The sequence below is a fragment of the Blennius ocellaris genome, assembly GCF_963422515.1.
Source record: "Blennius ocellaris genome assembly, chromosome: 18".
Classification (NCBI taxonomy): domain Eukaryota; kingdom Metazoa; phylum Chordata; class Actinopteri; order Blenniiformes; family Blenniidae; genus Blennius; species Blennius ocellaris.
The window spans coordinates 5,120,505-5,175,380 of record NC_137667.1 but is presented as its reverse complement, the minus strand read 5'-3'; the positions used below and the strand labels follow the sequence as shown (position 1 = coordinate 5,175,380).

Here is a 54,876-nt window from a genome sequence, read left to right as displayed (position 1 = left end):
GATACATCTGTCTAATTTAAATAAAAATGCGCCACATAGTTTAAAGTGTGAAACAGGAAAAAAAGGATTTAAAAAAGGTGTATGCCAGGGTTTGTATGGTGTATGGAATACCTTAAAGCCCTCTATACTCCCAATACCTGCATTTTATAGTGTTACTGCAGCTGAATGTTTGAGGAGAGGAGGGGGTGGGGGGGATGTACAGAGTTTAAATCTACAGGGCAGTTGCCACATTCATTTGCTGAACTTATAGTCTGCAATTATGAAAGCTTTTTCAATTATGAATCGTCTGCAGCACATACATCCTGATCAGACTCTGCAGCTAAAATGTCAGTATGTGCAATCAGATGTCTTTTCAAATATTTTCTTAATGAAGTGCATTTCTATATGCTGTGCAGAGATTTATCAGATGAGGACCTATGATACAGATGCAGTTGAAAAAAAACATTGAACTTTCCCATACTGTGTTGACATGCGTATGTGTGGGTGTATAAGTGAAGACAGCAAGCCAATCTTCAATTCAAACTTTTTCTTCTTTCGCTCCTCAACTTTCTATGGAGCTGTGCTGTGCATGAACAGGACCCTAATCTGTGACTGCAGTCTTCATAACAACCTCTGGATGTGTATGAGATGAGCTGACATGTTGAACGTAGCTCAACATGGCTCAGGACATTTAAACTGACAACTGCTGGCATCTTCTCTTTGCACATTTGTTTATCTTCCATCCTTATTTGGACTATTGTTTCTCCTCAGGACATGTATTAACTTTACTCAGACATAGGGGAAGTACAATAGTGAACACAGGCTTATGAGCATGGAGGTTAACTAAGATTTTTAGTGGCTTAGGTTGACTTACGTGAGTCCATAAACAGATGATGATAATTTTCACAGTTGGTGTTTACACAACAAGCCCTGGCCTTTCTGCGTGACAAAATGCATTCAAATCCAATCATGTCTTGGAAACCATAAGCCCAGAAACTGCAACAGCTGCAAGCAAAATGGGAATAATCGTGCGCCATAAATCTGCTCTGTTGCCTGTGCTTCTCATGCTCACACGACTGGTCACTCACATGTGTCTCTGCTGCTGCAGCCAGCCCCGATTAGGGTCACTGGAGCAATCACCGGTCAGGGCAAGAAAGTGTAACGTAGAAATTGTACATCCGAGCAATATGTGCTGATCCAGAAACAGTCAGTCAATGTTTTTGTGTGAGTTACCGGAGGACTGTTTTCAATTTTGCATGCTTGGTGTTGAGTGAGGGAGGTGGGGGGGGGACAGAGGCTCTGCAGTTTCCTCTGCTGTCTCTGGGGGGGAAGTCATGTCTGAGACTCAGTATTCCACCATGAGCCATCCAGCCAGTAGATATCAGAGGCACTGAACCACTAAATTATAGAAGTCCCCTACCCTGAACAATGTGTGTTAGTGTGTGTGTGTCTGTGCATTCACATGTGACGCTGTGTACGTGGTTTTCTGGCTTTACTGCTTTGGCTCCGGGCCTGATTAATATTTTAGCGAGTCATGAAGACATAGGAGCTTCGTGGCAGCGAAGAGGAGATTTGAAAGGCGTAGCTCAAGTGTGTTGAGACAGTCTCTCGGAGAACGACTCAGGATGCTCAGTCTGCAGCAGCACCATCTCTTTCATCGCCAGCTATTGACACGCATGAACAAAAGGCAAAGTGGCTTTTCCACTGGAAGCATTGCGACATGCCCCATTAAAGCCTCCACTGTTCTTTGATCATTGGTGGGGCCGCGCTTTATGTTTGGCTCCAAACTGACTGAGACACTTTGATGTACGTCCAGGAACAATACAGGAGTCTGTCTGTGGTCATCTGTGATCAAATGCTATCTGTTTGCTTGCTGTGTTATTATTGTTTGACATTTTAACCAAGAGGAAGTCAGGTTTTTTTGAGGAGCCCTTTGGTCTTTGCCTTACAGCCCAATTTGAAATATGATCAAAAGCAAAAGTTTGCAAAGTTCACCGAAAGTGTGAAGTAATCTTAATGACAGGCGATAATGTTTTATAACTTCAGTTGCCTATAAAAACAATAAATGCTGTGCAACAAGTAATAGCACCCTGTCTAATGTATTCACAGTATATCTTTGGAAATCTTTTAAGTGAGGATTTCTAAACAACAAATTCTGGGATATAATCAACCTCATTTGACCAGATGATGGTATTTCTGCCACAGAAATTCATTGTTTGAGATACAGGAAAATGTTTAGTCGCTTAGGTTGAAATGAAAAAAACATGAGAGGAAGATAGAGGGTAACTTGTTGGCTGAACACGTGGCTTCTTGGCCTGAAGTTTAGTAAACACCTGTGGTAATGATAAGGTAAATCTCCAGAGGAAACCTGAGGCTGAAGCTTCAGACGAATTGGAGGTTATCATTTGCGATTCTTGCATGTCTCAGTTAAAATGGAGTGCCATACATTTCAGTTCCACACTTTAATATCTCCCTCTGGGTAAAAGCGAATCACTTAGTCAGTGCACAGTGTATCACTCATGCCACTTATGTCTGCCACACAATAAGTGAACAAACGGCACCTTAAAGAATAGCCGAAACAAGCAAGCATTTGGATTTTAGCGTTGTGATGTTAGTTAAATGTGGATTTGTTCTTAGTTAAATTAAAAAAAACTTAACACCTGAAGGGTTTTGATCATAAAAACAGACACATCATAAAGATAGACACATCATAAAGTCTTTATGATATCATTTGCATGTGTGTTGCATATTCCCAAACAAAGCTGATAATCAACCCATATATTTTGTCCCCTCTGTAGCTGTGTGGCAATGTAAACCATGATGTTACTCCATTCTGCTCATTGTGAATATTCAATAAACTCTGTAAAATACCCCAGGAGGATATCAAACTAAGTAGAACCAAACATTGTTGCAGGAGAGTCAGCAAAGATGGGAAATGAAGCTTTAAATGACCCATACAGGTGTCATTACAAAGCAGCCTGGGCTTCTTACAAGCAATCATCAAACAGGGTGATTGAGAGATTTAATGATGTGTATCCCACATGTGACTGTGATCAGCACCACCGTAGTAGAAGCGTCATGGTGCGTCTTCAATACAACTCTGTATAGGACCCAGAAGGAGTGTAGGATGATGAGCTGCTCTATTAAGAGAATTCAGCTCTTATTGATGTCTCCACTTATTGTCACTTCCTCTGTTGAAAGTTTGCACACTATCCAGGTTTTGTAATCAGCTAAAGCACACCGGGCTCGAAGCGAAGCCTGGAATCTGAGTGGGGACATTAATGCCACTGCCCATGATTTTCTCTTATTATGATTAATGCAGATTGTCTCATTTCGGTGATCTAAGTAAAGATGAAGATTCTAATGAGGTCTTTTAGGAGAAAAGTATGAGACAACTTAGTAGAAATAAATATGAATAAATTATGAATGGGGCCAACCAGGTCAGTCTTTATGAATAATGGAAATTGGGGGAAAAAAAGTATTGTTTTCAGAGGAATAAAAGTTACTACACCAGTGAGAGCAGTTGGTGAGGTGATTGTGTGAGGCTCACTGCATTGCTGGTGACTCCAAGTCTTCTTGAGGGAACAGTTTACTGGGTATCCATTCGTCTTTTCATTAAAACTGGAATTATTCTGCAGTAAGTTATTCTGCTTTATTAACTGTCAGAGGGCAGTCTGTACATGATGACATCACAGTTGGCTATATAACCAAGTTTCCCGACTTGTGTTGACTGGATCATATTCAGAGTAACACCAATTGGAAACAATATCATCATGTGTGCAGACAGTGTGACAATGAGTCGCGCAGGGTGTCAGAGTGCATACGTCCAGCCTGTCGCTGACGGATGTTACACCAGCGGCACGTCCAGCTCACTTTTAACAAACACAGCTCTTGACTGAGGTGCGGTAATGAAAGCGATGAGGTTTAAGGGATGATGCAACTTCAATGCTGCGCTCAGCACATTTAGTAAAATGTGTCAGAAAGACTTTTTCAAACCGACAAGTTTATCTGTTACTGTGTCATTGTGTCATTCTCCATCAATGTTCATGCAAAGTTGATGCAAATAGTAGAGAATGATATGTCTCCCATTGTGCAACATAGTTTTGTTTTGCATTTGTGAGTTATGTTATTTATATCGGTTTAAAGTACAGTTATTTACACAAAGTGGTGCTATCAGTGTACTGCTATAAAAAGTAAAGGGTAGAGTCAGAGGCCGGACACGGCAAGTGGTGACAAAATTACTCTTTTGGAGAATCTTTCAACGGAGCCGTGGTCGTGCAGGTAAAGGTCAAAACCATTAGACTTGGAACACAGGACAGCAGCTGGAAGGACTGGTGAAACAACACGGACGAACTGTCAATCACAGACAGACAATCACACACTCCAGTACGGGTGAAACACATCAGCATGGGGAGCAGCAATCAGACAGAGCTGAGGAAGCCAAGTCGCCTGAAACCAGAGACGGTGTGAGACTTTAAAATAAAACAGTTAACAAACGAGACAGAAAAAGCATGCTTTGGCAAGTTTGTGCTTGTTGGCCAGCAAAGGTCTCTTGGGCAGAAAAATACAGATTCATTTATATTTTAGTCAATTTCCTTGTCAATTGCTTCATTACATTGTCTTATTTGTTTTGTTTCAACAGTAGAAATACAATAAAAAGCCAACAGACTCAGGAAAATGGAAGCCAGAAAAGCATCATATCAGTCCAAAAAGTTTAGTTTTATTTTGTTTTTTTTGTTTATTTCCTCTTCTGTCGTTGTGTCTGTTCAAATTCAATCTGTTGTTAGATGTGCTGTGGAACAACAAAGAGACATTTTCCTTTATTATGAGCAAGTGATCAAAGTTAAAGTTTGAGCAATAACATCATTAGTTATTTAAGACACGAGAGTTCATTTCCGAATAAAAACAAAGCAACACTCTTCATTCTGATGTTACCAAACTGAAAACAATGCACATTATGACACCTTTCTGAAGTGAGTCATGGACCCAAACACACAAACACTGATGTCAAAATAAACAACTCATCAATTTTGTAGATTTCAGTACCTCACCAATCTCAGTCCTCAGTGTTCATCGTGTTTTTTAGTCAAACTCCTGAAATGCATCAACAATGGAAGCAAAGGAGGAACACTGTATATGCTTTCCCCAAAACTTTGATTTCCCAAAGCGTTACACTGGAGGTTACCGCCAGAGGGCAGATCCAATCTCACCTACACACAAAACTGGCAACCTTCAAAATTATAACTTCACCAGGTTTGAGGCTTATCGTGATTTTCCTTGACATGGACAAATGTAATTCTGACAACCTCAGAGCATTTATAGTTTTTCATGTTCTTGATTATTACATGTAAAATGAGTCCAGACGGATGCCTTTCCATTAAAAGATTTTCCATCACAACACAACAGACAATGAAGTTACATCCACTGGTCCTCATCATCCATTTTTCATTACCCAGAATACAACAAAAGGCTGGCTACTCCACAAGTGAAGAGGTTTACCAACCTTTTGCACAGAACCTCTGCAGTCAATGAAAATTTAATGTTACTGCTGCATATGCTGTGCTCTCCTCAGGTTGCATATCGATTTTGATATCTTACGACAAACTATACTTCGCACACAGCATCAATTCCAAATTGCAATTAATTGATTGGTAATATTTGAAGCCAAGCTGATGAACAAGCCAGAATGTGTTCTTGGTGCATTGCTGGATATCAGTAATTGGTTATATTTATTTTGCAAATAAATTACATATACTTACACATGATAGATATTTGCAGCACATACAGACTGCACCCTGTTCTCTCTGCTCTATGGTGTGTAGCCCGATCACTGCAGTGGCTGCTCCCATTGTCTGACAATATGACTTCAATACGTCACATGAAAGCACTCGCCAGAGAGAAGAGTGTTTCAGTTTCATGGTCTATTTGTTCTTCATAGGAACAGCAAACCGAAGCAGAAATTGCATTTAAAAAGATCCATTCTACTCGGCAATAAATCCGAAATGCACATTATTACGAGTTCACTCTGACTTCACAGGCAGGTCTGTGACAGTTTGAGATGTTGTTGGGGGTTTTTTTTACTTTTCAAAGAGCTCATTTAAATCTTAAATTAGCACAACTTTTCTGAGTTATTAATCTTCCTCTTGTAATTGCTGTTCCTGCATAATGATATGGTGATGCACTTCCACCTCAAAGTGAGGAGACCCTGGTTTGATCTGCCCCCCCCCCCACCGTTTGCATGTGTTTTTCTGAAGCTTTGCCAATTTCCTCCTGCAGTTCAAACACATCCATTTGAAGTTAATTGGTTGTGTGAATGCGAGTGTGTGTGTTTGGACCTGGTGACCTGTGCGTGGTTTATACAGTCAGCTGGGACCAGCACCTGCAACACTAAATTAGATAAAGAAGCACAACAGATTAAATGATGGATAACTGAAAATGGGCTGTATGACGGTCCAGCGGTTTAGCATTCGAGCATTTGTTTGATCGCGGCCTTTACTTGTGGAATCTCTGTGCATGTGATGTGTGGGTTTTCTTCACTTACTCTGGCTTTCCTCGCACAGTCCAAAGACATGTTTGTTCGGCGAATTGGTGACTTTAAATTTGTTCATAGGTGGGAGCTCATTATCTGTCCAGGAAGAAAATATCACACGAATTCAGCTGGGATCGGATTCAAAACCTAAAATTCCAGGGTCAAATGGATGTTAAAGATAGATGGACGGCCAATTCGGAATGCAAGTATGGTCTTGAAATTCACTCCGGGAAAACTTTTTTTCTTATGCTGTCACATTTTTTGACAAAACATGCAAGAAAGCTGTAATTAACTGGTTTTTCACTCTGTCTTATGTGCACAATATCTTAAAAAGTCTCTTATATTTCTTTATCCCGAGATATTAAAAATGAATGATCTTGTCCCGGAGCGTCTTCACTGCTGTGACCTTTTAGTGCCATGGTTAAATTGACACTGATGTTAAACAATCTTCACAAGGCTTATAAACATCAAGTAGTCTGAAGACAGCAGTGAGACAGAAATGTAATTATTTTGTCCAAATTCTCCCTCGGGTTCGAAGGTTTAAAAGGTTGTCAATAATTGAAAAGCTTAAGCAACTTATACTAACCTCAGACCGAGCCTGAAGGGCGACTTCCCGGTGACATTCAGTGAAGCCCTTTGGTTTGAAGATCGACCTCCATTGCAGCTCCAAATTGCAGATTGCATTAGACCAATAGTAGGTCATAATGACGTGTGCTTCAAGACCCATTCAATTCAAAAACCCCTACATTACCTACATCGTGTTAACAAAAAAATATATTTGAATGTTTTGAAATATCGCAAGGACACGAGTGTTGTGGAATTTCTGATATATCATGTGATTTTCCTCTGTTGATGAGCAAGTTCAGCAGGATGAATGAATGAAACCATTTTTTGGATGAAAAGAGATCAGATCTCGTAACACACAGACACAACTCGAAAACACAGACCAACTGAACATCCCAGACTCTCCCAAGGTGAAAAGAACAGCCCCCACAAAACCCCAGACAATACATTCATCTGTTTATGAGAGCCAAGGCCTGAGAAGAGGGCAAAACAAGGCCATATATATCCTTGAAGACAGCTACAACAGAATCCGCAGAGGACGGATAGTATATGTATCGTAGGTCACACACCTGCCATGTTGAAACGTGAACATCGTGTCTGTTGTAAAGACAAAGGTAATCTCTAATCTCACAAAGTAACCAACTGCAGAAGAAATGGCCAAGAGTCAGGCTGAAGAAAAGGAGGGAATACCAAGAAAGTCAGATAGAATCTGGCTTCAGAGAATCGATATACAAAACTGTAGTTGAATGCATCTTTTGTGGTTAAAAAACTGAATAAAATGTTAAGGCTACAAGCTGAAGCGGTGTGTGAGAAGTTTATCATCAAATGGTTGTAGTCTGACGGTTTTAGGTTTGTGGTATTGTCCTGTGTATTGCTTTCACACATTCAGGTTTTAAGTTATAGCTGACTGTGCACCGGAGTAACTCCCCTTTCAATTAAGTGCTTTTCCTGACTCCCTCTTGTCCTCCTCTTTGGCTCCCTCACCCTTCGTTGTGTCACCTGCACCTCATTAACTCCCCACTTCCCATGTGTGTGTTTGTGCCCGCCTCAGTTTTGTCAGTTGTAAGCTAGTCCCACTATGATGTGGTTTCATTTTCACCTCAGAGTCACACATTTTGGTCGTCACTGTGCGCCGTTTCATAAAATTGATTGCAAAATGTTACCTCGTTGGAGAATAAATGTCAGTGTAACATGTGTTCAGTTAATATGCATGCAAATTCAATCAGTAACTTAAAGCCTGCTTCTTTGTGTGCATGCATGTGTGTGTTTCCTTTATCTTTGAATTTATCTTCGTTTCACTGACAAGATCTTTTGTGATGTTCAGGTGGGCGTGTTCCTATCTGTGTCATAAATTACAAGATACCCTCGATTGCCTTGCCAATGTCTTCATTGTTCATCCATTAGTATGGCGTTAAAATTGAAATGTTAACCTTTTTTTTTTACCATGCGAGCCCTCCTGCATTGACATATTGTCTCCCAGAGAGTGAGAGGCTCTTATTAAAGCTCTTTGGTTGTTTTACAAGATAATTATTAACCATTGGGGCATTAATTTGCAGCCGGCCAGCAGTGAGGACTGTTTGCATATCTGATGTGAACGTTGTTGCTCCTCTTCAGGCGGAGGATGATGCAAATGCCTCTCTGCTCACTATCGCTCCAACCGAGTAACACAAAACATTATCGCATGGCATTAAAATATCATGAGGTCTGTGATAAGATAATTTCCATCCTTGGTAACTATGTGTTGGCAGGAGTTTATGCCTCATAAAAAATGTGTTTTCAGAAGGGTCTTATGTAATAGGAACTATCGGACCCACAAAAACAAGGAAGGCCACCGTGTCTGCTGAAGCCAGAGTGCTGTGTGTTGAGCTGCCATGTGGATGTTTGCTGCTGATGTGCTCCCTCTGTGCGGAGACTGTCGCATCAACAAATACTTTACGCGCTGTGAAGTCTGCTGACTGAATGTTCTCTGCTGCTTTCAACCCCTGCGTCTGCCTCTCCGCAACACACCTCCTCATGCCTGCATGTGTCACGATTAGTCCACGCTGTTGGACGTTGCGCGAGAATGGATGTGAATGCAGATCTTCGTCACGCCGCTGCTTGCCGAGGTGTGCCTTTAAAGAGGCTGCATCACTCTTTAAATGTTGTAACATCGCTCAGTGTGGGGTGACGATGCAGTGCTCCTGTTGATGTGTAGCGTACGGGAATAGACGGACAGATAACACTATACAGTGGCGTGAGTGGAAAAGCACAAACAGAACAAGCAGGTGGGAACAGAGACAGAAAGTAGTGCTTACTGATTTAATTTAAAGTATTCTTAATTCTGAATAAGTCCAATCGCAGCTAGAATTCAGCGACATCAACTAGGTCCTCAAAAATGTGTCTCAAACGAAGCTATTTGAAGCTTGCATATAAGCAGTTTTTGGATAGACGTCAACACAGCCACTGGAGCACTGTGATGGATACAAGGGCCGGAATTGGAAAATAATGGGTTCCAATTCAGCTCATAAGCATGTACAGTATGAGTGATGTAGAGGAAACATTCACCACTCCCCAACTGACCCTGTGAACTAACAGACCATGCATGGAAACCAGCCAATGCTCCTTTTTTTTCCGCTAAACACTTTGCGAGCAGGAACGACGTGAAGGTTTGCGCTTGTCTTTTCCTTCATATGCATTATGGTCTCCCCTCTCCTTGTGTTCTGTGTTTTTCTTTTCTTATTGACCCCTTCTGTCTGTGAATTAGACTGAATGTGGCCAACTTGGCTCTCGCTGTGATCCACTGCATCACCACCAGCACTGATTTCCATCTTCATAATTAACCAGTCTTCACACTCCATCGTTTTTATGTTCTTTGTATTTTTTCTTTTTTTTTTTGCATTTTGTAACAAAAACTTTGTCTCTTAGGACATCTTCACCTGTCGAGTTTTTTTGTTTGTTTGTTTTTTGCACTGCTCAACACAAACTGATTTTTGGAGTCACTTAAGCACGTTTTTGTTTTTTCTTAATAATAATAATCCCCAAACCAATGATTTTCTCCATAAACACTCCCAGGTAATCAAATAAGGGAGTACTATTGTGTTTTTATGAACACATAAAAGTTAAATAAAGAACTTCTCCCCCCCCCCCCACCCCCTTCAAAATCTCTAAACAGCCTAGCTCTCAACTTCGCACATGAAAAATTAACCTGTCTCGTAATAACAGAAAAGTGGCAGTGCATATTAAAATGTTGCAGAGAGTTAGCGATGTGCTACATTAGAGCAGGAGGCATTAAAAGTGCGGCGCCCCACAAACAGTGCTATTTAGAATATAAACGGCTCTCTAAGTGCCCAGCACTTTGCAACCAAAGCAGCACATGTTAACAAACCGCAGGCTTGTCATGCGCGCAAAGTTGCCATCCGTTCCATGGATGATCCGCGGTTTGTCAGTTTGACCTGGTTCTTGGCCGGCGACATTGTTTCTGCCTGTGTCACTGATTCAGCTCGACTTTAATAGATGAGACACGGCCGTGGATTGCACTGACATGAGACGGGAAAAGCTTGTGCGTCTGGGTTACATTGACCCGGTAATAAACGCAGCTCACATGTACCTTCACAAATGTGACAACGGGAAGCTGTACATTGGTACATGAGTCCCTGTTGCTGCCCCGGTAATCATTTGGATCTTCTTCTTTCTTTCTTTTTTTGATTTTTAATATAAACTGGAGACTTGAGGGTGTTTTCATCTGATCATTTTACCAAGATATGCTGCTGCACCTGCCAAAACACATTTATCAGCCCTCACATTCACTATCTCCTCTGAATAAGGAGGGAGAGTTTTCTCTTCCAACGCTTAAATCTCCTTATCTCGTATCTTCCCATTTTTGTCCTATCAAGTGATTGTTAAAGTTGGGAGGACGTGCTGCATGCAAACAGAAGACGTGCCTCAGTCACTGGCAGCATTACATTTAAGTACAGTATGGAAAAGTTCAAATAAAACAAAACGAGCAATCAGAGAATTCTGACGTCTGCCAAAGGTTCATCTATGGTGAAAATTGGGTGAAAATCTGTCATGTAGTTTTGACTTACAAGCCTATAAGATGAAATCCTGATCAGAATCTGGATCCGGATCACCTCCAAAGATTAATGGAATCTTCCTTGGCCTAATATCTATCAGTGGTGAAAATCTTGACAAAATTCCGTGCTGTAGTTTTGTCGTCATCTTTCCAACAGACATACTTGACAATACGCCGGTGATTTTATTACGTTTTTGTAACGTAACAAGAGCAATCACAGATTTGAAGAAAGAAGAAGAGTAGACGTGGACAAAGGTGATCAAGGATCCAGGAGTTGATCCAGATCACAATTGAAAATTAATGGGTTCTTCCTTTTATAAAAATGCACCTGTGTGCAAATTGTCGTGAAGCTAGTTTTTGAGATATCTTATTAACAGACAGACAACTAAATGCACGTGATTTTATAACATCCTAGGTGGATGTAGTAAATAAAAAAAGAAGTCTGGTCTTTACTACAGACAGCATTGAATATTGTGCAACCATAATCTTATCTTATCAGTCGTATCTTATCAGTGGGGAATTCACTCTAATGCAAAGGGCAATCAAAACAAACCTGTGTTTACTGAGTCCTGAGTCCACTCAAAGTGTTTACTGGTGTGCGCTGCAGATGTGAAATGTCGGGCAAAGGAAGCCACTTTCTTCAGAACACACCTCTACGACTCCCTTCATCATGTTTAATGATTAAAAGTCCCACCATTTTAAAGTGACCCACCTCCCTTTGGGATTCTCATTCTTCATTCTTCTGCTCAGTTTGTGTGCAGCCATTTCAAGATTTCACTGCTTCTCTGGTTGCAATAGGTCACTGCTTCAGTGGAATCTGCAATGGCTTCAGAACGAGGTCTTGACAATCTTGCATTTGATGTGAGTATGTTTTATCAGTTTAATACATAATAGATAATTGATGAATAATAATAGATAAATTAACAGAACAGGGTGTTAGTCATTAAATAGGTGGGATTTAGTCTCTTCTTTGTTCAGAAACAAGTAGTCTTTTCTTTAATGGCATTGTCAATGATGTATTTCCATTTATTGCATTTCTTTTGGATCTGCATGGTTTTTGTTTGGTTTTTTTCAACCACAGGTGCACAAGGAAGACAAAGATTTCAACGGCCACTTGAAAACAAAGGATGCAAAAACTTTTGAAGGTGAAAGTGCCACAGAACCAGATCACAACAAAACAACATATTGTGTAACTGATGTCCCACCTTGGTACCTTTGTATCTTCCTGGCAATTCAGGTGGGTGTCATCAGATCGGTGTTATGAGGCACAAAATGTTTTTGAAAGCCTTGACAACTTCCTCATTGTTTTAGTCGATGCACTATGATATGGTGAAAGTGACAATAAAGAGCTTTATTGAAATCAGTGAATGTTGTTGCAACACTGCTATTGAAGTTAGTAACTCTTTATGTACTCCATTACTGTCTTACAGCAACTTTAGAGAGAGAAAAAAGAGACAGTTGACCCTAATTCAAATAAGCAAAGAACTTAAAGCAATAGATGTTACTAAAATTGTACATTTCCAAGTTTACCTTTGTTTATGAATGTCTCTGGATGAAGTAGATGTTGGGCTTAGTGTCTTTTCTATGTGGAGTTTGCATCTTCTCCTTGTGCATGCATGGATTTTCCCTGGGTACGCCAGTTTCTTCTCACAATCCATGTGTTTGAGGTTAATAATTTTTCTAACACGCCCTCAGATGTGTATTTGTCTGTGTCTTTACGTAACCTGCTTTTGCCCATAATCAATCACCTCAAGCACCCTGCAACTGAGTTCGAAAATTTAGGTAAAGATAAAGACTTTAATATTTGTGGAAGTGTCATAATGTGAAATAAACCTTTTCAGATTGCCAACTTTCATTTTCTCTGAGAATCTGAGGTGGTTTATAGCTTGCAGCTTTACAGAAAGGTGTGCCATGTAAATCACATTGAAAATTGTTCACTTGAAAGCAAATCCACCTATAAAAACCGGATTTCATGACTGTCAATGGCAAATCATTGTCAACAGTACTGATGACTCCAATACAAAAAGACACTTCCAGCTTTAGAGACATACATCAAGGTAATTATTAGTCTCTGAGGAAATACAAACAGTTGGTCAACACTCTTATGTGTCATTTCAACCCTAATTTATGCCTATATGGATATTTTCTACACGCATTCAGGGCTGGGACATGGTATGAATATCAGATTTGTGTGAACATTCTGCATTTTTGTTGTTGTTGTTTTTGTTCAAAACATTCAAATCCATCTTTGACCTCACCGCTTCTCTTCTGTGCAGCATTACCTTACAGCTTTTGGGGGGAACCTTTCCATCGCTTTCATTCTGTCGGAGAGTCTGTGCCTGCAACACGACAGTCTCACCCAGAGTTACCTCATTAACAACCTCTTCTTCGTGTCCGGCCTTTGCACCGTCTTGCAAGTCAGCTTTGGTGTCAGGTGAGAGCAGCGATAACAGGTCAATCCCATCAAACCCTTGAATATTTCATATAGAAGGGGATTTTCGTGTCACTACATGTCTTGTCAGACTTTTCCCCAGCATGATTTTCTTTTTTAATAAAAAAAAAGAAAAGAAAAGAAAAGAAACAAGTGAAGTGAAAAGCTAATACATATTTCATGAAGTGACACATTTTTACGACTCAGTTTGGGGATTGCAATAAGCACAAGAAGAGCTCTGGTTTTTAATTATCCATCTTTACACAATGGGAACAAAAAAAGCTGTGGAAATCGTTAAAAACTGATTTATGTCTGTTTATGTCACATTTATAGGCTTCCCATTCTCCAGGGTGGTACGTTTGCCTTGGTGACTCCTGTCATCGCCTTGCTGTCCCTGCCGGAGTGGAAATGCCCGGCCTGGAGCCACAACGCCACGCTGGTCAACGCCTCCTCCCCTGAATTTACCGAAATGTGGCAGTCCCGCATGAGAACAGTGAGGCAAAAAAAACAAACTTAGGTCCATTCCGATAAAAGCCAACAAAGACTTAAAGCAGCTCCTCTCTGGGGCTCGTGCTTAGCGTAGACGTGAGTGTGTGGGCTTTCTGACCCAATCGCATTCACTCTTGCGTTCATTCACTTTGTCACAAGAGAGTGAAATGACATCCATGTTAATGTTGTGTGTTCCCGTCCACAGCTGCAGGGCTCTATCATGGTGGCTTCACTCTTTCAAATCCTGGTTGGTTTCTCAGGCCTCATCGGTTTCCTCCTGCGCTTCATTGGTCCTTTAACAATCGCCCCCACCGTCTCTCTTATAGGCCTGTCACTGTATGACACTGCTGGCGACAAGGCCGGCAGCCACTGGGGTATCTCTGCCATGTGAGTAACCCCACTGATGTGCTATTGATTGAACACTGACTTCTGAGCACAGGAGACCAATCAATTGAACTTGTGGTGATGTGTCCTTCAGCCAACATTTGTTTTTTTTTTGTTTTTTTATATTCATGGATAATAGGACCAGTAAGTTTCAAATATTAGCTCAGTCAAATCATTTGCATGTCGTTATGCTTTTGTTGTCACAGGTCCGCAGCGCTGATCATCCTGTTCTCTCAGTACCTTTGCTCCATACCCATCCCTGTTCCAGCATACAGCAAAACCAAGAAACTGCACACATCAAAGTTTTTTATCTTCCAAAACATGCCTGTAAGTTTTCGACATCAGATCTCACACTATGTTGTTTTAGATAAGTGGCTGTCAAACCTTGATTTTTCCTCAGACCTCCCGTGGACGCGTCAAAAACATTAGCAATGGGCAGTTAAATAGCTGTGCTCTCGATTTAAGAATTTGTTGTATGATTTTCTTCAATGGGCAAATATATCACCTCAGCTCAGGCAAAGCCTACAACCCTCTCATGACTTCCGATGCCCTTTAGTTTTAGCTGATAATGTCCTGTGTTGTTGTTATCTATTGTCTCCAGTATAAATCCAGTTTGATGGTAGCAATAAAAGGTGATACTGATACTGATTATGTTGGTCAGGTCCTGCTTGGCATTGCAGTTTCATGGTTAGTCTGCTACCTCCTCACCATCTACAACGTTCTACCATCGGAGGACAACCAGTATGGCTACCAGGCCCGCACCGATGCGAAGGGAAATGTCCTGAGCGAGGCCCCCTGGTTTATGCTGCCTTATCCCGGTGAGTTGACAATGCATATCGGCAACGACGTGTTTTGTGGACAGTGTAGTAATCTCCGGCTTTCAGGGCAGTGGGGGGCGCCGAGTGTGAGCCTGGCCGGTGTGGTTGGCATTATGGCTGGAATAATATGCTCCATGGCAGAGTCTGTGGGTGACTATTATTCCTGTGCCAGGCTGTCGGGAGCCTGTCCTCCCCCGAAGCACGCCATCAACCGGGGCATCGGCATGGAGGGGCTCGGCTCTCTGCTGGCAGGGGCCTTTGGCACCGGCAATGGCACCACTTCTTTTAGTGAGAACATTGCAGTACTGGGCATCACTAAAGTAAGACGTGCATAATGATGGAGTTGCAAAGGCCAAATCACAGGAAACGGGGAATTTATGCGTATTTGTGTGGTGGCAGGTGGGCAGTCGAAGAGTGATTCTCATGAGTGGATTTTTCATGATTTTGATCGGGATGCTGGGCAAAATCGGAGCTATTTTCTCAACCATTCCCACCCCTGTGATTGGAGGACTGTTCCTGATCATGTTTGGAGTCATCGGTGCGGCGGGGATATCTACTCTGCGGGTAAACAGCGATATCTATTGCGCTCTATCACTGTTTATGAATGCGGTCTTCTTGAAAATCTTTGCGGCTTACAATTTTCATCTGGCAGTCCACAGACATGTATTCTTCTCGAAATATATTTGTCTTCGGCTTCTCTATGTTTTCTGCACTTGTAATTCCAAACTGGATCAGGAAGAACCCTGGACTCCTCAAAACAGGTATGATCAATGGGCAACGGTGAAAACAGATTTAGATTTAGATTTTTTTTTTTGTCATCTTATGCTTGTGTGTGTGTGTTTGTCTCCAGGTGTCAAAGAGGTTGATCAAGTTTTGGAAATATTATTCACCACCCATATGTTCATAGGAGGATGCTTTGGCTTCTTCCTGGACAACACAATTCCCGGTGAGATCAAGTTGTCGCAGATACAATAAATAATTTCCGTTATTGACTCGTCATTACAAAAACTCAGAGGCACAATTAGGAAAATGTTTTGACTTCCTCTTGTTTTCTTTAAAGGGGATAGCCGTCTTTGTTTATGCTATTGGTGATAGCTGTGTTTTTCATATTGTGACAAGCCAAATGGCTTTTTAGTCTCTTCTTTGGTTTGTATTCAGGATACTGCTGCTTGGACAATAAAATAAAATTAAAAAAATGTGTAATAAATACACAAGAGTTTAAAAAGAAGACAAGAAAAGTAGGACAAGTTTGCCAGACAATAAAACATCTGATTCAATATAAACATCTCTAGTAAGACAGATTTTTATTACATAACACATTTACATTTGCTCATTACTGAACATTACTGGATGGTCCATCAGGGGAGTCAAACATAAGACCCATGGGCCTAAACCGGTCCACAAGAAGCTCCAATCTGGCCCACCATACTATCAAGCAAATTATAAATATTTCTAAGAAAAGTAGATTATTTTTAGAACAACATTTCTGGCAGAGTGGCAGACAAAACACAAGAGCTGATATGTCAGAGATGCTGCAAGCAGATTTTAAATTTAAAGAACTGATTTATCGACCTCGAGGTGAAATTCGGCTGTACATGGCCCCTTCATTAAAATGGGTTTGACACCCCTTGATTTTGTCATTGAGCCTCTTTACTATTAAGTAATTCGAAGACTTCAGACAGTTTGCATGAAAGTCATTGGTTATTATCATTATCATGGATTTAGATGAAGAGGGTCCACCTCCTCGGTACCTTCTTTCAAGCATTAGTCACCGTGATCATATGTTTGGTCTATGGTACTTGGTCAGACTGAGAAAAATAGGTGTCTCACAATACTTTGCACATTTTAACATCTCATCTCTCATCATTCAGGGACTAAACGTGAACGTGGCCTCCTCAACCAGGAAGAAGATTTTGAAGACACGGGCAACATCTTGGTGGGAGAAAAAGTGTACGACCTGCCGTTTGGCATATCTTCCTTTTTTCAGTCCCGGTCGTGGGCTCGATACATCCCCTTCTGCCCATCTGGGGATCCCAAATGTTTGGAGAGGACTGAAGACAACAACAACAAAACATCACAGAAGCAAGGGAGTGCACACAACATAGCTGTTGAAGTGGCTTTATAAGTAGTTTTTTTTAGGTGGTGAAGAAAACACAGGTAATGTTAGACTAAACCTGTGGGTCTGTTGTTTACACTAATATGCTTTTGGTATGTTTTTAAGTGAATCATTTCTCATTCTAAGTATTCCAATTAGAATGAAATATAAATGATAGATTAAAAACTGACTTTTCAGTGTTTGTTTTTTAATATGCAAATCAGAGAGAAATATAAATATCTGGAAGTGAGTTGTAGCTCTCACATACTGTCAACACAGTTTTAGAAGTGAACCGCTGAGTGATTATCAAAGTGTTATATTCTGCTATTGCTCACGACGGCTTCCAGTAACTCGCAGCCCGTCACGCATGCAGACAGAAAAAAGAGCGGAATGATGTGCTCCTCGTTCTCCTCTTTCAAAGGAAATTAAATTTAGACTGTGGATAAATTTGTTATCACGCCGCCCAATCTCTAGCATTGGGTGGGGGTGAAAAACCAACAGCAGCAACCCTCGAGCTGTTATTGAGTCCCCCAAACAGATAAGACGTCTTCTCAATCTTTCCCCTTTGCATATCGGGCTGTCATCTCTTTCCCCCCGTATTCATTTCCTCTGTCTAACCACCTCTGACAGGTAGGTGGGATATGTAGTAACGATTTGATCTGTGGATTCATGCTATTCTACCCGAGGGCCTCTGGACACTGCTTGACGGCCCACTCTAATGCTATTTCAGGGTGGTGTCAGAGCACAAGCTACTTTGTAAATCTCAGTTTTTTTCAATTCTATGCAACACTGTGGTCGAATTCTGCGTTTCTGTGGCATGCGATGTAGAAAACTCATCAGAGATGGTTTCACATTTCACCTCCGAAAGTCGAGGCCTTTGGCATAAATGTTGCCACAAATGTACTTTAAAGGAAATTAAATGACACAAGAGAATATATATGAGAGGGACGGAAACTATCTGTGGACACCACCACTAGATGGAACCACTCTGCAGCGAAACATTATGCAGACTGCAGATTCACTCACAGCAAATGAAAAATATCCAGTGGAGACACCCTTAAGTGAATATCATTCCACTGACTGTATTTACAGTACCCCACATTTATCCAGATGATAGATTTTTTTTATTTGAAGGCTGGAATATGCATTGAAGTGTGCAGTCGCTGCTTCATATTTCTTATCCGCCTCCTGGCTGGAATTCTATTAGAAGTGCTATTTTCTTTATCTTTTTTTTTTGTATTTGTGGTGAATTCATTCATGCACTGCAAGAGAAACAGAAAAAAAGCACCCCAACGACAAATGCTTCCAATTTACTTGTGGATAATAGAATATTTCATCATACTAAGAGACAAGCACACAAAATATTGATGAGTAGAATATGCTTCCATATAATAGGCTGAACATTTTCCATGTTCTTGCACAGATTTAAAAGAATATATATATATATATATATATATATATATATATATATATATATATATATATATATATATATATATATATATATATATATATATATATATATATATATATGTGTGTGTATATATATATATGTATATATATATATGCATTACATGGCACTGTGTTGTCATTTTCTCCTTTTTCCTTAACAACAAAATTCCTCTAAGTTTTTTATTTTTCTTATTTTTACTGTCGTAATTGACACTCTTCAGAGAAAACTGAAAAGTCGCACATATACAGTTAGAAACTGTTCAAATGAAGGTTGGGTTTTATTCAAAATTACACTGACTTAATCTGCATTTCTAAAGCTCAGTGACACATTCTGTGCAACAGTGGTGAGAAAAATTCAATTTACTCTGACTGACGTGGAACTATTGATACATGTTGCCATAACAACTGTTGTCCTCACAGCATCATATAACAATAAAGGTCAGAATAAGCCTTAGGCCCCTTCAAAAGGATATGATGTGCATTTCTGATGGTCAGTGGAAGCTTTATCTCACGCTTCAGTGGTACAATAATGTGAATGCTCTATGACAATGGCTTCCAGGATATGAATCCAGGGATGTACCCACATAAGGTCAAAGTAGTACTTAATTCCAACCATCCATGTATTTACTGTTTTGAAACAAACATGTTTAACACAGTCAATGCAGTCAATACAGTAAATGCAGCTGCATAGATTATTGTTGAAATTCTCCCTGCGAGAGATGAATGTCTCTCCCATGATAAGAAAAATTGTAATATTGATTTCTAGTAATAATAACAATGGTATTATTTTTGTTGATGTCTTCGTCGTCATTGTTCATTGACATATAATTTAATGCAAATGCACTTGCCAAAAATCTGGAAGTTTGCATGTTCTCCCTGTGTATGTGTGGACTTTGTCCAGTTCCTGAGGTTTACTCTGAGGAACATACATTAGTTGCCTCTAGAATGTGACTGTCTCTTTGTGCTTGCCCAGTGATGACCTGATAGCCTGTCCAGGATATAGATTGCTCTGTGTTTGCCCAATAGCAGCTGTAACTGGCTCCAGTTCTCCACCACCGAGTTAAACGAAGCCATACAGAAGATGGATGTTGCACTGAAACAAAGTCAATTAAGCTTGATGCTTCTTTTTGTTGGCACAAGTCATTTATAATTCTGGTGGGGGTTTTTTGCGGCCTCAGGAAGGTTTTTTTTTTTTTTATTTCACAATTAATTGGTGACTGAGGAATTTGTGCAGGAAACAGATGTAAATGTTTAAGCATAGACAGCCAAGAGAGGGCAAAAGTGACTTATAGTGAGAGCACTGGTTAGAAATACAGTGAAATATTCACGTCGCTGCAGTCGCTCTTTACTCACCAGGATTTCTCTCTGCTTCCTTTATACATACATCTAGTACCCATAAGTGCCCTGACCTCCCCACCCCACCACCAGCGACTTTCCTTTTTTTTTTCTGAATCGACCCACTGTTACAGACAGCAGGACAATCAGGACCAACATATGCACTTCAGCAACTTAGTTTCCACACCGAGACCAGCTGTGGCCGTGTGTGTGTTCATTAACAAAGCCAGACAGATCAGCAGCTTTTTCAAAGGAACACTGAGTTTCACTGTCCTCGTATTCTGAAGTGAGTCTCCAAACAGGAGAGATCTACAGTCAGTGAGTTATTTTTCAAATGTTTTTTTGTTTTTTTTTCTCGAGGTGTCTTGTTTCTATTTGAACACTGGAGGGGGCTACAAGACCTAACACCAGCAATACACAAGTCCAGCCTTGTGATGAAGTAAAGTCCAGACACAGAATGGGCAAAAACAATGGCAATGTCATAAATATAAACAAATATCTGAGAGAAACAAAGATTCTGCTATATTAATTTTTAGGAGTGGACCCTCACCTTCCAGCTTTGCACAGATTTCCCCCTCATTCACCAATCATATAATCACATTATTACCCATATGCCTTGATAAGTAATTCAAGTGTACACCTCTGTGTACACAAACCTGGTTAAAAATAAATTAATTATACCATCCTGGTGCAGACTTCGAGTTGTGTATCAGCTTCTGGATCATAACTGAACTTTGTGCAGTTAAAGCAGTGTGACGCTTCAGTTTGAAAGTAATTAAGCCGTAAATAACTGCTGTGATGTTTTATCTTTGCACACACACACACACACACTCACACACACACACACACACACACACACACACACACACACACACACACACACACACACACACACACACACACACACACACACACACACGCACACTTTCTCTTTCCCTCTCTCTCCAAATTGTAATACTACTACTACTACTACTACTACTACTACTACTACTAATAATAATAATAATAATAATAATAATAATAATAATACATTATTTTATCATGGACATTCTTGACTGCAATGACCTCACAGAGTTTAATGTTTTCACACAAACAATTTCACAGTTCAGCTGTCGTGGAGTCGATCATTACCAGAGTTTAGTTTACAGTATTTTGGGAATCATTTCCAAATCGCGTGGCATGTTTTTTCACGAACTTGCAGGGACGTGACGTCACAGCCCACAACATCTCCTCCTACTTAACATCGGACATCAATATTTATCTTCAAAACTGGAGACATTGTCAACACGCATGCTACACGGTTTTGATCTCAGCTGACGGTACGTCCACATTTATCGTCGCATCGTTATTGTCCCGTGACATTTATACGTTTTCTCCTTTAACTTCTCTCATGACGTGTATAGTTTGCAGCAAACACGAGCCGCAGTGGGTTCGGGGACGCCTCGGAAATTTAATTGCTATCATGATTGGTAAATACGCATATCATCTTCATTTAGTAATACGTTTATATTTATAACTCATCAAAACTTTTGACGAAAACTTCTCGGAGGGCAACATGTTTGGAGTAATTTAAAAAAAAAGAAAACAATACAGAAAACGTTTGGAGGGAAAAAAAAACTTTGCGGAAAAAACTCCATTGTATGATAATGGCTTTAACTAATATTCCCTCACGTGGATCAAAATGTTCACAATAATTTAATTTTTCTTTTGATGACGTGGTTTAGTGGTTGAATATGCTCACTTCACTGTCGTGCTGACAATATTTCCGACGGTCCTTGAACGTCTCGTGAGAGGCACGCCACAAATCCGGAGCAGGGCGGAATGAACCAGCACCTCGCCCAACCACAGGAAACACAACAAGACACGCTTTCGAAATATACGCAGTATTCAACGAATCACACGACCGTGACAGGCTTTGCGAAAATTGTGGTATAGTAAAATATCATCGCTTTTTAAGCCAGGCTGATAATTTCATGTACAAGCCAAAGTGTTCAGGAAAACCTCTCATTTTAATTTGACATATTCTATCCTATATTTCAGCTTGATAACGCACCTTTATTCTAACTTACATTGAAACGACATGTTGCAGCCAAATATGCTTTTGCTTTGAAAATGTTCAGCGGAAGTTCTGTTCGTGCAGGAGGATGTTTACTAAATCCGCTATCAGCGGGGAATTTCTGAGTATTGTTTTGTCTGACGGTTGAAAACCTTTTATCTCTGCTTTCTCACTGGCTAAGCTTGTGGTAATTCCCCTTAACACGGATGCTTTATTCTTTCTTTTTTTCTTTCTTTTTTTTGTAATCACACTTTCAGTCCGTTAGCGTCCGACTTGATATTTTGCTTGTCCACCCATGGCGGTTGTTGAACCGGCTGGTTGGGTTCGCTGCTTTCCCTTACGGCGACGTCTCTCTGCAGGGTAGGACGGGCTGGGCCGGACTCGGAGCCTGGTCCCAGAGAGCCAAGACCCGGGCCAGAACTGCCAAAATACACAAGGTACACTTTATCACCCGCTGTAGGGTGGCTTTGTTTTTTACATTTTGCCCATGTGTGTGGAATAATAGTGTCATAATCCTGCTCCTGAAGAGATGCCAAATTTTGGTGCTGAGCTGTAACCTTCATGTCAACATGGATTAAATGATCGTGTTGATAGAGAGCGAGCGAGAGAGACATAAACTGTCTATCGACACTTATATATCTATATTTTAAACTTGTTAGATCAAACATGTACATTGCGTTCGTTATCCACACTCTTTTATTACGACGTAACAGCATTAAAATAAGGTTTTCAGCTCCATAGACTTATAGTCTGTACGTAGAAAGGTCACTAGATTGTGACACTAGAAGGCCACATTATTATTAATATTATTATTATTTTTTACCATCACTTCTCAGGTCTACTAGTAACAGTGTAGCACAAGAACCTGGTGTTCAAAGAACATATTGTTATGATCTAGTTATAACATTGTAATAAAAAAAGTTGCAAGGCCTGTTGGGAGTGAAGGAAGCATTAGTCATGTGGTAGGAAGGATTAACACATGAAGTCACAACAGCCAACAATTTAGGCAGGAACAAAAATCTGCTTACATATAAATCATTCACATACTTAAAATAATTACAATCATATAATATGTGAATCACTTAATACACAATTGTCGAACATTTACATTTGATTATAAGCACACATATGTGTGAGAAGGTTCTCCCACAGGTCAGTGCCAAGCACTCAAGGGCAAACACGTAAGCAGAGATAACGGACAGAAACCCATTAGTCTCATACGAGGCGTCAAGACACACTCACAAACATCCTCTGCAAGGTCAGATGAAAACAGGTGTGGAGACACTCAAAACATACACAAGCATACATTTAGGTCAGATAAAAACCAACAGCGTCTACTCAGACCCACTGGATTGGACTGGTTCTTGCGTGGATAAAAAGATTGACAGCTCTAGATCTTGAGCACCAAATAGATCACTTCTAGGATAGACTAAGTTTAATGTAATCTTCAGAGTTCCTCTGCTCTCAACCTACATGGTGTGTGTTTTCAGCCTGGTTGTGTCTTTGCACCTGTGATCACAATGGAGACCGCTCAGGTGACGCTGGCTGTGAGGGGCGAAACCTCTCCGGGTATGTCTGAACTTCAACTTGACCATTGGTTGAACAGTAAAGCTCTTTCGTGATAGCTTATTCTGTGTTTACAAGTAGCGTGAATAAAGATAATAACGAGATAAGTAGTTGTTTATTTGTTTTCTTCATGTATTTTACACCCTATAGGCGAGGTGATTGCCGTCGTTGGAAGCTGTGAAGCCCTGGGAAGCTGGAGCCACGAGAGAGCTGTGGCCTTACAGCCTCTGGGTGATGATGGGTAAGTTGATTTCACTCAAGTCCTCCTTACTTGGAGCAATGATACTTGTAGATCTTTTTTTTTTTTTTTTTTTTTACTTTCTTTTTAACATTTACCGTTCCCTGTTAACAGACACACTTGGACCACAACAGTCACTGTGCCGAACGGTGCTGTTGCTAAATATCGCTATTTCAAAGGGTTTTTTCTGGATCCAAAGGTGAGTTTTGTTTCTGTTCAGTAGTGTAGCTAAGACATTGCACACTTTTAAAAGTGATAAATGTCTTTTTCCAACAACAAAGTCGTCAAAATCAGTTTTGTTTAGTTTTTCACTCTTCAGAGAGTAATTGTTGTATCTGCCAGTCTTTTAGCCACGATCATTTACTACATGTTTATATTACTGTTCCTACATCTCTCTGTTTATGGCCTGAGAAAAGTTCAGTGTAGTCAGACATCTTGACACTAGCAAGCTGTCACTTTGAACTTCCTCTGATTGAGCACGTGAGGCTTTTCTGCAGAGCCCAACGTCTATCTGCTGACAGACCCACTTAAAAAAAATGCTCCAAATAAAAAAAGGAAGGGAAAATTTGGTGTATATTTTCTTTAAAAATGTAAAATGAAACTTTTTTTGTCGTTGTTTCGCTTGATAGTGTCACGGTTGTGGTTCTGATTTCTTTCGTTTCAAGGGTGGAGCTGACTTCTCTTGAGACTCATTCTGCCGTGTCTGCATTAGTGCTGCATTTTGTTTTTAAAGTTATATTATTCTGTTTCACAAAATGTACCTAAAACGTTGCATTACCAATAACACCATTCTTTTTATTTCTGGGATGATGTGTCCATTTTGAACCATACTTAACATTTAAATTTACGTGGCTTTTAACTTCCTTGACAAGGGGATGGTTATTTATTTATTTATTTATGAATTCTGTCATAATTAGATCTTCAAAAGCTAAAGCTATTTTCCTATACACACCCGGTATTGTTAATGGCATTACGAAGCAGCTTAACATGTTACATGTGAGTTTTCTTCTTAACTAACAAATCCACTTTTCAGATTTCCACCCCTGGTGGCTGACTGCCCGATGGGGGGGGGGGGGGGGGGGGGGGGGGGGGAGGGGATGGTGACTATAACACCTCTAATTCCTTTCTCACACTCAGGCAGGCAGCTTCGAGTCCAGGCGACTGAAACGTAGTTGAATGTATCTTGACTTTACACCCTAACACTTGTATCCAACATTGGAATTGCAGAGTGCAGGTGGCCCCTGTCAAGTCATAGTCAATATGTGGGAGACCCATCATCACCCCCGCACGATGAGCCCCACAGGTATAAAACCCAAAGATGCAAGAAAATAAAAGCTGCTCAGCAAGATTAAGAAAACGTGTCGTACCCCAACTCACTGTAGACCTCCCCCCCATTCTCGGTACCCAATACTGAAAGCTTTCTGCAACCCATATGAATCCGTTGTTATAGCGACTTCTCTACAGTGTATTCTCCCTAAACATCTGCGATGAAGCTTCTTGTCTTATGTTATACTTTGCAAATCTCTCGCCACGGAGGAAACATTGCAGTGCATGAGAAGTCCTAACCCGTTAACAATGCGACCTGATGCAAGCAGAGCTCATTTAAAGTGATAGGAAGATGTCCGCACCCTTCCTGATGTCACGTTTACAGCCTTATGATTTTTTTTTTTTTTTTTTTTTTTTTTTTTCTGTGCAGCCTACTCAAATGCTAAAATATGACGTTTGACTTTTACCTCAGACTCGGTGTTTTGCTCATAAGCGTCCAGCTAAACCAAGTGTTGTTAAGGTTGAGGCAGATCAAACTCAGAGCAAACCGAGTTGGTCTTAAATTCGCTGTCTTCGTGTTTTACTGAAGTGAAGCGCCTGGTTTGATCTGACTTTTGTAACAAAACTTGTGTTTTCTTCCTAATGCTCCTTTGTTTGTATTGCAGCCTCACAGCAGAGTGTCGACGATGGACAGTTTGGAATTCACAGTAAGTCTTATTACAGTAAAGTTTTATCAGTGTGGAAACACTGTGAGATCAAATCATATATATATCATATATGATCATGTATAAGCTCCTCCATCGTTATGTTCGGTTTTTAGGTCGCACATTATATCCGAACCAAGAGTAGTTCCTTCCCTGTTTCTGTGGCAGTCACTTATTCTCTGGTCAGCATTCACATGAGACAAACTGGATGCACAAGTTGTGTCACATGCTTCCTTGTGTGCAAACTTCTCTCTCTATAGACGGGGTAAAATGTGTTGACTTCGGGTGGCTGACTTGCCAGACAGAAATCCGCTTGCGGCTGCACTATTCCAAGATGTCTCCGGTTTCCATCACCAAGAAGAAATTCAAGAAGTCCCGCTTCAGGTACATGCAGGCCAAAGTTCAGCACGACCAGTGAAAGCCCAACCTGAGACAGATCGTTTACCGCTCTGCTATTACCCCACTCTGTTATCTGAGTGCAACAGAAGTCCTGCTTGCATCATAACAATCCCACTGCCAAAAGAAAAAAAAGAAAAAGCATTTGTGGTTTTCATCAACAACATTATTTTATCCTGTCTGCACAGGATCAAGCTGACTTTAGAGGGCATTGAAGAGGAGGAGGAGGATGATGATGACGAGCTGAGCCCTTCGTCTTTGCACAAGATGACGAACATTCTGGGAATCAGTATGATCAGTGCCGACGGCTATAAGTCGCGCCACTCTCAGCCCGAGTGCGGCTACGCCCTGGAGCCGTCCCGATGGACCGAGTACAGCATCCACACCATGGACCCGGACAACCTGGAGCTCACCTTTGACTTTTTTGAGGTAAAAACTGCTAAATACGTGGCGTCTGGGGATTCCGTAGAACTGCCCTCGTGTGGAAATCTCAAGTTACACGTTGATACGTTGTACTTGTCTTTCACCCGTGTTTACAGGAGGACCTGAGTGAGCATGTTGTGCAGGGCGATGCCCTTCCAGGACATGCAGGGACAGCCTGCCTCCTGTCTTCCTCATTTTTAGAGAGCGGCAAAGACATAGGGGTAATGACGCTTCCAATAATGGGGAGAAACTCCAGACAGACCATCGGGAAAGTAAGAGGTGAGTCGAGTAATCCCTGGAGAAAACAACAGTCACAGTCTGCAACAGGCTGCTGGGCATTATGAAGTTGCTATTTGCACGCACACTTGCCCATATTCGTGAATCCCTGCGGCCGGACACACCCAGTCACTCTGGTTGTTGCGTTTTAGTGGATTACCTGGTAATTCGACCCATCCGCGGGCTGCATTGTGACATGAGTGCGTCGTTTGTCAAGTACTGGAAGAAGAGAAGCACTCTGGACGTGGGTCACAGAGGAGCTGGCAGCACACACGCAGCAAAGTGAGTCACACCGCTTCTCGATATCCACAAATCTGGTTCCTGCAGTAAAAGAAGAAAGTGTAACATTAAAATGATTTTCCCACAAGTGATGCATGATGGGTATTTTAAGCCCTCCTAGCATTTTGTTACACGTAACGCTGAATCAGCCGTATGACGACGCTTGTTCTTTACAGGCACCACAGAGTGAGAGAGAACACAATCGCCTCATTCAAAAGTGCTGCTCAACATGTAAGGCAGCGGGATCGTTAACACACGAGTGGGTCCAACTCCTGGCGCGACATCTATTTACACACGTTTTATTTATGGCCCTGCAGGGCACAGCCTTCGTCGAATTTGATGTTCACCTCTCCAAGGACGCTGTTCCCATTGTTTACCATGATCTGACGTGCTGCATAGCCACCAAGAAGGTAAATTCAGAAGCCCGTTGCTCTCAGGTCTTGTGAGTGGACTTTGGTTTCTTCAGCTAATCACTCTCTCTTCTTTAACAGAAGAAAAAAGACCAGACTCTGGAACTGATTGAGGTGCCAGTGAGAGATCTGACATTTGATCAGCTACAGCTTTTGAAGGTAACCAAACAGTCAGCGTTGTGTCAGGTCGTTCAGTTAGTTCAGGACTCCACGTCCACGGTAAAAACCATGTGTGGACGAGGAGCACTGACGTTAATGTGATTCACGTGGCCGGGGCCTCTCGGTCACTGTAACATGATCTGAGCCGTGTGCAACAGCTTGACCTCCTTGTCTTGGAACGTATTTAACCTTATTCTCTAGGAATATACACTTGAGTACACATGACCTTTCAATGGGGGTGAAAGGTCACCAAACCGTACCTTCAAACAGCACTGCATGCTCGGTCTTCTTTGAAAGGAGTGCAGTGTTTGCTGGGAAATGACATTCACTGGTCACGTGCGACTCCAGCGTCATGCCAAAGTGTCGCGGGGCAGATACTGGGAAAAGATTCGAGCACACACTAAAAAACAAACATAAGCTGATTCCGCTATCTCACCCTCCAGAGCAATTAGCTTCACAAGAATTAATTTGTTATCATGGTGTCACATGGCCGCTGAAGGTTAGTGTCAGACCTTCAGAAGTGTCTGCATGCCTCATACATACAGTACATGCCAGGTGGGCTTCGTCAATGAAAACATGAAGTGGGAAGGGTAGCAGATGTCTCTGTGGATTTTTTTTTTTTATGTGATTATTTTATTCCTTCATTATTATTATTATTATTATTTTTTAATAATAATAATTAGTTAATTAAATTTTAGTTTTTTCAACCTACCAAGTGACTTAAGTCTGTGTGGATAACATATTTACCTCTGACTTTTGGCACAGCTGGCCCACGCCACAGCCATAAAAGGAAGTGATCACAAAGGTAAGCACATGGTCTATTTTAATAAACTAAAAATGGAGGGGGAAAAGTTACACTTGATATTGTCAATATGACGTCGTCTCTCTCGGCTTATTATTGCTGAATTGTCACTGTCAATTCACATGGAGAGGATCCCTCGCTTCAAGGCCCGTTTGCCTTGTTGTGCAGACTTTGCATCTCCTGTCTGTGTTTGCATGTGGTTTCTTCTTACATTGCCATTATCAACTGATGGCTCTAGGTTTGAATGTGAGCTTTGTTATTGTTTCTCTCTGTATTTGCCCTGTGGTGGAGTATTGACCCGTCCAAAGTTTAACCTGCCTTTGCTAACAGCTGCGGTCGATTCCTGTGTTCTGAAACTTTGTTAAAGCAACATAGAAAGGGCATGGATGGATTATTGTTGGAGCCTCTAAAGTACAGGTGTCAAGCAGGTTTTAGTTAGGGGGCTACATTTCATCTTGAGGGGACTGGACCAGTGGAATACTTTTTCTTTATTGTGACACAGAGCAATGAAAATGTCTATATTTTCACAAAATCAAACAGTTACTACTATAAATCTCAACATGAAGCCAATTTTAATGAAACCTTCTTTGGTTGTGACACGCTCTTGACATGTCATTGAGCTTTGTGCTTTCATTACGCCTGAGTCGTAATCAAAGACGACCTTGTGTACCTCACGTTACAGCACAGCACGGGAAACGTGCGTGTGTGTGTGTGTGTGTTTAGTCCTCGGATAATGTCTGTGATACACTTCTAAAGTCTCGTGTTTGTTTAGACCTGCTGGATGACGAAGATGAAATAGATGAGCATCAGCCGTTCCCGTCGCTGTCACAGGTTGGGTGGATCTTTCACTGAATATCACTCTCCGCTGCTTTGTTCTTCTTCCATCTCGCCATAAAATAACGAGCTTCCTCCGTACCGCTCTGTAGATCTTTCATTCGGTCCCCGAACATGTCAGCTTCAACATCGAGCTCAAATGGATCTGCCAGATGAAGGTGCGTATTTTTCAGCAGAATAATCATATTGTTTTGATTTTGACACAATCAAAGTTATATTTCATGTCTCGTGTTGACAGGACGGGTCGTGGGATGGAAACCTCTCGTCCTATTTCAACATGAACAGCTTCCTGGACATCGTCCTGTCCTGCGTTCTGCAGAACGGCAGAGAAAGACGCATTATCTTCTCCTGTTTCGACCCAGATATCTGCACAATGTAAGTGCGGTTGGGTCAAAATGGTTGGCATGAACTGCAGGAACGCATGCGTTTGGTTGTATGTAAAGATCAGAGCCCGGGTGTTTTGTTCCCCGGTTCAGCTGGTTGTGCTGAACTGCTAAAAAAAAAAGCTCTCTAAATAAATGCTTCCCAGGAATCCATGAGATCTGGGTTTTGTTCTCTGTTTGTGTTCAGGGTGCGCAACAAGCAGAACAAGTACCCCATCCTCTTCCTGACTCAAGGGATTTCAGAGAAGTACCCGGAGCTGATGGACATCCGCTGCCAAACCACTCAGATCGCCATCAGCTTCGCCCAGAGTGAAAATATCCTGGTGAGTTTTTTAGTGTTATTTATTTTTCATACAAAAAAATTATTTATGTATAAAGTTTTAGAGACTTTCGCCACGAAAAAAAATTCTACATTTGTTGATAGCACAAGTTGATACCTAACTAATGTATTAATTCACCATGAAAAAAAATACCTTGTTTGTTTGGTTTTTTTTCTTTTTAATTTCAACCAAAGTACAATCATTTTATATTGAGTTACATTTCGATCCACTCGAGAGCAGAAATGTAACGAGGTGAACACCGTCATCCTTGCAGGGAATCAGCGCTCACACCGAGGAGCTGCTGAAGCACCTGGACTACATCGGCGACGCCCAGTCCAAAGGCCTGGTGGTCTTCAGCTGGGGCGACGACAACAACGAGCATGAAAACAGGAAGAAGCTGAGAGAGCGGGGGATCGACGGGCTCATCTATGACAGGTGGGTTGAAGTTCAACGCCGTCGTTACTGGTGATGTCGGAGATAAACACAAAAATTGCTGCGTCGTGTGTATGCACAGTCAAAGCTTAGAGTTTTGTTGACGTCGGTACACAAACATAGCCTGTAGCCCTCCGTAGCGCCCCAGAGCCAAAACTGACATGTTGTAGCGTGTAAGTCGGTGTTTTTCACAGAAGCGTCCTTCCTGTTTGTGATCAGATTGAATTTGTTGCCTTTGTACATGGGAGTTGGTTGGATTTAGTGAAAAAGACGGAAACTGGTCAAGCTGGGATCAGTAGTGTCAAAAAAACTGTAAAAACTAAATGTACTAAACTAAAGGGACTGAGAGAAAAATAAAAAGGTTTTGAAAACAGGAGAGGGGAAAAAGCAACTGTAAATATTTGAGAGGACAACGCCTTGGGTCATTTGAAGATTGTCTTTGAAGCAGGTTCGTCCTGTTCAGTTCTGCACATGCTCTACTAAGCCATTGTATTAATACAATCAACTGAGATTAAAAAAAAAGTAAGTGGCAGTTAAGTGTTTTTTTCCAACTCCTCTTTAGATGAGCTGAGACAAGCTGAAACATTTTTGACGTTCTGAAACCCTTTGTTATTGTGCCACCACCTCCGTCTGACTGGCACCGTCTCAGGTTGTGTATCTGTTCGTTTTGACGCCACACCTCGGTGAGAAAAGCAGCTCCTGGCAACACAGAACTGCTTGTCAGCATTTTTTTCCACGGAGTCGGAGTTCTATAATGAAACACTGGCAGCCTTGTTAATCATTTGGCATCAGTTATGACTCCTGTTTGAAAACATAAGGGTTGATTATTCGGTTGTGCACGATGCGCCGGAGTTGTTGTGTAAAGCTTAGGTTTGGTCCGAACGTGAAAGCGTCTCTCTCTTTCTCTCTCGGCTCGGCGAAGCCGCGCAGTCAGCAGGACGTGTTTGTATAGCCGTCTCAGTTCCTGTGTTTCGCGTCACATTGACATTTGCTCCAAATCCCTGTTCCACGTGGGCCCCAGAGATCTGCTGACTGAAACACTGAGGATGTGATCTCCCCCCCCCCCCCCTCCACCCCCCCCCTCCTCAGTCCAGGTCCACGTCATAACTCTGCCTCTTTCTTGCAGAATTTGCGAAAGCTTGGCGCCATATTTTGACTCAAGTTCTCCAGATTGCTGTAAAGTCTCTCTCTGGTTCCTGGCTGTGTTTTTTTGGTTCATTCACTCACCCCGCAGCGTTTGGCTTGTTCTCGCCTCCCCTCGCAACCCCCCCCCCCCCAAAAAAAAACAGTCGCTGAATGAACGCTGCAGGAACACGCTCATGTTTCCTGACAATGATGCAGGACGGTTGACTTTCACAATTTTCTAACCCACTGGAAATAGTTTGCATTCATTGTTTTGTTTTGGGGTTTTTTTCCTCTCCAGTTGTTCGATTGGTCAACTGCTCGTGTTCATCATTTCTGACGCCGAGTTTCCTCGCTTTTTGTTCTTATACGTCTGTATTGTTTTGGGTATGCGTTGAGCATTCCTCTTGATTTTAAGTTTCATTCTTAAAGCCGAAACAAAAAGTAAAAGTGAATTTTCTTGCATGAGATTTCAGTCATTAATCTCCACCAGTTTCACACCAACTGGCACAAAGTGGTTGCATAGCACCAAGCTACTTCCGTTTAATTTGATCTATTATTTCTTTTATTTGCACCTGCTGAGCTTGTGAATGATCTGCATGTCCTTCGGTTTGAAAAAAAAAAAAAAAAGTGGTGATTGCACTGGACTTTTTCTATCGAACGGCAACTCTCAGTCACTTTAATTAGCCAATGAAAAGTCCTGCAATGGATCTTAGTATTGGCTTTATTGACGTTAAAATAGTCAAAGTTGTAACGTCATCGTCAGGTTTTGGGTTACATTATTGGTTGCTACAAGGGTGTTCTTATGAGGCGTGGTCATTAAGTTGTTTACCATCTCAACAGATGGTGAAACGCTTTATTTTTTATTTTTTTGTCATGCTTCATTTAATCCAGTTTGCTTCCAATCGTAAAGATTCCCCATCCCAAATGTAAATGTTCAGCCCGTGATCAGGGAAATGGCACATGCCAAGCAAACTAAGCAGGTTTTTGCTTGCAAAGTGAGGCATGTTAAAACCTCTGCAACGGACTAAAATCACAACCAGGAATAAAACAACCAGTGCAATCATTCTCGGAAAGCACATTGAGCTTGGTTTTGCATCTTGCCTGGTGGAAATTTTAACAGCTTGTACCAAATGAAATTATTTAAATTCTTTATTATTTAAAAAAAGAAATGCATTTCTTGCAAATAAATAACTGTAAATGCCTGACAGTGTTTGAAAACATGAATAGTTCTTAAATATCTATTTAAATAGCTGCCGCTATATCTTGCCCATTTGTCTTTGGTGAAGTGTGACTTATAATGGTTGCATCAAACTTTAAAAATCAAAGACATACTTGAAAATCACACTGGTTAATTTATAGCGCGAGTGTCATGTTTCAAACATGCAGGAAGTCTTATTTCGATTATTTTGTGCGTATAATACATTATATAGCTGGGCAGTGATGGTGTTGAAGATCTTTTACAGAAATCTGGAAGAAATGTGTAAAATTAAGTTAATTCCTATGTTTTTTCGAGTATTTAAGGAAGTTTGATGCAATCTCTACCACCACAGAGTGTTTCCACTCTAACAGCCATTGCTTCTCTCTCTCTTTCTCTCTCTCTCTTTTTTTATTTTCTTCCCTCCAGTATCTGCGAGGCCCAAGGAGATAAGCCGGACATCTTCCAGATAGAGGAGCAGCACTCCCTGCGCGAGGTGATCACCGAGGAGACCTTAAAGAGCTCCGCGTGCTCCTGCTACTCCATCCCCTGCGACTTGGCGCCCTGCGTCGCCTCCAAGGCCCGCGCTGGCAGCGCCGAGTCAGACTCGGGCCTCAGCTCGTCATAAAGTAGCTCCTGGTGTTTTTTTGCACGTGCGGGAGGACCCAAGTCGGGAATGTGTAAATGAACCGTCAGAATAGTATTCACACATGTCTTTCACTCGTCTTCTCAGGAGTACCGAGAACACCTCACCTCCGCTCAGCCATACAAACACACACATCTATCCTCTCTGATTTTTAATTTTTTTTTTTTTTATTGAGCAAAGGATTTGCCAATGATTCAGAACAGCGTGCGCACTTGAGGAACACTATCCAACTGTGATGTTTTTTTACATCTCGGAATGTATTTATTCAGCCAAACTGTTGCTTCGCTTCATGTTCAAAGTGCTAAAAGGAACACATACAATACTTAATGGTGTAAAGGATTTGCAAAACGTGTGTCAAAGTTCCTGGTGATGCAGGAATTTACTGTTCATTTGTTTCGGGGTTTTTTTTTTTTTATCAGTTTTTTGCCGTTACTTTAAGTAGCTTTTATTTGCCATGGCATTTCGGAAGTGCAGAGCAACTTCTGGATTTCTTTCACAAATAGCAGAAGAAGATAGATTTTTATTATTTGACAGGTTATGAAAAATCATCTGCACGGCTGATTATCTTCCTCTGGAACAATGAGCTGGTGTAGCTTAACGCTCCTGCTTTTTGACCTAGTGATTGGTAGTTATTTTAGTGTGCGACACACAGAAAACTGGATGTATTCTATTTTTTATTATGTGCATCTACTTGATTTGATAAAAGGCAGAAGGAGGGTTTTTTTTTGCACATATAACGGTGCACATATAAAGCACAGCCTTAAAGGGGGAATGAAAGTATTGTCAGTCTCTCACCATTACTTCACTCATGTTTACAGAATAAACATGTACTCTCTGTTTTGCTTGAAAAACACAATCACCTTCACAACATCAATATGCTTTATTGAATGCCAGAGTATTGTCTGGCCCGGTTAACTCCTGGGAATTTTATGTATATACAGTATACGATTAAATACTGCCTGTGTATGTCTTATCGCACAAATACATCTCAAAGAGAAACTCATGAGAGTGCTGCATGGTCTGTCTGTCTGTGATCGAACAGCCACAAAGAATGAAATGTAATATTGACTTCCTCCTCTCATGTAAATAAAAGCAAAACCTATATTTGTTTATTTTGTCTTTGACTTTTTTTCTGCTTATTTCAGCAGGACGGATTATTGTAATGTGTTTACAGGTCTCAGTTTAAAAAAATTTTTTTTAAATAGATGCAGCTCATTCAAAGTCCTCAAAGGATCCACTTCAAAATCGTACTTCTTGTTTAGAAAGCTTTGAATGGTCTCGGGAAGAGGTGTACTAAATGTTCCCTGTGTCAAGAGGAAACAATCTGAAGCAGCTTTTAGTTCCTACATTCCTCCACACTAATTTCTTTTAAATCAAGCCTTACAATACTATTTTAAACTCAGCCTTTCAAATAAACAAAACATTTGACTCATTTTATTACCTTCATCTTCATGGAGTTTTTACTTGGCACTGTATTATTAAATTTGCCTTATGTGGTTTAAGAAAACCAACTGATCTTGATGATTGCTAGGCTGCTTATGTAGAACATATAATCAACCATCGGCGTCACTTCACAAGGGATTTTAAACGCACAGTGGAATTAAAACATCCTACAAAATAAACTATCAATTTCAGACATTACACCCAAGTCATGTCAATGAAATTAACACACCATGTTAATAATAAGACACATCATGGCCCTCTAGTGAATGAGTTGCACAGATAAAAATGTCCTATCTCGACACATGTATAGATTATAAAATGGGTGGGTACAATCACATGGCAGTCCAACACATGTATGTAAGCATGATTGTGAAAATTGAATGAAATATCCAAGGAATTATCCTGTCACGTTAAAGCAATAAAAATAGAAGGCTTTAGTTGTTTCTATGAGTTATCATAGTTATTCCTTATTATCATGAATCCCTTCAATTAAGCACTTCAGCACATTCAACAGTTTGTAGAGACCCGTGATTCTATCACATTTGTTATCTGGGTCTATGTTCACGCACAGCATCACAATGACCCTTGAAACTCATTTATCACTGCAAGGTTCAAAAAGGGAAATTAACAAAGGTGAAGCTTAAAGCTTATATAAGTGTATTATGCGGGTTTTTTCACACTGTATGATAACATATTGAGGGGACTTGAAAAACAGCTAATTACTCTTGTTGTATTTATTTGATTATTTATTCGTTTTTACTAAATCCAGTTTATTTTTATGTGTAGTTTATGTATTTTCTGTAAAATGCTGGATCAATAAATGCTACGAATAACTTTGTTGCAGGGATGGAGCTATGGTGGAACAAACCATGGGAGTGGTTCATTTTACCATATTTAATATGTTTGTATGCATTGAAGTTTGTATGTTTAGAAAAAAATTATAATGAAACCAATGCTGCAATGTTTATTCCACAGTTTGTAACACGCATCCATTGTATTTACATCTGTCTCACCTCCATTGCGATGTTTTAGCGCTCTCTACTGGTACAGACAATGAATACACACATTTTGTCTTTTAAAACAATGGAGATAATATCGCTTTTTATCAATTTAAATTCGAATAAAACGTTGTTTTTTAAGATTCTTTAAAATATGATCTAAAAGGAGTTAAACATTAATTATATTTTGCCATCAGAAATTACGTAACAGGGGATAAAAATAGTGTTACGTCTTTCTGGTAATTGTAGTTTTATCAGTCTTTCCGTCCACCCGTTATTGTGACGTGGAGAACTTCTACTCCCACAATGCATCGGTGCTCGAATAAGCCATTAGCAGGTGTAATCCTCACTGTACGCAGCTGAGTCCTCTGCGGCTGTTTTCTGTCTCACTTTAACTTAAACGTAAAGAAAAAGAAAACGAGACATGGACAACACTGGGAAAGAGAAGGAAGCCATTCAGCTCATGGCCGACGCTGATAAGAAAGTGAAGTCGTCCGGCTCTTTCCTGGGAGGAATGTTTGGCGGGTAAGGCAGCACTGCAGCAAACAGCTAGCAGGCGTTAAGTGTCGAACCCAAAGTTGGCACGCAGCCTGTTTCTGTACACACTCAGGTTTTTTTTTACTCGGTTTGTGGTTAACGGCTCAGCCCCCAAATAACAAAACAAAAAAATATATTGTACGAGTTCAGTTCAATGATAAAGCAGAGTGGGGTGGCACGTGACATACAGCACAGGTGATTTCTGCAAGTCAGTTAGCCGAGTTAGCTGTTGTGATCAATGTAAACAAGGCAGGGTTTGAGGCTCGCGCTGGAGCTGCGCACGAGACACTTCGAGCTTATTTATAGAAGGATCAGATCCTCCACTTTTACCCTGCTATGTATTTGGCATAATATCACACCTATTCTACATATTGTGCCAGTGTGATGCTATGTGTTGTTGCATAAGTCAACCATTTGGTGTCTTTGTGGTCCAGTTCAGTATAAACACACAAGTGTCTTCTTTCCTCCAATAAAGAATCAAACAGGAGAAGAAGAATCAAACTGTCCACTACGCAGTAACAATTCACACATGATCTCATCCTGTCACAAATGCCAATAATATGAGGCACATTTGTCACAACGTGTCCTCAGATGTGGATAACCTCATCAGTAAACACTGAGAATAGAATAGAAATGCTATATTAATTCCAGAGGGAAATTATTTGTAGTGGTGCTCCACAGAGATACATTTTCATATATAAAGTGTTAAACAGTGATTAGTATAGGGATAGAAGAAAAATCAACAGAAAAACACTGTTTACAGGAGGATTTGCAGGGTCTTATGGCTGTAGGAAGGAAGGGTATATAAATGCCATAACGTCCAACAATTTTCTAACGTTATACAATTAAACTGTGAGAATAATTGTATAATATAGCCCAGATTAAAAAAAGAAAAATCCTGTTGATTGTCTTTTTTTGTGGCTTCTTGCTGGCTAAAATCATTACAAAGGATTAAAACATAACTTTAGAGGCCTTTTTTTTTACCCTCAGGTAAGAGATTGTCTGCTCCCAATTGTGTGTCAATTTACTCAATTAACAACATGAAACCATACATTTTCTTTAGAAGATGACTTTAGTATCTGTTCTGTGATTAATGCAATGGTTATATGTACATGGTATTGGTGAACAAAGTAGAGATCAGTACTTTATTTCTCATGCCTGCATCAAGGGGAATTCTTTTTTTATTTTTTACATCTTATAACTATATGCAACTCTACTTTTATATAAGCTGAAGCATAAATTGCCAACAAAAAAGCCCCAGCAGTAATTGTTTTTGTGTGTTTTTGTGTGAATGAGTATTTTTATTTTTTTTCAAAGCTGTGGCTGCGATGACCCCCAGATGTTACTGTTCTGCAATTCTCATTTGTGATTGTGGTTGACAGGCTTTGTGCCGGTAATTCTGTGGCCGGGCTGAGCAGTGATGTAATCTCCTGCCTTGATTGAGAGGCCAGAGTGTTATTACAACCGCAAGGAGCTCCCAGGGGTTCACTTCTTCTCATGGGAGCGACTATACTGCCGGTGTCGAGATTTATTTCAACCCTTTAGTTCCACCTCTACCTAAGTTATGTTTAACAATTTAGTGGATGCAGTCACACCATGCAGGAGAGGTTGATTAACTTTGTTTTATTAATGTTCAATACAAATTTTTATGTTTTGCTTCTTGTTCTTCCTGTGTTTCCCTAGAGGACCTCACAAAGTGGAAGAAGCATGCGAGATGTACTGCAGAGCAGCCAACATGTTCAAGATGGCCAAGAATTGGAGCGGTGCGACACGCGGTTTATTAATTAACATATTCAGCTCAACATTTTCAGATTATAGCCTGCTTTTTTTTTTTTTATTGAATCACTGTGAACGTAAGGTGCAGGGATTATCAATATGCCACCAGAGTGGAAAAAGAAACTAGTTATGAGAACAGATTTGATTGAAATGTGTAATTTTTGTCTTCAGCTGCTGGAAATGCTTTCTGCAAAGCTGCACGTCTACACATGCAGCTGCAAAACAAACACGACTGCGCCACCAGTTTCATCGACGCAGGAAATGCCTACAAGAAGTCGGACCCTAATGGTGAGGATGCTGGGTGACGGAACACATATTTCATTATATTAGTAATTGCATGTCTATGTTTTCCAGTTCTGTTATTAGATAAATACATACTTTACATGTGTAAAATGTGTATGATGTGTAAAAACATCCATCATCTATCTCCTATTTCACTGTGTGAGATCCGCCATTGAAATAGAAATTAACTACCAGTGGTTGATTTTTAGGTGTCATTGTGTATTCTACACTCCAAGTCTTTGTTGTTTCAGGCTTCCACTTTTTAGTTTAGTCCTTGTTTATCATCAATATGCGAGTCATTTGCTTCACTCCACTTTAACGCCACCCAGTGTCGGCTGGTGTGATCAAATCCAAGCTGACATGATGCCTAACGCTTTCCTCCTCTTTTCTTAATGCTGCCAAAAGAGGCAATCAAGTGTTTAAATGCGGCCATTGATATCTACACAGACATGGTAAGAAGTGTAGAGAGTGTTTTATATTACTTTGCTCAGGTAAGTATCTGGATGTGACTCACTCCTTCATTGGGTTTTCGTATCACATGCTGTGCGTGTTTGAATGTAATCGCCTTATTTCCATAACAGAAAAGCCATTTTGCACGGTAGATGTGAAGCCACTGGCTATTTCATTACATCCTCCCTCTTCAAAGACAAGAAAAGACGAGCTCTTTGTGGAGATACCTCGTTAGTAATGATTTCTCCTTTCATCCTCCTCCAGGGAAGATTCACCATCGCAGCCAAACATCACATCAGTATCGCGGAGATCTACGAGTCTGAGCTGGTGGACATCGAAAAGGTAAAGAGCGTCCGAGGGTGACACATGTGGGTAACACAATCCACCACTGATGTTTGGGGAGACTTCAAGACTTTGAAGATGACAGTGTGTGTTGTTTTGTCTTTTGTGAAGGCTATCGCGCATTATGAACAAGCAGCAGACTACTACAAAGGGGAAGAATCAAACAGGTACTGTGTGAAATGCAGATCCAGCTCCGATTGTGGGAGAGGAATTTTGATCACGATCATTTCCAAAGAGATTGCCTGTGTTGTTGCACTTCCTCTAAAGATCAAAACTTGCATAGAACAAGATATAGTCAGTGGTGTCCACTCCTGGCTGTGGAAGCTCAATATCCTGCATGATTTAGACGCTTTCGTTGCTGAAACACATTAATTGGAGATATATTTATATTGAGTTGGGCTTGTGATTGATTTTTGAGCGCGTCTGCTTTTTCACGTGCGACTTATACAATTGGCTCGTCCACTCTTGATCCAAGACATGCAGGAAGTTGGTTAAACAAGTGTAAATATATGTTCCACTTACCTCCACAGTAATCCCTCTCTGGAGTCGAGACACTCTTTTGCACAGCTTCACAAATCAGAGATTATCCCGGGAGGCCACGAAGGCCGCATTACAATAGGGATTGACTTGATATTGTGCACATCTGGTTTTCCAGCTCGGTTTATCCCCTCAGATCTGTAGTGAAATGAGCCTCTGTGCACCGTTTCATGTGGATTCCAGCAATTTCTGCTCCTGGTGAAAACAAGAATTTGTAGGGACAAAAAGGAATTCTTAGCCATTACTAAATTGATTTTTCTGCTCTCAGATCTTGGAACACATTAGAATCCAATGAAGTTAAAAATACTGATTATTTTCACACATTCCTTCAGCATATTATATTTTACCCCCATTTTTCACCAGTTCTGCCAACAAGTGTCTGCTGAAGGTGGGAGCGTACTGCGCCCAGTTGGAACAGTACCAGAAAGCCATTGAGATCTACGAGCAGGTGAGCACACGCTCGCCACACATCCACTCACACGCCCTCAATCCACACGGACGTGTTTGTAAACACACACGTGTGACCCTCTCCAGGTCGGCGCGAACACGATGGACAATCCGCTGCTGAAATACAGCGCCAAGGAGTATTTCTTCAAAGCCTCCCTCTGTCATTTCATTGTGGACGAGCTCAACGCCAAGGTGAGTTTGCGCCTCTGTGATTGGCTCTCGGGGCTTCGGCGGCGGCTGACTCTCGTGTCTCCAACAGATTGCCATTGAAAAGTACGAGGAGATGTTCCCGGCATTTTCAGACTCCAGAGAATGCAAGTTGTTGAAGGTACCGATGAGTGTGATGACTTACACCCCCCCCCCCCCCCCCCTTCCGCTCTTTGTTGCTGTGAGTAACCTACATTTTTCTTTTGTTTTCACAGAAACTTCTGGAGGCTCATGAGGAACAGAACAGCGAGGCCTTCACAGAGGCAGTAAGTCCCGTGCACGCTATGAAAGTTTTGAAATAAGGCTGTTGGGGAGCGCCGCTGCTTTGGCTCGCAGTTCTGTTTGGATCCCTCGTGTGTTTCCGGGAAGTTGAAGGCTGGATCTCAGGTAAGCGCTCGGTCTCCCAGGACCGAGTGTTTACGCGGAGCCGGCACGCCCGGGCTTCTGAGGGACTTTTTTTGAAGTCGGCTCAAAGTCGGGAATGGAAGTTTTAAGACGTACACAATTGATTAAAAAAAAAAAAAAAGTCTCTTTGATTGTAATGCTAATTATATTTGTGTGTGTTTGTGTGCTGCAGGTAAAAGAGTTTGACTCCATCTCGCGCCTGGACCAGTGGCACACAGCCCTCCTGCTGCGCATCAAAAAGACCATCCAGGGGGATGAAGGGGACCTGAAATAATTAAAAGAGGAAGTACAGCACGGAAGGACAAATCCCATCACGCATGCTTTTCACACAAACACACACACACACACACACCAACACTAACACACGGCACTTTCTCACACACTCATATCACTGTGTATAGCATCTGGAGAAGTGTTTGCTAACGATTCGGCCTCTCTTACCGCGTAATGTCAGAGCACTATCGTTGCTTTCCTTCGGCATATCTGGAATCTCGTGAGAATGTAAATCCTCCTCTCGCCCTCACCTCTGTCCGGAGGCTTGCTGCATATCTCCCTCTGCTGAAATCTGCCCTGGGGGGGGGGGGGGGGGGGGGCGGGGCGGGGCTTGTTTCCGTGCTGCATATTGTTTTTGAGACTACGTTAGTGTTGATGACAAGCTCTGCATGTTTTTGTACAATCGTTTTTTTGTTTTTTTTTCCTAGTCAGGTGCAGCTTTGTTTTATTTTTAAACTAGTTTAACATATATTTATTTAAAATTTTTTCAAAGATTATCACGGTGTGTACGGAATTCAAGAATGTACCATTATCTTAATTTATTAGAATCGATGTATCAATTGAATGTTCTCCTTAACCTTTATTACGATTATTTAGTCTCCAGTTTGTTCACCACAGGGAGTGACTCCTCTTGTTAAAAAACAATAAAAAAAAAAAAAAAAGGGCAACGATATGCACTAAAGTGTCGACTGTTAAAACGTTTATACCAAAACGCCACTTCACTCTCTTATTTACATTTATGTTGATTTCTTATCGCTTTTAGGATTTGTTGCTGTATATATATATATATATAGAAGCACTGACGCAGGGCACCTCGCTCCCAGGGCAGTAAATCTCGGTGCAAAGTGCTTCATTGGCCGCTCACCCCGTCTTAACTAATCGTTGGAAGGTTCCCACTCCTGCAGACGAACCTCCTGGACGGCCAGTCGCTTTTGCATGTCATTGTGTGTGTATCTCGGTGTTGTGCACATTCACTAGTGTTTAGCCAAACCAAAGTTTTTACTACTCGGGGGCCCGTTGTCCTGAGAACCCAGCTTCTTCCAGGTGGGACGACAGGCCGTGGATGTGTATGCTCGTGCAAATGGACATTAATAATAAAGGTATTATATCCTGCGACGTAGTGCTGCTGACATTTATCAAATTCGGTGTGCGTTAAGAGCATAAACACACTTTTGTTTCCTATTGTGTTAAGTTAAAGAATTAAAGTGGGTATTTGTTGCTGAATTGATGTGTGATTATTTAAATTTGACACTTAAGCCATTACTGCTGTGAATGGTATTATCAATGAAATGACACGTTCTTCAGTGTTAATTTTATTTGGCATTATTTCCTTTACAAATCTGTCAACTTATCATAAATATACATTAGTGTAATGCCAACAGCTAATCAAACCCAAGTATCGTCTGATTAAAAAAAAAAACAAACACATACATAAAATAAGATTCATTAATTGAATGTTTTCACAGATACACTATTTAAAAGGAAAACCTATTTACAGAGCTTTGGATGCATCTCCTCCTCACAAGGTGGATGTGCAATTTAGTCCGTTTCAGGCTGGGCTGTGGGTTTGTCTCCACCCGGCAGCTTCTCCTCAGTCTGTTCTGCTCCCTGGTCTCTTGCACAAGCCTCGTCGCCTACGATCACCGCCTGAATGTCAGGGGGCAGGGCGACGGCGTCTGAATCCGGAGCTAAAATGGTCTGCGAAGCGGCGGCTTCCAGCACAGACGGCGCGGACGCCGTGCCGACCGGCGTCAACAGGCCGTCGGGGACGGAGAGCGTGGGAATGGACAGGGAGGTGGACGGCGCCTGGGACGACACGGTCACTGGGATGGAGAACGGGACCTGGATGGCTGAGCCGTCGATGGACAGGACGTTGGCGCCGGTGCCGTCGTCGGTCACGATGGGCTGCAGGTGCGTCCCCGGGGGGACGTCGGTGTGGATGACGGTGATCCCGCTCTGGCTGACCAGCGCGATGGCGCCGTGACTGGTCCAGTCAGACGGGAGGGTGACGGACCCGGCTGGGACTTGCACCGAGTTCACGCCGTCCGATTTATCTTCAACGCCAGCTGCAGCGAGGCTTTTTCTAATTGTGCCGTTTTTCTCCCCCGGCCCCGCCTTCTCTTTGTCTGCCTTCCCTTTCGTGGGAGATTTCGGCTTCTTTTTCTCCACGTTTCCCTCCAGCACTACCAGGTAGGTCTTCCACGGCGTGTCTGGATCATGAATCTGAGGGGGCGATCGGGCAGATTTCAGTTTTTAATCCCACCCGAAAGCATTCCACGGGAAGCTTGTGATCCCTGCTTACTCACCGAAGTGTGCCGGCGTAGGGTGGACTTGTCCGTGAACGTGCGTTTACACAGGCTGCACATGAAGGGCTTTTCTCCCGTGTGGATGCGCTGGTGCCTTTGGAGCGCGTTGAGCTGAGTGAACTGCCGGTTGCACACGGTGCAGCTGTACGGACGCTCACCTAAACATCAGTCAAATTAAAAGTCATCGTGTACCAAAACAATAGGGAGCGCTCGAGGAGGAAAGTGAAATGACGTACCCGTATGTACTTTCACGTGCTGGTTTAGGGAGTTCCTCTGAGCGAAGCCTCGGCCACAGTGTTCACACTTATACGGCCTCGACCCCGTGTGGATGTTTGAGTGGTGCCTCAGGTATTCTTTAGAGGAAAAGCTTTTCCCACAGTCCTCGCACATGAACGGTTTCTCTCCTGATGTTGCATAAAATGGCAATAAGAACTCATTTAAAGACTGCGACAGCAGTACCGCAGGCTCTGGATTGAACGAAACAACAGTGACGTTTAACGAGTTGTTAGTATTTTACCTGTGTGGGATCTCTCGTGATACGACAACATGTGCTTCTGAGTGAAGCGGGCGTCACACTGGTCACATGCATATGGCTTCTCTCCTGTGTGGATCCTGCATAAGGTGGAAACAAACGAGTTTACCTCCTATTCTGTATGTCGTCAGCCTATTTAACTGCAGTAAATTCAACTTGAATGTGCAGTCAAACAAGTTCTAATCAGCATAGAGATGAAGGCACCTTTGTTGACACAGAAGCTAAGCAAAGTATTTCTAGCTATTGTATTTCTGGTTGAGTCTTGTCACGACCATCATACAGGAGCACAGTGGTCAATGACGACAACCTGCTGTGATGTGTGACACATTTAATAATGAGACTAAAACTACTTTGACTTCTCCCCGTGAGCGCTCGGCAGAGCTCCGTACCTGCGATGCATCTTCAGGGTCGAGTTCTGGGTGAACTTGGCCCCACAGTCGGTGCACTGATAGGGCTTCATGCCCGTGTGGGTCCGCTCATGCAGCAGCAGGGCGGCTTTGGAGCTGAGGGATTTCCCGCAGATGGGACAGACGTGTTGCGGATTTCGTTCGTGTACCTGCGGAGCAGCAGACAATCGAGGTCCCGTGTTATACAGTTTTTCAACAAATTCACATAGGTTGTCTGGTGTCTCAGATTAAGTGGTTGCCCTGTTAACTGCTGACTTTTTAGCATCCCTAAAAACCCAGAGAGACACAAATGGGTAGCTGTCCTGATGAGCATCATTTAACAACATTTACAATTAAGTTTTGAAGTGTTCAACCTTTTGTGAGTCTTATTTTAATATATGCTGTAATGAGTAGCAACGATGGATGCTAATAGAAATGGGCACCGTTTAACAGGGAACCCAGTTCATTCGAAACATCTGTACGATGCACTAAAATTCAGTGGATTTTATTGCTGACTCGTACAAACGCTGTCGTATAACATAATACGTTACTTATTTTTTCCCCACACGTGTTTTGTCTCAGTTACTTCCAAGTAGATAATACTATCTCCTGCTAATTGTAAAGCCAACTGATAGTTTTTCATATACCGGTAATACTTAATTTATTCACTATACCAGGAAAGCAGAGCTTCACTACCAGAGAGCGGTTATTTCCCCACACGATGTCATTAAGGGACAATCTCTGATTTGCCTGTATGAGCAGACATTTGTTAAGAAGTTGCTCAGGCAAAGTGAGGGAGATGATGGACTTTAATTTCTGGGGCCTCATGTTACTGTTAAAAAAAAAAAAATTTTTTTTTTGCACAATGTGGTTCATTAAATTAGACCTGGAAGTGATTCCCACAGAGGACATGAATATTTTTGAATAATGAAAAGAACCTCCACATGTGAGGCAGTAGTCAAACTTGCGGGATAATAACCATGCAGCGTTCCATGGATCTCCTCACTTGTTTCTGGTGGCGGACAACATCCTTCTTCCGTTTGAAAGTCTTCGTGCAGATGCTGCAGGTGAACTGCCGCTCGTTGCTGTGGACGTGCTTTTCGTGGATCTTCAGGTTGCTGTGGTTGGCGAAGGTCTGAGAGCAGGTCTCGCAGCGGTAGATGACGGCTGCCTTCACTCCGTGGTAGGTACTGGTCAGTGGAGAAGTTTAAAACAACACGGGATTCATGACGTGCACTCCACTCGTATGTACAATCATAAAGAGCACCATGATGTTACCTGATGTGCTTCAGGAAGCTTTTCTCATAGTGGAAGGTCCGCTGGCATTTGTTGCACTGAAACTGGGCCTTGGATTTTTTCATTGTCTGGTCAAACGGCTCTCCTTCTTCTTCTTCTTCCTCATCTTCATTTCCCTCTTCGCCGCAATCATGATCCCCGATCGGGATAAATGGAGAATCGGCAAGTTCGTGGTCCTCGTGCTCCAACTCACCCACGTCAGAGAAGATCTCATCTTCCTTGCCCTGGTTGTTCTCCGGCTGAGCATCGGCTTCCATTCTGTCCCCTTCCCCAATGTCACTGTCTTCTGCTGTAGCAAACCAACGCTTCGGCTGCTGTTTGCGGCGAGACAACCTGAGTTTAACCCTGGTCTGTGGACTGACTTTACCATTGTTCTTTAACTTTCTTCTTTTAGAAACCCCTACCTTCTCCGAGTCCTGTGGTAAGAGCGCCCGCTTGAGGCGAGCGGCTTTAGTCGGCTTCCTCTCTTTTGTCTTCTTTTCTTTCTGTTTTTTAGCGTCACGTAAGACGTCCGTACAGACGGCTTCCGATGCGGTTGACTGTTTGTGCAGTTTCGGTACAATCCCAGCACTCAAGGCCTCGCTGCAAACCTTCACCAGATCCTCACAGTCCAGAAACGTCGCGACGGCTTGAACGTCGCCGATCTTTTCTCTCTCAACTTCGACCGTGCCGGTGTACACAAACTCCAGAAACTTGGAGAAATCCTTGGAGTTCATATTGGAGAGTTGCAATTTGTCCCGCGCCTCATCCGGAGACAGGAGGATCTTCTTGAAGTAGCCGCTGGCGGCAGCGAGCATCACCTGGTGAGCCCGGAACTCCTCCACGTCTCCCTGATGATCCACCTGCACCGTCACGTCACTCAGATGTCCCTGCAGCCTCAGCTCGTGCAGCGACGTCAGGATGTTCCCGTGATGCGACGCAGACGTGAGCTGCACCACTTTGAGCCCCATTTTCACCGTGTGCTGCTGAGCAGGGCAGAAAATAAGAGAAAGTGACTAGATTTGATCCCATCTCAAGAGTATAAAATGTGATCAACCAAGTCCAAATATAGACCTTTAACCCAATACCACAAAAATCCATTTGAATATTTCACACTTACTGAGCACATGCTGAACTACAGATGTAATAATTGGTTAATCCTCCTTTCAATAGCTGACCTAGCATAACAATCCAGGGTTGGCTGCTGTGAAAAGCTCTCTCAAGGTCATTCCACAACATTGCAAATAGCCGCATTGGATCAATGCATTAAATAATGTGTGTTAAGCACATAGCAAATTTCACTTGCAGAAACTGTATAAATCTCTTGTTGGTTTGGTGGGACTGCACTGGAGCGTCTTGCAGGCCAGTTTTGGCGAATGGGCCTCATGTTAATCAGTTACTACAACGTCGCGTGGCTTTAATGTATTCTGGGTGAGGTGGGAACAGGTGAGGCGTCTCCTGAGTGGAGTTTACACGTTATAACTTCTGCCACCACGGTCTTCTACGAGGGGAGTATGAATCCCCGTAATGGACCTCAATGTGTTCGGGTCCAGCCGTGCAGGACAACACCTCGGGAGGAGTATAAACCTTGTTAGTCTGTTAGAATTAATTTCCTCACACCCTGAAAGGTGTGCTCCCATCAAGACCACCTGTGTCGCCCCCATCTCACAGGGGCCTGCAGTGCGACACGAAAATAAATACACGTTGCGATCGCTGAATACTGGAGCTCGAGAGAAGAAGAAGAAAAAAAACCTCGCTATTATGCAAATGTTCAACCGTTAAAATCGACCACTTAAAGATGTCATGTCCACACGAGTTGTCTGGTCCTGGATACAGCCGTTGCTAAGAGTCAGCAAATGCTAACGTTAGCATCACAAACCGCGGCGCTGCACGAGCCGCGGAATAAAAAGAACACGCACCGCGCGTGCTGTTTACGTTCACCTCGCGGGACCGTGTGCACACGATGCACGAAGGGGCCCGTGAGCCGGTCCCGCTCACGACACACCAACCGCCGGGCGAAGTTTTCTTACCGTAAGCTACCTAAAATGGCAGCCCTTCACAAACGGAGACGTCCACTGCGGAGGGACACTTCCTGCACCGGCGGCTGCCCGGCCTCTCACGCGCCGACATCCGGTAGAGAGGTAAGGAGGTCGACTCAAATCTGAACTGGTGCTTTTTACATCAATTACAGTTGTAAAGAAATATAAATTTGAAACTTTAATAGGTGTTAATCTCAAAGAATTTGATTACCATTGAGTTACTATACAGCTGCTGCTTCTTCTTCTTCTTCTTCTTCTTCTTCTTCTTCTTATTGATAATAATAATACAAATATGTAATTATTACATATTTAACATTTCCATAAAACTATTATGTTAGTTACTATTATTTTAGGTTTAACTACATTAAAGACAACAATATTACCGAGTTAATTAAAAATAATAAATCAAATTTGAATTAATTCAACCTTTTTTGAGATTTATATTTTATGGGATTTTTAGTGCAAAACAAATGTACAAAGCAGTCCAATGTGCTATTCCTGCAATTTGTCCCTCGTGGGACTTATTTTATTTTATCTTGAAGAACTCCTGATGTTTCTTTCATTCCTTCTTTCTTGAATTGGGCAATCCAAAAACGAGTAAATATCTCAACATGTTCTTCTGGTGTAACCCTTTGTTCACTTCTGCAGTTTCCTTTCCATTTTGTAGAACTTAAGGCTCATTTATTTGTTTGAAAACAGATTATTATCTGTCATCTTTTAAACAGAAAAACAAATCTTAAGTGGAAATAACATGGGTAGAGTAAAAAGTAGTACTGTATGCTCTAAAGGCGTTACCGTAACTCTTAACACCAGCAGAAATGTGTTTATTGGTGCAATTCAGACCTCTGGCCGCAGGGTGGCAGCATTGTACAGAAAAGTCCCTTCATGTTATATCCTTGTGCTGGTTTTAAAGCAAGATTTGCATTTCTCTCTCTCTCTCTCTCTCTCTCTCTCTCTCTCTCTCTCTCTCTCTCTCTCTCTCTCTCTCTCTCTCTCTCTCTCTCTCTCTCTCTCTCTCTCTGTCTAATTTGTGTCTAATTTTGGTGTGGATTTATTTGAATTATGAACCATCTCTTCCCACCAATGTGGGCCCGCCATGTTTTAGCATTGTGCAGCAGATGTGTTTGAATAAATGCAAAAGAAGACAAAGATGAAAGATTTAGGTTAATTCATTTACATTCACCCCAACAGACCGTATATCATCCGCAGGGTTGCAAAGTGCTGTCATTCCAGAGGTGAATGGAAACCTACTTGAGGATTCACTGGGGTGCTGTTCGCCAGCTGCCAGGATTTTCCCCCCTCCTCTTTCAGAGGAAATCCATATACCTTACATTTGTCTTAATGAATTCTGCAAGGTAGCAATCTGCTGTGTTCCGGTGACTCATGCTGCTCTCTGGACCCAGGCTGTGCAGACTCCAGCTCTGACCTGGAACACCGTGTTCACCTGCCTTTTATTGCATTACCCCTCTACTACAGGCAGAGACCACACCAGTCTTTAGATTACATATTTCAGATGACAGATCGTAACTGATTTATCTTCATGAGATGTGCAACACCTGCAGCGGTAATAGCCTGTTACTGAATGCTCATTGCAATTATACATATTTGCATGGATATTAATTTTAAAATGTGGACATAAACATTAGTGTAATTAGAAAACATACGTGCAAACTAATAGAATGTTTTGTGTTAGCGGGAGTTCTTTGTTAGACTCTTGACGACAGGAACAATTCAGCGAGCTAAAGAACTGCTCTCTGTGGTGCAGCTTTACTTGAAGTGATAAAAGAAGATATTAGGCTGTTATGACTACCTGGGCCCACAATGTAATCTTCTTGCGCTGCACAGTATTAAAAGAAATGCAGTCGAATCTTTTTCATGCCTCGATGGAGGGGAAATATCAAACACATCTCAGTTCATCATTAGCGGTTTGTGAGGTTGCGACAGGATGCATTTTCAGGGAAAATACTATGCAGGGAGACCGATTCGCTGGTCTCCATGTGTAATTGAAGGGATGAACATGAGACGCATCGCTGAAAGAACAAAAGGTCAAACGGTCATTTCAGAAACTTGCCATTTTATTCGACTTTCTGTGGTGATGTCGGTCGGCTTTTTCACACGGCCCTGGGGCATTTTGTGTTATTCAAAGGTGCACAAGACGTGAGGTAACACAAGTCAAGCTTTCAGATGTTGCCAGTTTGGGGTGCGCTTAATAGCCAGCTGGATCGCCAGGCCTTCCAGTAACAAGTTATATTCCCACAGATACATCATCGGGTTGTCAGTGACGAAGGTGAAGTGTGAACGCTTGCTGAAAGGCGATGGGCTCTGCAAACAAAACATCCAGCCGACTTTGCGCCGTGTTTGCTCTTCTGTGAGTAGACTCCTCCACACAGCCGAAAATACCGAAATACCAATGCTGACATTCCACGGCGCACAAACAACAACGGCGAAAGGCTAAAGTCAGCGCCAAGGCCACGTTTAATTTGAAGCTACAAGGCACACATGCTGTAAATTAAAAAAAAAAATGGAGTTGAATTCAGGGGTTTGATGGTGATGGTTGTGTCTGCTGTCGGTTTGTGTGCTGGAACACTTTAATTTGGATGCAGCGAGGGTAGGCCAGTCTGTCGTTGTCCTCACAGGACCTCTCTGCTGCTCCTTAACAGCTCTGACTCATAATCCCAGCAGATGAACTGAACCAGTGACGGTAAACACTCAAACAGTACATGGAAGTAGTAGACACCGTGGTGGTCCAACAACAACCGCGGTTTTCTCTCTGTGCTCGCCCGTATCGCCACGCCGGCCGATGCCAGACCTTGGCCCAGCGCTGTATTCTTTGCGGTGTCTTTCACTTCCCCTCCAGTCGGGAACTCGGGTAACGGGAACCATATTTCCTGAGCCTCGGCTGGTGTTTCGAAACACTTCAATTATGTCTTTGTCAGTGGCGCGATCGTGCTGCGACAGCGAGGTGCACTTTATTGATTTCATGCAAATGTGGACAGTGGTTTCAGTTGTTTTTGTACGCGGACCCAAATGTCCACCCATATTTATGCAGGGAGGAAATCTGGTCGCGAGTCAAATATCGTGCATGTTTGTGCAGTCCTGTCAAGGCCAAGGATGCATTGCCAGGATACACACAACTGGTCTATGATAGTCGTGTCTAACACTTGAACCTAACACCATTCTCCTTTTTCTTTTTCACTGGCTGGATGCCACACCACATTTAGCCTGTCAAGAATACTGCTGGAAGCCCTAAAACCTCGGTGCAACACCAGGACATAAGAACCCAATGATTCACAAAAAATTACAGAAGACTGTCTAAATGCCATAATGTGGAAATTGCCTTTTCCTTGGCCAAGAATGATGAGAAGCCTGTGGTGGGGGAACGCAGCCTCACACCAATTATAAGCAGGCAAAGCTGTACTGTGATCCCTGGAGTGCTTTGTCTGTCTACCGAGTCCAAATTGAAATTTCTCAACAGGTATCAGATTACCTGCCATGATTTCTGCTGCAGGTTTAAAGTGTACAAAGGATTTGATTCCAAAGTACTCATTCGATGCCAAATTGGTGGGAAAACCTGCCGAACATACAGTTTGTGTTCGGTGCAAGTTTGCACAGTGCATGCATTAAACCCGGCAAACATTATCAGGTTGTCTCATCCCTGTGAGAGACGATGAGCGCCCACCTCAACACCCTCAACTCTCAAGTGTTGTATCCTACCAAATAGTATTTCATAGCTGATTGCCAGATTCCCCCGGCACATAGATTTCTCCCGCCGCAGTCGTGATTACTGTTGTTAGCATCAGAGCCAGACTTAGAGGTCTGTAGACTGTTGTGGTCTCGTTCTTTGGTTCTTCCCCCACGGTGCACTGCAACAAACATCCTCACCTGCATGAACCAAATTCAACGCACAAAGAACCCCCCCCCCAAAAAAAACAAACTCGTGAATGGTATCTGTCCTCTTCCCTCTTGAATAGGCTCCATTTCACCGAACAGAGATGTTTTTCTTCTCGTGCCTGCCTGGTTTGGAAAATACTTTCCTTTCATTGATGAAAAGATATACAGCATTCAGAGATGAAATTACTTTCCAAATGGCCTCTGACTCACCATCTCTATTCCCAGCTCACTCTCGCCCTCCCTCTCCCTCTCTCCCGCTCTCCCTCCCTCCCTCTGTCTCTCTCCTCACCTCCCCGACCGCCCCCCCCCCCCCCACCCCCACCTTCGCTTGTCCTTGCGAATGTTCTATCTATTGTAACTGTATACAGCACTTAGCACTTCAGACGGCAGACAAACGAGCTCAAGGACGACTGCCCACTCTCGCGATGCTCATAAATAGACTATTTGTCCAGGCTTACCAATCACCTTACCCACCGAGCGTGTGTGGGTGCTTGTGGACATTGTGTAGGTTGCACCGAAATAGATCTCCACTGCTGCATGTGTGAGGGTGGATTCGGGCCTCTTGCCCTGCAAAGTGAGAGAGACTTGTTTGCACAGGACCCAAAAAAAAAAAAGAAAAAGATTGTTGTGCCTTTGAAAATTAACAATAATGACTCACATAGTCTATCCCTTTATAATGTGTGATTTTCTCATCCGTTTGCAATCTGCAGCAACACTGAAACAGGTGGTGTCACCTCCGCAGAGTTTACCCACAATGCAACACTCTCCCCGACTGTGTGGGACATGACCGTCAGCACATTCCTCGAGAGTTGGATCCCCAGAAGCAACAATTCCTCCTTCCTCTCTTCCCTCCCTTCCTTCCTGCCGCCCTCGTGTCTTCTCCTTTGCTTCCGTGGATTGCATCACTCGTCTGCCTCCTGGCCTCCTCTGTTCGGACCCTTTAATCACATATGGCAGACATATACACACACACACACACAAAAACCCCCCCCCAAAAAAAACCCACACACACAAGGTGAATGTGTGCACACCACAGACAACACACACACATTTACAGCCACTGTGGGCAGAAGGCACCCTCGTCCATCCTCGCACTGGTTTGTGGCTTCAGTTGGAATTTTATGGTTGGTTTGAGCACAGGATTCTGGAGGTTTTCCAGCTACCCTCTAAAGACTCGGCTTCCCTCTTTCTCTCCCTCCATCTCTTTGTTCCTTCCTCTCGGCTTTTCCCTCTTTTTCTTTTCCGCCTCTCTTTCCCCCTCAACGTCTCTCTTTTACACGCTCACACTCAAGGTCAGAAATATCCTGTGGTTTAGGTTTGATCCCCCCCTGGATACTCCTTTGCTCTCCTGCTCTCTCTGCACTGCCGCTCCCTTCCTTTCTGTCTCGCTGGTGCGCGCTCAAGTTTACATGCGTACTCACACACACACGCACACGCACGCACACACACACACATACGCACGTACACACTTACTGTAAGCACACTATGCTTCTCTAAGCATTCCCACACAGGAAACACATGGTGGGATAGCACAGGCGGGTCTGTGTGCCTTGCAATTACACACACACACACACACACACACACACACACACACACACACACACACACACACACACACACACACACGCACACACACGGTGTCCACCTCATCGGGGGTTGACCGGCTACCCGTCACGTAACAGGAGAGATTGCTTTGATTCATCGACAGCAGAGACCTTGTCCATCTTCGATCTGTCAGCTCAGTAACAATAAATAAAAAAAGAAGTGATCCTGAACGTTCCTGACGCTCCTGTGGAGTCACAATCACCGGGCTGCACTGGCCCTGGCCAGGTTAACCCTGTTCCTCTGGGTTCACCTATTATCCTAGTTGTGCAACATGGCACAGGTCCAGGCCTTGTGCAATAACCGGGGCCTTGGCTGACTGAATCTTTCGTATCTGCAAGTTAATGGAGGAAAACAAAGTCTTGCCCAATTAAAACCCTGATCCTGTGTGTGTGTGTGCGTGCGTGCGTGTGTGTGTGTGTCATCTATCATCCTCTTGTGTGCATGCATCGTTCACAGTCACAAGGCTGTTTGTTGAAGTCTTTCAACTGGAAAACAGATCTTGTTCGTAAGTAATGTTTGTTTATTTTTTGTTGCCTCCTTTCCCATTAAAGTGGCTGTCTGGGATTTTAGGGATACAGTATTTGGTTTTACATTTTTGTACAAAATTGCATACTAGCATTGCTCCGAGGCAAACCGGTGATTTGTGGCCACACAATTGGTTTGATCCAATTTGACGTTTCACATGTCGCGTTAAGCTGAAACATATGCCACATCGCAAGGTAACGCAAAATGTGTTGAATCAATTTGTTTTCTCATAAAGTACCTGCAAAGTTATCATCTTTCATTCTAATCATTAAAGCTACACTGGATACATATATATAGCCGTCAGCCGGCTGCCATTGTTAGCACAGAGCTGAAACTCTACCACTTGTGGTTTACTGCAGTGGGTGGATCAGTGAAAAAGCAGGTGTTTCCACATGAGCATACTCCTCTGTAGTGCCTCTACTGGTCAACAATGGTACATCTTATACAAATTCCTCCAGATTTTCTCAAAAATAGATGTAGTTATCTAAAAAAAAAAAAAAAGGAAGATAATTGGCTTGTGCATTTCATCAGCGAAACAATTTTTTTCAACCATATGGAAGCTTTCCCAATTAATCCTCATGACGACAGTGCACGTATAAGATGGCCCTCTGTGTGTTGTGCACCCTGCTGTTATATCTGGGCTTGAACAGAGTCAATTCCAGTGCTGGTGAGGACAGGAGCTTGTAAAGGGATTGCTGCAGTGCTGCTCCAGATTGATGTTTTAATGGTGGAGAGGAGAAAAAAAAAGGGAGACTCTCAGTAAAATAAACCACAAATAGTTCTCAAGAAATGCTGCACCCCCGCTGCTCGGGTTCAGCTTATTGACACAACTGCTCGAGGCAGATTATTTTTCAAATATGCAACTGGTTGTCAAATATACAGTGTCATATTAACTTTGGGGCTTCCTCCCCAAAGGTCGGTGCCCTCCATACAGCCTTCGTCCATTTTCTTTGGGTCGTCTCCCAGACGGAGAGCAGACCACA

The 54,876-nt window shown here is 42.3% G+C and overlaps 4 protein-coding genes across 9 annotated transcripts; 3 read left to right on the top strand and 1 right to left on the bottom strand.

Annotated features, from left to right (window-relative positions):
* Nucleotides 1–4,386: 4,386 nt before the first annotated feature.
* On the top strand, nt 4,387–17,370 carry LOC308143252 (solute carrier family 23 member 1-like; the record flags this gene model as incomplete). The annotated part of the gene is made up of 12 exons (XM_080513991.1): nt 4,387–4,443; nt 12,205–12,360; nt 13,400–13,557; nt 13,888–14,047; nt 14,249–14,430; nt 14,634–14,754; nt 15,089–15,245; nt 15,312–15,565; nt 15,645–15,809; nt 15,898–16,006; nt 16,096–16,191; nt 17,117–17,370. The coding sequence occupies 12 exons, from the start codon at nt 4,387–4,389 to the stop codon at nt 17,368–17,370; spliced, it is 1,869 nt and encodes a 622-aa protein (XP_080370117.1).
* A 3,999-nt stretch (nt 17,371–21,369) lies between these two features.
* gpcpd1 (glycerophosphocholine phosphodiesterase 1) lies at nt 21,370–34,745 on the top strand. 4 transcript variants are annotated; one of them, XM_080513893.1, is made up of 21 exons: nt 21,370–21,446; nt 22,543–22,620; nt 23,674–23,752; nt 23,900–23,990; nt 24,102–24,186; nt 25,215–25,290; nt 25,919–25,960; nt 26,218–26,341; nt 26,542–26,782; nt 26,893–27,055; nt 27,205–27,334; nt 27,508–27,562; nt 27,649–27,741; nt 27,823–27,900; nt 28,666–28,705; nt 29,475–29,533; nt 29,629–29,694; nt 29,775–29,911; nt 30,107–30,242; nt 30,514–30,674; nt 33,421–34,745. In XM_080513893.1, the coding sequence occupies exons 3-21, from the start codon at nt 23,704–23,706 to the stop codon at nt 33,617–33,619; spliced, it is 2,025 nt and encodes a 674-aa protein (XP_080370019.1). In that variant the 5' UTR covers nt 21,370–21,446; nt 22,543–22,620; nt 23,674–23,703; the 3' UTR covers nt 33,620–34,745. The 4 variants fall into 4 exon arrangements, with proteins under 4 accessions (XP_080370019.1, XP_080370020.1, XP_080370018.1 ...); XM_080513894.1 differs by having other exon boundaries at nt 21,420–21,446; nt 22,548–22,620; XM_080513892.1 differs by lacking the exon at nt 21,370–21,446 and adding an exon at nt 21,922–22,056.
* A 1,757-nt stretch (nt 34,746–36,502) lies between these two features.
* On the top strand, nt 36,503–41,563 carry napbb (N-ethylmaleimide-sensitive factor attachment protein, beta b; the record flags this gene model as incomplete). Of its 3 annotated transcripts, none has more annotated exons than XM_080513642.1 (11): nt 36,503–36,603; nt 38,299–38,378; nt 38,563–38,679; nt 39,079–39,125; nt 39,388–39,465; nt 39,577–39,632; nt 40,366–40,450; nt 40,537–40,641; nt 40,709–40,777; nt 40,872–40,922; nt 41,234–41,563. In XM_080513642.1, 11 exons carry the CDS (start codon nt 36,503–36,505, stop codon nt 41,333–41,335), a joined length of 891 nt encoding a protein of 296 aa, XP_080369768.1. In that variant the 3' UTR covers nt 41,336–41,563. The 3 variants fall into 3 exon arrangements, with proteins under 3 accessions (XP_080369768.1, XP_080369769.1, XP_080369770.1); XM_080513643.1 differs by having other exon boundaries at nt 38,299–38,390; XM_080513644.1 differs by lacking the exon at nt 38,563–38,679.
* A 1,088-nt stretch (nt 41,564–42,651) lies between these two features.
* Nucleotides 42,652–46,962, bottom strand: gzf1 (GDNF-inducible zinc finger protein 1; the record flags this gene model as incomplete). The annotated part of the gene is made up of 8 exons (XM_080514570.1): nt 42,652–43,557; nt 43,641–43,798; nt 43,877–44,044; nt 44,158–44,252; nt 44,562–44,728; nt 45,565–45,748; nt 45,837–46,819; nt 46,954–46,962. The coding sequence occupies 8 exons, from the start codon at nt 46,960–46,962 to the stop codon at nt 42,874–42,876; spliced, it is 2,448 nt and encodes an 815-aa protein (XP_080370696.1). The 3' UTR covers nt 42,652–42,873.
* Nucleotides 46,963–54,876: the final 7,914 nt, after the last annotated feature.

Excerpts from the sequence above, each read along its gene's own strand:
- gpcpd1 (XM_080513892.1), top strand. The coding sequence starts at position 21,949 with ATGAACCAGCACCTCGCCCAACCACAGGAAACACAACAAGACACGCTT. Across the intron at positions 23,991-24,101 it reads CAGCCTCTGGGTGATGATGG|ACACACTTGGACCACAACAG; the intron begins GTAAGTTGATTT and ends CCCTGTTAACAG. Across the intron at positions 29,912-30,106 it reads GACCCAGATATCTGCACAAT|GGTGCGCAACAAGCAGAACA; the intron begins GTAAGTGCGGTT and ends GTTTGTGTTCAG.